This window comes from Hydra vulgaris, chromosome 11 (genome assembly GCF_038396675.1).
Source record: "Hydra vulgaris chromosome 11, alternate assembly HydraT2T_AEP".
In the NCBI taxonomy this organism is placed as follows: Eukaryota; Metazoa; Cnidaria; class Hydrozoa; order Anthoathecata; family Hydridae; genus Hydra; species Hydra vulgaris.
Genome location: NC_088930.1, coordinates 6,255,135 through 6,325,000, shown reverse-complemented (window position 1 = coordinate 6,325,000; position 69,866 = coordinate 6,255,135). Strand labels below are relative to the sequence as shown.

General features: G+C 28.8%; 4 protein-coding genes across 5 annotated transcripts; 3 read left to right on the top strand and 1 right to left on the bottom strand.

Annotated features, from left to right (window-relative positions):
• Window positions 1–4,312: 4,312 nt before the first annotated feature.
• On the top strand, window positions 4,313–5,035 carry LOC136086807 (uncharacterized). The gene has a single exon (XM_065809297.1). It carries the CDS (start codon window positions 4,313–4,315, stop codon window positions 5,033–5,035), a length of 723 nt encoding a protein of 240 aa, XP_065665369.1.
• A 12,033-nt stretch (window positions 5,036–17,068) lies between these two features.
• LOC100197232 (uncharacterized protein C8orf74 homolog) lies at window positions 17,069–48,145 on the top strand. Its single transcript, XM_065809917.1, has 3 exons — window positions 17,069–17,333; window positions 39,892–40,193; window positions 47,873–48,145. Exons 1-3 carry the CDS (start codon window positions 17,120–17,122, stop codon window positions 48,095–48,097), a joined length of 741 nt encoding a protein of 246 aa, XP_065665989.1. The 5' UTR covers window positions 17,069–17,119; the 3' UTR covers window positions 48,098–48,145.
• Window positions 48,146–48,268: 123 nt separating this feature from the next.
• LOC136087368 (uncharacterized) lies at window positions 48,269–51,441 on the top strand. Of its 2 annotated transcripts, XM_065809916.1 has the most exons (4): window positions 48,269–48,757; window positions 49,376–49,499; window positions 49,650–49,751; window positions 49,836–51,441. In XM_065809916.1, the coding sequence occupies exons 1-4, from the start codon at window positions 48,515–48,517 to the stop codon at window positions 51,326–51,328; spliced, it is 1,962 nt and encodes a 653-aa protein (XP_065665988.1). In that variant the 5' UTR covers window positions 48,269–48,514; the 3' UTR covers window positions 51,329–51,441. The 2 variants fall into 2 exon arrangements, with proteins under 2 accessions (XP_065665988.1, XP_065665987.1); XM_065809915.1 differs by having other exon boundaries at window positions 49,650–51,441.
• A 7,821-nt stretch (window positions 51,442–59,262) lies between these two features.
• Window positions 59,263–60,452, bottom strand: LOC136086806 (uncharacterized). The gene is made up of 2 exons (XM_065809296.1): window positions 59,870–60,452; window positions 59,263–59,766 (listed from the first exon to the last, which is right to left on the bottom strand). Exons 1-2 carry the CDS (start codon window positions 60,450–60,452, stop codon window positions 59,546–59,548), a joined length of 804 nt encoding a protein of 267 aa, XP_065665368.1. The 3' UTR covers window positions 59,263–59,545.
• Window positions 60,453–69,866: the final 9,414 nt, after the last annotated feature.

Here is a 69,866-nt window from a genome sequence, read left to right as displayed (position 1 = left end):
GACTGCTGAAAAGGATGCCAGATCAGTGCAAAAGTAATCCAGCATTGCAGAGTCAAATTGTTTTTGAATGGAGTTGTCTTTGTCATATTTGGACTTTGTTTCAAGCATTTCGACCATGATTCGTTGTTTCTTCTTAGGAGGAGGAAGAAGAGAGTCGTCAGTTTTTTCAGAATACTCAACGTAATCTTGGCTGTGTTTTTTTTCGAGGTGACGATAAAGCCCGCTTGTGTTTCCATCTTTTGTTTTCAAAGACTTTTTGCACGCCTTGCATTCAGCACCGTCACTTGTTTTTTGAAAATATCTCCAGATTTTATTTTTTCTTGGTGACATTTTTGATTGTTGAAATGAGGCAAGAATATTTCTTTTCTATATGAAAAATATGTGGGCAATTCCACATCAAATCACCCAGTCCATTGAACCATGTGTCTTCCTTTTGTGTTATATTTTGACACATTATTCCTAATTATAAAAAAATATTGCATGCAAAATTTCAGCTAAAAAAGTTTAGCGGTTGACAAGATACTGCAATTTTAATACTGGCCTGGTTTCCCAAAATGACCTGGTTTTCATAACACTCTGAAAAAACATTTTCCTTAAAATAATAAGAAATAAAAATGGCAAAAACATGAAAATGAACATATATAATGTTTTTTTGATGCTGAATTCAATAAATGTACTTAAAATGCTCAAATATAAAAAGAACATGCATAAAAATTATTAAAACAACTAGTTTCTATAAACCAACTTTGGGGCCCAATATCTCAAAACACCCCCATCAAAAATTTTTTTTTTTTGCTGTTAATATTTTCAGCTGTTTATAATCTTACTAGGCACAAAAAATCTAACTGGAAAAACAACTAAAACATACGGAACTTTAATTTCAAAGATGTATTACTTTTTCGAGAAATTCCCAAAAAATATTTGTAAATAAAATAAAGTTAATCGTAATTTAAAAAGTTACTTAAATATACAAGATTTTTAAAAGTATCAAAGATGAAAGTTATTTTGACTGTGTTTGTAATAGTTTACAATATTGCTCCCATTTTACTTGTACTTCCTCTATTTCAGCATTTTCAAACACATAGTTTCTACCAGAACTAGAGCAAGCTTGTGGAACAGATAGTTTTTTCAATGTTGGTGTTTGGAATAAAACAGTAGTCGTCTCTTTCAGGCCAGTTAAAACAGATTGATGAACCATTTGGATGAAGAAACTTAACTTTAGCATCAACTAAGTTTCTTCAACATCTTCTAAGTTGGTTTTAGTTGCAATGCCGATCCACCACTTATCATCACAGACTACAGCGACATAACAACCTAAAGTGATAGCATCAAGTTGAGATATGTCTTGTTTCTTTTTAAGATTGTGGATTATTGTATAATTAGTGTCTGTACTACACCTCTTTGCCCCAACCTTGTTATCTCCAAGATGTATAAATTGATGAAAGCTACGAGTACCAGGTAGAGTTGTTACACCAGTGTACCTTTTTTTTTGCTCTTCACGTTGCAATTGTAAGTCCAATCCCTTTATGTAAATGAAGTTAACAACTTTGATTTTATCAATACAAAGTTCATACATAGCTTCTGATGTGAGAATTTAGTTTCTGTACGGTCGTTTTAAACTTTCTTGTGCTGTCAATCTTTTTACTGTACTTTCCGTGGAACGTGGCAAAAAAGTTCCATTCAATTTTAAGGCAAAATTCGCTCTCTAGTTGGCATAGATTGTAAAAGCTTTTACAATTTTTGTACTGTCCTGCGCAACCATCAGTGAATAAATATAATTTGGACAGATTGGAAAATTTTATTTTTAATATTGGTATGATTAGTTGGAATATTTTGTACACATAAGTTACATCATGTATAATGTCATCTGATATAAAACAGTAAGAAATATGTTTCAGTTCACCTTTATCATCTTTATAGTATATGACTAATGGATGTAAAGAACATTGTTGGGTGTTCCAATGATAGCTCTGTATTTCATCGTGGACAACAAAAGCATAATTTTCAGCAAAGTCGCCAATAATGATAATGCTTGATTGATCCATATATTGTTTCAGTTGGTTAAGGTACTGTGATTGAGAGTGAGCAATAAAAGAATGAGCTTGTAGCTTTTCAAAACAAGATGCTAATAGTTCAACAAACGTTGGAACATCAGCTGTTAAACTTAATAGTGTTGCACGGTCAGTAGTTTGCCATTGCTTGTAGTGTATCTCAAAATCATCTTCGTATTCTCCAAAAATCTCATACAAATATTTGGTGAGGGGTTCTTTACCAGGACAATCATCACACTGTGCAAGCATGCATTCTTTGTTTTCTACTGAGCAAACGGTTTTTGAAAGTAAGTCCTTATACTTTAGTCCAATATTTAAAGCATCTACTAGCAATATGGCATTTTGGTGATAAGAACAAACACAAACAGAATGTGTACCACTTGCACCTGGCAAAATGCAACACTTTGGCCTAAGTGAAGCAAATTTTGAGTAACTTATTTGTATTTCTGGATTGTTTTCTTTGTATAATAAATATAGTTCCTTTAAATTACACAAAAGCAGTTTTTTTTGTTTATGGACGTTCTTTGAATGCTAACATAATCTTTTTTTCCAGGCATAGTTCTACATAAATCACTTGAACCACAAAAAAGTTTAACAGAATCTTCTATTTCTTTTTGTAAGACTTTCCCTTTATACAAAGGTGAGATAGCCAACAATCCTTTTTTATTAAAAAGTTGTCTAGCCTTTTTTGCTTGGTATTCTGTAACTGCAAAGTTATTTTGTACTTCTAATATTGACCAACTTGGGGGTGCCAGAGTTAGAAGTTGAACAATAGTCCTTTTGTCAGAACACAGAATTTTTTCTTTTATCAAGCTCATAATTTTAGAGCCGTACCAAGGGCGGGGCCGGCCGGGCCGCAGCCTGAGGCGCCAAAATTGGGAGGGCGCAAACTTTATTAAATTAAAAAAACAATAATCAGTTTATGAAACTAATTTTCACGGCGTCGCTGCTGTTGAACAGAAAATTAATTAAAATTCCGCCTCTTGACACAAACTCTTAAATATTAAAGCTCATATACTGAACAAAAAAGCGCCCTATAACACTAATATACCCCTGATAACTTTTGAGCATTATAATTCTATTATGAGTCGAACCCAAAAGTTATCTGGTGCTGAATTTAAGAAGAAAAGAAAACAGCGCCAAGAAAGTGACGAGAAACTACAAAACTGTTTCAAAAAGTGGTTGGTAACAAACTCAGTGGAGAAACAAATTATTTCAGAGGATATTTGTATTGAAATTAATGACAATTCAACAGATCCTATAATTGACTTTAATTGAGTTCAGATCATCATTTGGAATTAATTGAAGAGGAGATTTTCATCAGCCAAAGTCAAGAAGAATTTTGCACAACTGATTCAGAACCAACCAGGGAAGATGAAAATGCCTAGCTTTCAGGCCCAGCTGAAATGGACGAGGATGAACTTCATTCAGAAATCTCAGAAATTCCAGTGGCCTTGGAAGAAAATTTTCAACATAGGGATCCAGCAACATGGCTTAAAATAACGGACAAAACAAGATGCTTTTTGATTGAGCATAGGTCAGAGCAAGACAAAAGAGAATTTTTCCCAAACACGCTGTGTGATTTTGACAACAGAATGCGACACTTCAGCTCAAAATGGTATGAAAAAATTCGTCCCAATGGTAAAAAATCTGTTCGCACTTGGCTGCAGTACAGCAATAAAAAAGATTCTTTATTTTGTTTTTGCTGTTTGTTATTTTTAACAACAAAAACCAACAATTTCTTAGAAATTTCTAAAAGGTTTTGTGACTGGAAAAAACTAAACCCAAGAATTCCTGAGCATGAAAACAACAATGAACACCAAAGATGCTATTCTGATCGGAAAACTCTTGAAAAAAACCTCAAGGAAGGAAAGACCCTGAATTCTGATCTGTAGAGAGTTATTGATGGAGAGATAAAAAAGCGGAGAGATATCTTAAAAGTGATTGTTGATGCAATTTTTTTCTGTGTCAAGAACAATCTTGCCCTTCAAGGAACAACAGAAGACATTGGTCAACAAAACAGTGGCATTTTTCTGAGCTTAATTGAGTTGATTAGCCATTATTATCCTTTAGTGGCTGAACACATTGCGTCCGTTAAAGCAAAAAAAACCACAATATCCTACTTTTCTCCTTGAATTCAAAATGAGCTGATTGAGTTACTTGGGCAGAAAGTCAGGAAAGAAATTTTGTCAAACATCAAAGAAGCTAAATACTACTCTGTTCTGTTTGACTGCACTCCAGATACCTCCCACAAAGAGCAGATGACTCAGATCATCAGGTATGTCCGCATCAGTGATGAAACCTGCACAATTAAGGAAAGCTTTGTGGACTTCATTGAATCTCACCAAAAAACCGGAAAAGGTCTTGCAACAGAAATAAGTGAAAAACTGGAGAAGGATGGTCTAAGCATTTCCAATTGCCGGGGCCTAGGCTATGACAATGGAGCCAATATGTTTGGAAAATACAATGGCGTCAAAGCTCACATCCATTCTCTTAATGAGTCAGCAAGATTTGTTCCATGCGCAGCTCACACTTTAAATATTGTTGGTGTTCATGCTGCTGAGGTTTCCCCACTCATGATTACGTTTTTTGGAAAGGTTCAAGCCATCTTTAACTTTTTTTCAAGCTTCACGTCAAGATGGGAAAAACTGATGAAAACGTTGACCATCTCATTAAAGGGAAATAGTGACACAAGATGGTCTACCAAAAAAGAAGCAATTACACCATTGCACAGACAAATCAAAGATGTTCTTCAAGTTTTGGAATCCATTATCCACAATCCCATGACAAATGCTGTCACAGTTAGCAGTGCAAAAGAACTTCTCATTCATATTGATTTCAGTTTTTTGTGTTTGTTGGATTTCTGGTGTCAAATTCTTTCTCTAATTGACCGGGAAAACAAACTGCTTCAGTCAAAAACTATTTCAATTGACATTGCCGTAAAAAAAATGAAATGGTTGAAGGCTTTCATTCAGAATTTTTGAGATGTTGGGGTGGACAATATTATCAAAGATGCCACAGAAAAAGCTAACCAGAGCGGAATTGATGGTGGCTTTCCAATTAAGAGGAAGCGCAAAGTGAAGCAAATAGCACTTTATGAAGCTGAAGATGACTCTCACTTTCTCACAGCAGAAACAGAATTCAGATCTCAGTGCAACCTTGTGTTTGACAGCATTATTACACAAATAGAGTGGCGGTTTGAGGCTGATGTCTGCTGTATCCTCTGATTATGGCTACCTCAGTGGGCATTCACTCTTTAAAAGTTCAGTGGATGAACTCAAGAAAAAAGCTGCAAATTTATCTCAAATTGACAAGGCAGATTTAGATTCTTCCGATTTCCAGTCAGAAATGGCAAGCTTTAAATATCAAGCTGCCGCAATGATGGACAACTTTGAAAAATCTAGCCCGATCGACATTTTGCAGCTCATTTATAAATATTCTTTGACCGATGCTTATCCCAACACAACAATTGCTATTCGCATCTTCCTCACCAGTCACACTTGCTACGTGTGAGAGAAGTATCAGTAAACTTAAGCTCATAAAACACTATATGAGGTCAACAAATGGCCAAGAACGTTTGTCTAGTTTGGCTATGATTTCAATTGAAAATGAAGTGGCAAACAACATTGATTTTGATGATGTCATTAGTGAATTTGCCTCAAGAAAAGCCAGAAAAGTGGCATTGAACTAAAGTTTGTGCAACCTTAATGACAAATTTTACTTATAACTTGATGTGATAAATTTTGTGATCAATAAATCATTTTTTTCGTTTAATTTTCTTCTTTTTTTTTAAAGGAGGGGGAGGGGGAAGGGAGGGGAAGAAGGGGCGCAATTTTCTTTTCTTGCTCGAAGCGCAAAATTGGCTCGGTACGGCCCTGCATAATTTCATCAAAGTTTTCAGCCTTCTTTTTAATGTCATTTGGTTCATAACACAGTTTTGAGGGAACATTGAATTGACTTTCAGTTTTTCTAGTAAGGTTACTTACCGTTTCGTTGATGCGCGCAACTTTTCGCTTTCCTTCTGAGAGTATATGTTTTGATGACTTTGAATGAGATTTTAGAGGAGATATATTAAAATTTTTAAGTTCTTCATTGATCTCCTGTCTTTTTGATTTGAATGATGATATTAGAAAATCTTCATCTTGTTCACCCTGACTTTGCTTCTCTTCTTTAAGATCTGCTTTTTTGGCAATCTTTTGCTTACAGGGTTTGCAAAGTTTCTTCCCAGGAGCAATATTTAAGCTACTTCTCATCATGTCTTGTGACTCATTTATCGTAACTATTCTAAGATTTTCTAAAAGTAATTGAATTGTATATATAATTGCATATAGCTTTATGTATTTTGTATATAGTATAATTGTATGTATAGTTGTATATAGCTTATCTGCACAATTGTTTAAAACATTGTTTATGTTTTGGAAAACACAAATTAAAAATATATATATATTAAAATACTTAAATTCTACTTTTACTTACTTGTAATTTTCTTTGTATGTTTTTTGAATGGATCACAGCATGCTTTCTGCCATATAGGATACATTTTCAAATAATTTGTAGCATGTTTTTCACATAATGTTGTTAAGTTTGATAGTTCAATGTTACAGCATAATGATATAGCTATTTTTTCTTCGTTGCTTAAAGTTCCAATAACATCTTGTTGGCCTTTGCATGCATCTGATGTCATTAACCCAATAGAACACATCTTATAATAAACTACTTTGTATAAATGTATTTCCTAAAAAAAAGAGAATTCTTTTTTCCTACTTAATTTTTAGTAAAAAAAAAAATTTAATATAGAAATAATTCAAACCTTTTCAGAATCTTACTGTTGTATAATTTTTTACACTGATAGATATTGTTAATTTTCTTTATAGATATATTTATATATATATATATATACAATTTATATATATATCAAATTGTTAATTTGTTAAAATTTAAATAAAATTTACGAATGCTGTTTTTTAACTGAACTTTTTATAAACTAGTTATTATAAACTTTTACAAAAGTTGTCAATGCACATCCATATCACACTAATTCAGTTTTTATAGAAAACAAAGCAGGATGTTTTTTTCAGTTGTTAAGTTCAAATAACTAAGTTATCATATAATTAAGACTTCCTTAAATATAACAAAATTTTTTTTTTTTTAAGGAGTCTTTTAACTAAATATAATATTTTACAGAATTCTATTTGAAAGTTTTTTAAAATAGCTTATTGAAAATTTGATACATCTTTGAAATTAAAGTTCCGTATGTTTCAGTCGTTTTTCCAGTTAGATTTTTTGTGCCTAGTAAGATTATAAACAGCTGAAAATATTAACAGCAAAAAAAAAAATTTTTTGATGGGGGTGTTTTGAGATATTGGGCCCCAAAGTTGGTTTATAGAAACTAGTTGTTTTAATAATTTTTATGCATGTTCTTTTTATATTTGAGCATTTTAAGTACATTTATTGAATTCAGCATCAAAAAAACATTATATATGTTCATTTTCATGTTTTTGCCATTTTTATTTCTTATTATTTTAAGGAAAATGTTTTTTCAGAGTGTTATGAAAACCGGGTCATTTTAGGAAACCAGGTCAGTATTAAAATTGCAGTATCTTGTCAACCTCTCAACATTTTTAGCTAAAATTTTATATGTTAACTTTTCTTTTTAAGATGCAACAGCCAAAGAAGTTTTTAAAAACTTTGAAGACCCATAGTTCAAAATTTTCTAAATTTTGGGTGATTTGATGCGGAATTACCCATGTGTCAAGTTGAATTCCACTGGTAAACTAATGAAATTTAGTCGAAAGTGCACCATTTTATACAAAAAGTTTTTGTATTTAAAATCTAATTAAAAATATTTAAAATCTAATTAAAATTTTTTGATTAGATTTTCAAAGAAAATCTAATTAAAAAGTCTAATTAAAAAATCTAATTAAAAATCTAATTAAAAATTTAATTTGCTTTTGTCAAAAACAAATTAAATTTGCAATTAGATTTATTAAAATCACGTAGTCAAAATATTAATTAATTAAAAAAACAAGTTATTAAGCATTTTGTAAATTATAATAATTTTTAATTTGGAAAATAATATAATATTTAAGTCTCGTTCTACTTCTCGCGAGAATTTTCTATGTCTCGTTTCTCACGAGAAGTCCCATTTCTCACGAGAAACGAGAACGAGACGAGATCTCGCTCATGGTTAATTTATGTCGACAAGAATATACAGCAGACAAGGTAGCTAATATTTACTTGTAAAGTTTAATTATTCATGAAAAAATAAGAAATGAACGCAAATAAGATCAAATATGTTTAGGGGAGGGCGGATAGGAGTGAGTCACTATTTTTAAAAAACGGTTATATCAAAGAAACCAAAAACAAAAAAATTAGGATATAGAACCTAAAGTAGCTTGTTGTATTGAGTTTCTATTACTAATAAAAAAAAAAGAATTTTAATATCTTTTTTAGATTTTTAAAAAAACCTATAAGACTTTTTTAGAAAAATAATGCAAGAGTTCCCCCTGATTTACTCCTACCCATAGTAGGGGGAAAGTGAGTCGTCTACTTTACCTGAAAATTAAAGTTAGGTATTGTCTTAAACTGGTTAAATAAAAGTTAGGTAAGGAACAAATATTTTACCAATAAAATTTAGTGATCGAGTACAAACACATTATCAGCTTTTTTTTTTTTTTTTGCAAAGAAGACTGATTGTAACTTCTTATATAACATAATTTTAGTATAATACCTTTCCAATACAATAGGTAGTCTTTTTTGCTGTTCCAAATTTAACTAAAACAAAGTCCTATTCTTTTGGGTTAACATTAAAAAAATCATCTTCTTGGATTATTAAACCTTTCGCACCTGAGGTCTCCATTCATCTTTTTTTACAGGCGATTTTTTATTACAATTCTTTACACTGGCTTGTATTTCTTTGATAATTTTGACTCGCTTATTATTGCAGGATTTTTTCTCAATCTAAACTCTCTCAGAAGTGTATGTGGCAATTATCGATGGATCATTCGTTCCTTTCTTTTACAATTCTATTTGCCAGTTTTAAGAGAGGCCTCTGAATTTTAAAAAGCTGATAAAAGAATCTCATGATGTAGAGAGATCAACCACGATAACATTAGTTTTGACTGGTTTATTTCAATCAAAATGTGGAATACACCGCCAGCTCAAACACCCGCACCAAGATCCGGCAAAAAATTGGATAGTTTTAACAGCAATTTTCCTGTAAGTACTTGGTAAGATTTTATAGCCATTTTCTTAGCCCATTTTAGCTATGGGATTGATGATTCGCTCTTACCCGTGACTCACTCCTACCCATCCTCTCCTAATTAATGGGAAGTCGGACACTCTTTTTACTAAGTTAGCTTTTTACCACTCTTTTCACCAGGTTGGCTTTCTATGCAATTTCTATGTTTGGATAAGCATAAGTTAAAGATTAGGAGTGTATAAATTAAAAAACCTCAATAGGGTTTGCTATAAAGGAGGAGTAAACTTTCAGGTTAAAAGATAATCAATTGTGCTTGGTTATATAACCGTTAGGTTTTCTTAGAACATCTAAAAATCTAATAAAAAATATATTGTATATACCCATCAAAAACAGCATTTTATAATTAACACTATCATTGAAAGTAATTTTAGTTAAAACTTTTGTTTAAAGATTTTTTCAAATAGTTTGCAAATTAAACTTCTTAGATTTTGTAAGACATACATGTTAGAACTGAGATTCAATTTTTGAAATTTTTTTAATACTTTATTTAACAGTTTTAGTGATTTGACTGCCAAATGTTCTACAGCATCGAAAGATTTACTTGTCCAAACAAAAGCTAGGAAAAGTTAACTCTGACTTAAAGTATCCCTGCCTAAAGGCTTTTGGTTGAGAAAAAACTGGAGATGGTGCTTCAATAAAAATGCTCAATTTGGACAAATGTTAACTGCATCCGGCTGATGTTTTGTAGAAGGCCTTCTCAAAAAAGATTTGTGTTAAGCAGAATATATTTATTGACTACCCTCGAACCCTCATTCATTTAAAAGATTGACGTAAATGTAAACCAGTGTTATGATGAAATCTGTATAGGATGATAAACACTTACCCACTTACCTTAAGGTAAGTTGGGTAAAAAAGCCATTTTAAAAATTGGGGATATGGCAACTAATTTATTTGATTGATAAAATTGTTAATTTTTTTATCAGTTGCAATTGCCATGCACATACAAACTAAAGGAAGGTTACGCACGCAGTAAATACCCAATAGAGTAAGTGGACGAGACAATGAAGGCCATTGCTGCTGGTATTCTGGTTAAAGAGCCTCTGATTTCTAAGAATTGATCTGGAATCTGACGATTCCAGATCAACTCTTAGAAATTGTCTATGTTGTAAGACTAAAAATATGTGGAAACCTTGTTGAACTGCTATTCCTGCTGTTGAAGACAGCAGGAATAGCAGTTCAATTTTTGAAACCAGACACTCCTGTGTGTTTTGAAACCCCACACTCCTGTGTGTGTGTGTATATATATATGTATATATATATATATATATATATATATATATATATATATATATATATATACATGTGTGTGTATGTATATATATATATACATACACATGTATGTGTGTATATATATATATATATATATATATATATATATATATATATATATATATATATATATATATATATATATATATATATATATATATATATATATACACACACACAGGAGTGTGTATATATATATACACACACACAGAAGTGTATATATATAAATAAAGGGGTGAACACTCAGACTTTTGGCTGGTCTAGTTTTTAAAGTAAACTTCTCTGGGCAAGATTAGGCATACGGATTTTTGAAAAGGCAATACAACCTAATTTTACAAAGAATTGATCAGAACAATTCAAGAAGCGCTGCAGCTTGAGAACAGCGCTGAAGAACAGCTTGTTTCTGTTTTTTTCCAGCAATCAGCACAACCTGATCAAGGACATTATCCTTCTAATGTAGTAAACTATGATAAGACAAATCTCAGCAAAAACCTTGGCTCCAAGAAAACGAATTATAGAAAAGTTGCAATGAATTAGACCATCCAACTATTCGAGCTTTTCAACTATTCGAATATCAAATAGAAAAATCTGAAAATATTCGAGTAATCGAATACTCGAATAATTTATCAAAAAGTTAAAAGACATATTAAAAAAATAAAAAAAAATAATAATCTAATTTAAAAAGTGTTTTATATTTTATTTTGAACGATTTTATTATTTTATATATGTATTATTTTTTTTCTAAAAACATGTATTTTTAAAATAAAAGAGAATTGAATGTTTTGAAATTTAGACTTGTTCTTCTTTTCGTTTTAATTGCACCTGCTGTTGAGAATACTCTTTCAGAAGCTGTTGAGGTAGGGCGTATTGTTATTAAAACGTTATACAAAACTTCCAGCATTGTCGACCGTTTTTTAAAAGAATCCAATTGACGAAATTCTTTCTTCAATTCAATATATTTATCAATTTCGCTGCGATTGCTAACATGACAGTTTTTTGGTTCTGTAATAGAACTTATTGCATTTTGGAGTTCTTTTTGCAATCCGACTGCAACTGGTGATGTTAATTCTATTAAATCATCTGCATCAGATGAGGTAGAATCATTATTAATTTGCTCTTCTTCAAACATTTGTGGATATATTTGTTCCATAACTTTAACAGCGAATAATATTGCTGCATTTTTTGATGAATATTTAAAATGAGCGTTAGAACTTGGTATATTTCCACTCTGCAGATAAATGATCAATGTCATTAAAACTGAATCTCTTCTTTCATCCATCCTTATTTTGATCGCATGTATCAGTTTTTTTGCTATATTAGTTTGCATTGGTTGCAACTTTTCAAACAAAAATTTGTAAACTCCTTCAGCAGTTATGAGATTTGCATCATTTTTACTTAATTCAGTAACAGCAGTTTCAACTGGTGCCAGAACATCAACAAGATTTTGTAGCGCAAAATTATCATTTTCTGGAATTGGATCAATATTCAATTCGACGAAGGATTTGTTAACACGATCTGATAGAATTAAAAATCGTCGAATCATTACACTCAAAGAATTCCATCGTGTTTTTATGTCTAATTTTAACTTGAGTTTTTTCCCCATTTTTTGAGCTATATTTTGTTGCAAAATAGAATGCTTTGTAGCCGATTTTTTAAACATTCTTATAACACCTCTTAACCTGTTAATAATTTGATCAAAATCTAACGTCATATCATGTTCATCTTCCTCAATAAACACCAAATTGTAATCAGAGCACTGATCTTCTGTGGAATCTTCTTCTACATCTTCATCAACAAAATCTTCGGTATCGTCAAACACTTCATTGCGAATAGAATTTTTTGGTATATAAAAACAATCCATCACGGCTAAATAAAGCGCGTGATTATGGCAAAGTTGATTTAAAACACCTAATATATTACCATATTTTTTCATTACGGCTGCTGCATCGTTAGTAGATGCAATAACATCATTTTTTAAGAAAATCCCAAAGTCTGCTAACTTAGCTTCAACCAAATGTTTAACTGTTTCTGCATTTGCCTGCTTAATTATTTCCGTTAAACCCAGAACATAGCATTCAATTGTATTTGAGTCTATTCCAATCACATGAGCTGTTACGTTTACATAACGTAAAATAGTACAATCTGTCCATTCATCCACAGTAATAGCAAATTTGCGATTTGCTGTTTTTAATTTTTCAAATTTTTCCCGCAGTTCAACACATTTTTCTTTATAAAAGCTATTGATGCATTTTGAAATAGTTGTCGGACTTTTCGGCATTTTATAACCTTTTTGTTGCACGTAACCAGCTATAGCTTGGGATTTACTCATTGCTGTGATAGCCATTCCATCAAAAGCTGCGACTTTTGACAATATTTCATTTAAAGATTCTTTTTTTACAAATGGCCAAATATTACTTATTTCAGTATTTTGTTTTTTCTTAGGAATATTATTTTCTCCATCATTGTCATTTGATACCGATTTAGATATCAATATGTTGTGTCGTAGCTTCAAATGATTAATCATAGCAGTAGTTGAACTTCTCCATCCTATGTTCGTGTTGCACCTACCACATTTAGCTTCACCATTATTTTTTTCGTCTTTCTTAAAAAACTCCTATACCTTGGATTTTTTTGACATGGTTAAAAAAACCAGAGATGAATTATCTAAGAAAATCTAGAAAATTTTAACTTACCACTTCAAATTATGCAACCACAAATTGTATATTATATTTATTTAATTGTATATAATATTTATTTATTCGCAAAATATTAAAAATTATTATTATTAAGATTATTATTAAAATTTTTTTTTAATGGAACAAATATGTATTTATATTTTTAAGCAATCTAAATAAACGACTGTTTTCTAAAAGCAAACAAAAATAATGTCACACAAAATAAAAACCATACAAAAATGCAATTTAAGTTTTCCACTTCAAGGTTATATAAAAATTCTAAGAATTTTTTCCGTTTGCAAAAAGAGAAATATTTTTTTCGTTTGCAAAAAGAGAAATTAACAGTACTTTTTTAAAAGCTTACTCTGCCTTAACATTTTTGAAATTATTTGAATATTGGAGAAAATATTCGAATATCAAATAGTAAAAAAACACGCAAATATATTCGAATATCAAGTATTCGAATACTCAATTTGGATGGTCTACAAGGAATCCAAATACCATTATATAGATTAAAATGCTTTTGCAATTTGTTAGAATTTTTTGTATTTTAATGTATTTGTATTTTGAAATTTATTTTAAAAATCTAGTTTTAAGATTTCAACCATACCTACTTTAATTTCATATACATGTATTGCAATGTTTTGTTGTTTAAATTAGGTTTTTTTATTAAATGACCAAACTACACCATACTTGGACTTTTCAAAAATGGTTTTCATTAATAAACTTTAGTTGAAACTTGAAAGTCACATTGCTGATTCTCACATATAATGTGCATCTTGTATGAGTAATTCTTGAATAAACTTCACAAATTTATAACTCTTAATAATCTTTCGTATTTTATTTAATAATCTAGTTTTGTGATTTACAACTTCCTGTAATTTAAATAAGCATGTATTGCAATGTTTTGTTGTTTAAGTTATGCTTTTTGTTAAAATTATACTTTTTGGCTAAATTACCCCATTTTCGGATTTTTCAAAAATTATATTCATCAGTAAGTTGTGGATAAAGTTTTGAAGCTGCATGACTGATTTTCACATATAATGTGCATCTTATAGGGGTATTTCTTGAATAAAATCTATTGTTTTGTATTTAGGAACTTATTGAAAAAAAAAATACAGCCAAAATGTGGCCATCTTACCCCACCTGGTATATATATATATATATATATATATATATATATATATATATATATATATATATATATATAATATATATATATATATATATATATATATATATATATATATCAAATAATATTCAACTTTTACAATGTATGTTCTTGTATCTACACATTTTTTTGCAATTCTTTTTGCTGAAATAACAGTTATTCATGAAATATAAATAAAATAAAAATATTTTATATATGCAGCATGTAAATCAGTATCAACAAGTTTCATATTTTTAAAAAGCCAAAAGTAGACAGCAGTACCATCTTAAAAATTGTTTAGAAATTAGATCTGGATAAAGCTTTAAACCTTTTAGTATGAGGAAATTGTAAACTTAAACTTTTGAGATATTCAGATAATTCATAATCAAGTAACTGGTTTTTAATAAACTGATTTTTTGATAAACTGATAAAAATTTAAGAAGAACTTATAGTTTTACCATTATTTAAAAGAAAGAAATTTCACAAGTGTATTCCTCGGTATGTATTAACAATCTTTAAATTGCTGATGATTATGCAATGAATGCATCGTTGATATTTATGATCTATAATAATCAAATGGTCTCAAAAATATTTAGAAGCATAAATATTAATTTAATCTGAACATGAATTAAAGGGTACTATCATTTATATAAACATAGAATAAAAAATACTTTAAATATCTAATAAATAAAAGTTTAGTATTCGAAGGTCTTCAAGCAGTGGATTGGAACTGGTGTACATATTAGCATTTAATACAAGACAGTTTGCTTGTTTTTGTTTTTAATAGATACGTGTTTGTTTTGAAGGATAAGTGCTTGCCTAGACAGTATTAGAATATCTAATAAAGCTATAGATAAATATTTAACGAACAGATTTTAAACAGTTTTTACCCAACAAATGCTTTGATTTGTACATAATTCCAATACTTTTTAAAATTTTGAAGCAAAAGATTATTTTAATGCTAAAGGGGGTACAAAATAAAGTAATTTTGTCGCCAGCAGGGGATATATTTAATAAAGTAATATTGACGTCAGTAAACAAGAGTGAAATTTAGAAGATAATAAGTAAATACTAATTATATGAATAATAAACAATAAAGAGCTAAAATTAGATCCCTGGGGAACTACACAAGTAATGTTTTTTAATTTGGTACAGACTTTGTCAATAAATTACACCTTGTTTACGAATGCTCAGACAGAAACAACCCTATTTAAAATTATCATTTAAATCCACTTTTAAGTTCAACCCATGTATATAATGATTGTATTAAAACGCATTTAAAATTTCCTTAACTCAATTTATTAATTTAAATATTACTTGTTCTGTCGATTGACCTTTTCTTAATTTATTACTTTAAATATTGCATATTTTGTCGAGTGACCTTTTTTTTATTTACTCGTTTTATTATTATCTATTGCATGTTCTGTCAAGCAACTTTTTTATTTTGGTTTATATGGTTCACAAGCAACCACTTCCAAGCCATTCCACATGAAAAAAGGAAAAAACGAGCATACATCTGAAAGGTGTAGGAAAAAAAAAAGGCGTACTTATAAGGCGAAGGTATAAATTAATCATTTATAAAAGTATTTGCATGAAATTAGGAAGAAAACAATTTAAATAAAAATTTAAACTTTAGATAAAAATTTTGTTAAAAATGCAAACTTTAGATATTTTAATCGAGAATTTTTTTTTTAATTTTTAGACTTCTTTGCTTTACATTAAGACTTACCTAAATGATCAATATATGCATCAGGCCGTAGCAACCAGAAGAAGGAGGGGGGGGGGGACAGCAGAGGGCATTTGCGCAACCCCCATTAATTTTTCAAATCAATAATTTTGAAGAAATTGACTGAAAAAGTGATTAAAAAAAAATGGTCCTTAAAACTATTTCATGGTAGTACTGCACCCCCCCCCCCCCGATATGCATTCAAAACTTTTTACATGTCACTATGCCGTTATTTCCCGTGTACTCTTTATCTAAATAAATAAAAAAACAACAGATAAATATATATATAATATTGAGATGTTTAGTAATTATTTATTAAATAATTTCTAAACGTTTCTTAAATAATTTAATCGCATTACGATTAGAAAGAAATAATTCGATAATTTTAAAAACTTTCCCAGATTAAATATCATACTAAACAAGCTTATGGAGAAAACTTGCATGCCAGACTTCTTTACAATATTTCCATATTTACAACTATCTTGTTGTTTCCAGTTTACTTTAAATAAACTCAGAAATATTCAATCGGGCTGGAGGTTTTATTATTTAAAATATTATTATTTCTTAGTAAACAATATATTTCAGTTTTTGTTTTATAAAAAATCTATAGTGAAATACAATTGGAGTTCAGCTTTAAATACGGTAAAATGGGTCTAATAAATCTAAAAATTAATCTAAAAAAATTTCTAAATTAATCTAAAAAAATTTCTCATTTTCCAATAAAAAAATTATTTAAGAATTTTTTTTATATACCATTGACAAAAATTTTTGTTATAATAAAATATAATATTATATTAAAAAGCTAAAATTAAAATCTTTTATTTTTAATTTTGCGTTAATGACTATGTTCTTTAAACAAAAAAATATAAATCGTAATTTGGTTACCATAGCCATAAAACCCATTTTAAAAGAAATAATGCAATTTAAAATTACTTTATTTTAAAAACTAATTACGCGCTATGGTAACGTGTTTTAAAATGCGTTACAATGCCATGCTTTGAAGATGATTTAATCAATTTTATAAATAAAACATTAAATGAAAAATATAGTTGTGATAATTTATCTTCTACTTCACATAAAGCTTGTATTTTTGTAAGTTGCTTGGAGTTTGCGTATGAAGAAGGCCTTTTGAAAAATGAATTATCTTGTTTTCTGACGTACTTTAATGAATTACTGAATGAATTTATATCAGTTAATGAAGGTAAGTTATTCATGATCATTTATTAAACTGAATTCGAACATTATTTAAAGGAGGCTATTTGTTGTATTAATCTATAAACAATGATAACAATTCTAAATCAAAGATTAAGATAAACTGGAAAAAACTGAAACCAAGACCAAATCTATTGGCTTTCAGATTTGGGATTATATAGCATTATTTGTATGTATGTATGTATGTATGTATGTATGTATGTATGTATGTATGTATGTATGTATGTATGTATGTATGTATGTATGTATGTATGTATGTATGTATGTATGTATGTATGTATGTATGTATGTATGTATGTATGTATGTATGTATGTATGTATGTATGTATGTATGTATGTATGTATGTATGTATGTATGTATGTATGTATGTATCTATGTATGTATGTATGTATGTATGTATGTATGTATGTATGTATGTATGTATGTATGTATGTATGTATGTATGTATGTATGTATGTATGTATGTATGTATGTATGTATGTATGTATGTATGTATCTATGTATGTATGTATGTATTAGGTACGGGACATGAAATTTTTAAATTAATCAAACACTAGATTGTTATATATCATTGGAAAGGTTTTTAACTCAGTATTTTAAAGATGAAAAAATTATCAAAATTGAAAAATTCTACAAAAAGTTTTGGCATTTTGAGTACTGAATTTTTGATATATAGATTTCTTGAAGAAACTGTGATCAAATTAGAGGTTTTTTTTAACCTAAAACGTCATAACATGGTCAATTCTTATTGAAATACATAAAACTTGGTATCAAATGATAGGTTTAACAAAGGGCAGTATGTATATACAAAGAGTGTATGAAGGGCGCTAGAGAGGTGTCTACAAAACTCTTTATTATATTGAAAAATGTGAATTTTTTTAAAGTAAATATTATTATTCAGTTGAAATTTATAACTTTTATTTGTATTTTTTAATATATCTAACGAGAAATCCTTTTGGCTTCGGGGGCACCGTCTGACCCCATATCAAGATTATTACTTTGTATCTTCATATCTAAATGCATGCAATTTAGTATCAAAAGAAAGAAAGGTTTTAGGGATAAATGCGTGAAAAGGGTGCAAGAGGGTATTATTCAGAAGCCCTACACTTCTCACACCTTGGGTAGGATGGGTTAAAACTTAAATATTATTTTTTTGTAATAATAAATAGTACTTAAACACAAATTTTTCATGAAAAATTAAACTCAACTATATACAAAAATTAATATACAAAAAGATTATATACAAGTATCAACTTAATAAATATATACATACACACTATACATACACCTATCAATAAGTGTATATAGATTCAGCTAAGTGAATCTATATAAACTTATTAATAAGTATATTTATAGTTGTTTATAACTAAATTCCTGAATTTTCTGCCATCCCTTCTGCCACCAGGAGGTTTGTATTTAAAATGACGCAGGTCTTTACCTCTATTCTGGGCCCATATGTGGAAGGCCCTTTTAGATTTAGGCCCAGGGTGGCTTTGGCGCCAAACCAAGAAATCACTCCTAGACAAGTCTATATTTAAAACAAAAAAAAATTAAAGGAGTGTTCAAAAAATTAAAATGAAAAACAAAAATTAAAACACAGTAAAAAACTTACCAATGAAGTCTTGGTTTTCATTCTGGGTGCCAGATGGCAGTGATGACGTGGATGAAGCTGGTAAATTTAATTTTCAAAATTTTTAATATGAAATAAGTTTAATAAAAGTTATAAAAAATAGTGTTCATTTAGTAAAAAACTATTTAAAAAAACAAATTTACAACATTAAGATATATCTACCAAGTTCCTCTCTTTTGCGTCTCTTACCTCCTTTAATGTATCTGTAATAGAAAGTGAGAAATACCTTTTATATTGCCACTTCAAGACAACTTGCACAGCATCAAGACAAGCAGAAGTCATTTTTTTAAGCTGGCTATCAATGGAGCTTATACGAGTGTTAGTGGTTAGCAATGGAGCATATATTGATTTTAAAATGTTAGGGGCAAGAGTATTCCCAAAAAAATCTGTTCTTCTGCAAAACTAAGCAGCTGGATTAGATTTACAATTTGTAATTATTAGCAAAACTTGTTTCACTAACTGACTACCAGAAACATGATCAAAAGTTGCATCCTCAGCTAAAACATAAAACTTTTTCATTTAAGGTTCAGTAGAGAATTTTCCAAACAATGCAAGTACGCACATTTCTTTTAAGGCAGTTTTATTACAAAATGCTCCTTTTAGAATTGCTTGCAAACTTTTACATTTTACTGTTCCAACAATGAGAAAATGTTTAAACTCACTGTAATGCTTCATAAAAATGAATTAAGTATGAAAAAGAATATGAAGCCGATTTCCACGATATCTAGGAATAATGCTTTGTAGTGGATCGTTTTTATCTAAAAAATTTACAAATCCTTTTGATTCACCTTTGACGTCTTTTGTTCATGGCTAAAACAATTTTAACTGCCATACAATCATTTCCAAATAATTAACAACTCTCACACTCGAGAGACTGTAATTGTGTCAAGAGGGTGCAAATGGCAGTTCAGCTTATTCAAATTCTTGCCCCAGGTTGCACAAACTTTGCTTATATTAAGATGGTTAACTGCAACTCTGTCTGATATTGTGTTAGATATATTTTCAATAATCGAGTAACAACATTCATCAAAGCTACTTTGGTAATAATCTGAATAAACAAATGCCATATAATCAATTGAAGTGCATGTATGACTTTCATAATCAAATGTTGTTCCTCCTGGTAACTGATCTAGAGCAAACACAAGACATTTATCTTTAGATGTTAAGGTAATGCTATTAATGTGGACACTTTCTTGTGTTGTAGCATCATACCCCAGAGTAGGATTATTATTATGCATAGCCCACTCTGCTGCTTGCAAATCTGAAATACTGCCAAGTTCACGAGATCTTTGCTCAACAGTACTTTGATGAGGAATATTATTAAAAAAAACACCCATATAATGCCCTATTTTGCTCATAAGATATGGAATGCTACCTGTTGGTATATTACACAACAACATATTATAAATTATTATTCTAATTTGTGATGAATATGTTTTTTCATCTTCTAGCATAATTACATTTCATTCCTCCTTAATCTGGAGCAAATCATTCTCCAAACTAGCAATTACCGTGTTACTTGTAAAAACAGCAGCATTATGCATAGTTTTGAGTTGCCTAAAATTATGCTTTTCATTTAAATTCAAAGCTTTTTTTTAAGCTTTAAAGTTATGAATCTTCTCACTGTAATTTTTTGTGTGTGTGTTTTTTTTAGATCTCATATTTCTGCCCTTAAAACTTTAATTATTTTTTCTTTTTGTTTAACATTTTGTCTTGGAACACGTAATTGATTTGGCATGCTGTTTAATTCAGCTTTTAATAATGCTATCTTGTTCCGACATTCTTTGTAAGAGTTAGCAAACCGAGAAGACAAGTAAGATAACCTTCCTTTTAGTTTTGTTTTTTAGGGCCTAATTTTTCTCTAAATATATTTATTTAGTTACGTTTCATTCGCTATAACCTGGTATTTGATAACCTGGTATCAGATGTTTCATATTGGTATATGAAACATCTGAGAAGCCTGATGATAATACAATATTAGGCAAACTTGGTATAAGGCCTAAAAAAGATTTATTGCAAAATTCAAAAAAACGCGTACTGTCCTCAGCCCTGTTGAAATTTCTAGACCAATTCAATGATTTATTTATGAGACTCATAACCTGATTTTTACATGTTTCTATTTTAAAATGTTTAGTGACTTAATGAGATGTTTTGAGAAACGAATCACTATTTTTTGTAAATAATAAAAAAAAAAATTATTATTAAAAAATAGTATATTTAAATAATGATAAATATAATGACATTGCAATTGCTAACATTTGACCCCTCCTCACTGCGAGTGTATCGCATTATTGAAGCTTAAAAAGTTCTAATTGGAGTATAATGTTAAGGTGTCTGAGTATGCTTTTTTTTCAATGAAATTTGGCTGGTAGTAAGAAAAAAGGTTTTTAAAGGTGAGAGAATATATTAGAAAAATGAACCACCATTCCTTCAATATATACTTGATGTCCAAAAAACAATTAAATTTTTAACAACAATCAAATTCATAATAAATAAAATTTTACATAAAAATATCCATGCAAAATAAAGTTCCATAATTCCAGTATTCAAAAAATATCTATGTTGATACATATTTCTAAAAAATAACAGAGCAAAACAAGTTCATACCATGCAACTTTTTAACAAACTTGAAAAAGCGTATCACAGAATTTGGCCGAAAAAACGGTCCCGTAAAATCCGGATTTACGCGTACCTATATGTATGTATGTATGTATGTATGTATGTATGTATGTATGTATGTATGTATGTATGTATGTATGTATGTATGTATGTATGTATGTATGTATCTATGTATGTATGTATGTATGTATGGTTGTATGTATGTATGTATGTATGGTTGTATTTATGTATGTATGTATGTATGTATGTATGTATGTATGTATGTATGTATGTATGCATGTATGTATGTATGGTTGTATGAATGAATGTATGTATGTATGTATGTATGTATGTATGTATGTATGTATGTATGTATGTATGTATGTATGTATGTATGTATGTATGTATGTATGTATGTATACATATATATATATATATATATATATATATAATATATACACATATGTATGTATATATATATATATATATATATATATATATATATATATATATATATATATATATATATATATATATATATATATATATATATATATACACCCAGTGAAAAAGCGCACATGGGATACGGGTGGATTTTTCCATATGTAACCCATGTGGGGATTATTATTTTGTCCCACGTGGGTTTCATATGGTAAATCCCACATGGATTCCATATGGTAAATCCCATATGGGATACGCGTGGGTTTTTACCATATGTAACCCATATGGGGATTATTATTTTGTCCCATGTGGGTTTTATATGGTAAATCCCACATGGGTTTTATGTGGTAAATCCTACATGGGATATAGGTGGAAAATACTACATGTTATAGATAAATGCCACATATTTTAATCCAAATGGCATAAAAGTAGTCAATACCAGACAAATGAAAGTCCGAATGCTTCTATGATAATTTTTAAAAATCCTTCAATTTAAAAATTACCTAATTAGTTATTTAAAATTAATCATCGAAGCTTTCAGAGAGCCTTAACTTAATCTGATATTTGCTACTTCATCCCATTTGGGATTCAAAATGTGTAGCATTTTTCATCTTTTACATGTGATGTTTCCACCTTTAACCTATGTGGAATTTACCATAAACTATTATAACGAAATTTTATAAAATTAAAAAACGTGTTACAAAATGAATTTATTTTTAATTAAATGCTATTAATAAATACATTCAAAATATATATTGAAAATATTATTTTTTCTTTTGCGATTTTCACGCCGTCTTTTCTCGATTGAATTAAGTAAATCGCTTCAGCTTGAATAGTACCAAAGTTTTTAGTATTTTCTAACTTTCTTCAAACATTTTCTAAAAAAAAATATATATATATATTTATAAATAATTACAATATATATATATATATATATATATATATATATATATATATATATATATATATATATATATATATATATATATATATATATATATATATATATATATATAAATAGAGAGAGAGAGAGCAATTTTAATAAGGAACCTTATTAGTCGAGCAATTTTAATTATTAGCCAGGTTGAAGTCATTAATGACTACAATATTTCACAAATAGTTATTTCCTAGTTTATTACTTACAATGACTAACGTATTATGGGCAATTGAACACATATTATGCGTAATGAGCTTGAACCCATGAGGAGAATCCTGAAAAAAAGTGGTCAATTAGGATAAGTAGTTAAACAAAAAAACAAAAACAAAAATGTAAAAACCTACTTTTTCAATGATGTAGACGTTGGGTGCAATAGCCACTGGATGCAAAAGTATCTTTACTTTTTCGTCACACACACGGCCTTCTATAATAACAGGCCTTGACATCGCGCAAATTGCCGTAAAAACTGAAGGCCAATTAAACTTTCACTTTTATATTGATATATTTTTATATTAGGTAGGGTGTAATGGCAGTCTATGTTTTCTAATAATAATCTCTAGTAAAGACGAAAATATAAAAAGAAAACCAAAAAATTGTTAAAAGATAATCATATTTTTCGTATTTCAAATTTCATAAAGAATATTTATGTAATATTAAATAGTACCAATAACAAGCAAAACCATAACAAAGTATATATCTATATATTAGAAAGACAACTGTATTTTTAATTTTTTTTTGCTAAAAATGGTAACAAAAATCACCAACAATAAAAAACACCAACAAAAGTTGATTCAAGCAAAAAAAAAGTTTTATCAATATATCTCAACAGGGTAAATATTTACAAATCCAAACATATTGAGAGACATATAGGCTAATGAGAAAATAAAAAACATAACAAGTAAATAGCATAATAAATTACAAAACTAATTTTCACATAAATTATGATAGCTTTAGTATTTTGGGAGTGGTAATTAGTGAGTAAGTCTTTAGCAGAATATTAGAATATACTCTGCATTGTTTTTATGTGATTTTAAATTTATATTTAGCAGCAACGAACTGAAACTGAGTAACACAAAATGTTCTGCATAAAGGGTCAGTAGCAACTTGAAAAAAAAAAAGCAAAATATTGACCATTGGACAAGAGTATCAGAAGGAATTTCAAGTCCGCCTCTGTTTAGGCTATACAGATAACTTCCATATTTATAATAATAATTGGTAGAATCATCATAAATTTTTATTTCGCTTTTTTGCACATAGCCAGCTATGTAAACTATAGCCACTAATGTAGATTTATTAACTGAGCTTTCAAGATCATGTATATTATCCAGAAGTTCTTTTTCATCAGTAGAAATATCTCTAAAACATGTCACAAGTATGACCATCGATACCATCAACAGGAATGTCAAGTTGTAATATCAATTTAGTATGTTGAATATTAATTTTTTCAATTACAGATTTAGCGTTTATAAAGTAAGTACCTCCAGATCCCTGTCGAAGCTTAGAAAAAGCTTTTTCAAGTGGATCTGTTGAAAACCAACCTAATAGGACATACTTTGCTCCATTACTCAACAAAGTTTTTATGAGATCAATAAAGCCATAACATGAATGCGCTATTGCATTGCTAGTATCTAGCGTAAGCTGTTTTACACGCTTACCTGTAGGTTTCATAAAATTTGACAGTTCAGCAATATCTCGTAGCAGTTGTAACTGTTGATCACCAACTGAGTGGATTTCTCCGCATAATTCATTTCTAAACCGAATGCCAGCACCAAGTGCTTTGACATTAACAGCATTCAAAAAAAAAATATTTTTTCAATAAATATAGCAGTACCTTCAAATACTTTATTTTCAATCTCTGGATGCGTTCTTAATGCAGCTACTGTTTCTTTGCAAAAAACAGACAAAGCTTTACAGATTGTCTCTCTATTGGTTTGGATAAACTAATTTAGCTGTAAGTTTAGAGAGTTTAAAAAGACTATTGCACTCAGTTTTATATAAAGTTTCTAAATCACTCCACTTAGCCAAAGCCAGTTCTTTATTGTTCAAAAATTGAAGTTCGTCAGTCTTTTCTATCAACCAATTGTTTCGTATAGATTTTAAGAGATGCACATAACCATACAATAAATATATACCTGATGTTGTTAACCATGGTTTACTATCAACTGTTTTAAACACTCAAAAAATCTTTGATTTACACGGTTACCATCAGTATTTATTACCAGTGTCTTACTATTTTCAATATTATTTATTGTATCAACAATTTGTTGACATTGAGCAAACTGAAATTCAGAGGAAAGATTTGCAACAGGTTGAGCTCTACATATAAATTCTGGACCTCCAAAAAGACATTTAATCATAAATGATAAAATTGTTTTAGCTAACTTTTCAGGGTAGTTTACTGCTTGACCAAACAAAGCACCTCTTTGGTAAAGTAATGAAGCTTTGACATAGACATCAATTAGTAGTAAGGAAGTTCTTTTCAATAGATTTAAATTCATAAAAATACTATTTATGAAACTTAGGTTTCATAAATAGTATTTTTATGAAACCTAAGTTCCATTGAGCTTATTTTTGAAGTCAATCGTGTTAAAGTCCTTATACTTGGCAACTTGTAGTCAATACACAAACAACCATATAAACTTCGTCGCATAGCAAAATACTCATATGCTCTACATATAATATCTGAAGTATATAAAACGTTACCAACATTACTTTTTCTCATAGCATTAAGGTGTTCGAATAGAATATTTGACCGAAGCGAACTTTCTTTATTTTTTAAAAATCTAACTGCTTCAAATAAAGCTGATTTTGTTTTTATTAACTTTAATTTGTTTACAGCTAAAGATGAAATATTACAAGTTGTGCCATTATGGTTAGCTACAAATGAATATAATTGAAAATTACTAAAATAAATAATGGAACACCAAGTTCGTACATTTTTGATTGTATGTGTAAACTTTTTTTATTAAGCTGGAAAACAATATCATCGTTATTATCACTTAACAAAGATTGAATATCGTCAAATATAAGTTCATCCTCTTTTAGAAAATCATTTAACTCATCTGGGAAAATGCTTCGAAAACCGCTTGAAGTTACAGTTTTTCTAACTTTACTTGCTGGTGTGGCTAAACAACTGCGGAATATTTTTAAAAACAGATGGTGGGTTTAAAGGTTGTTGCTTCCCATATTTGCTTTCAAAAGGTGCTTCATTTGGCCAATGCAGTTGACATACTGCTGTATAGTCTGTAACAATAAAAGCAGTTCTTGGGATAGCTTCACTACATCTTTTTCTCTCCTCTAGATTCTTTGGGAATTTATAAATTGATATTTTTGTTGTAGTTGAGTATTGATATTTTTGTTGTAGTTGTAATTGATATTGTAGTTGTATAAATTGATATTTTTGTTGTAGTTGAGATAGTTTGACTTGCAAAGAGGTACTCAGCATTTTAAAGGCATTTTAATTATTAAAAAAACTTATTGTTAGTTTGACAATATTGTTACCTTACAATGTAACGCCTTGAACCTTACAACGTTATCGTATTGAAGTTGCACTATCTAATTTATAAACCAATCAATTTTTAAAGATTTATTAAAAAAGCGCAAACACAAACTTTCGTCTAATGTTAAAAGATGAAAATGTAAACACAGTATTAGGAATTGGCCTTCAGTTTAACAACTTTGTTGCGCAATGTCAAGGCCTGTTATTATAGAAGGCGGTGGTCACACATAATATAATATTCTGAAACTAATAAACAAACATCTAAATTTCTATAAGTAAATTTATTCTTTGATCATTGCCTTCATATCCCATCTTATTTTCATATCATAATCTATTATGGTATAATTTATATAACAAATCACAACAATATTATTAAATTTGTGATGTTCAAATATCATATGAACATTATCTAACATGTTCATATGATATTTAAATATAGTTCTTGAGTATATTATCTGCAAACAATTGACTGATGCAAGTTCAAATGTTGTCAAAAACCAAGCATGCATGCATGGGACACTGCAGTGTCCCACAAAGAAATGCTGGTTTGAAAGTCAAATTTTCTTTATCAAAAAAAAAAATTAAAATAAGGGGGAGATAGGGAGGTTTCTGTAACTTTTTTTAAGCTCCAAAACTTTTAACTTTATATATAATAAGGTTCATAAAACTTAAGGGACTTACGAAGTACATTGAGGAACAAAAACAGGATATTTACAGAAACTTTTCAATTTTCAATCTGGAGTACCACAGTGTAATTGGGAATAAAGTCTCTGGGTTCAGTATTCAAAGTAATATGATCTAAAGTAAAATATAAATTAAATAAAATGCTTTAAAATGCATGCAGTTAAACATATAACTCCTGATAGTTAACTATTTGTATAACTAGTTATACATAAAATTTATTATATATAACTTATTTTTTAAGGTTATGCTTGAACAAATTATTACCAATTAATTCAAATTCAAGATTTAGTTCAAGTTCTTATTTGTTCATTGTTTTTTCACTTTTTTATATTTATTTGTTCAAATTTGTTAACTAGTACTAATTCTTACTACAGTAAGAATATTTATCATTGTTGAACGTGATTTTATTAGTAACTTAATTTTACTTTCAACATATTTTGACAACACCCTTTACATTTTAAATGATGACAGCTTTACTTTTCTATTGATGTTAAATTTATTATGTTTCAATAACTTATACTGAATTTTAACTGAATTATTGTAAGCTTTGTAAGGGTTTATTGTATATCAAATGGTGTTGTAAATAAAGTAAAAATAATATATATATATATATATATATATATATATTTATATATATTTATATATATATATAGTATTTAGGCTATGGGATCATCCATAAATGATGCCAGTAGATAGAGGGGCAGTGTGAGTTTAACAATAATTGACAATGGGGAGGGGATGTTGAGAATTGAAATTCGAATTAAAAATTGAATTAAAAAAAAAAGTAAAATATTTTATTTCAAAAAAAAAGTAAAACAATTTATGCTAGCTATGAGCAGGTTTTAGAGGTATTTACACCAACAATGTGGTCTAAAAACTTCTTGCTTTTGTTGCTTAAAACTGTAGAGGATCATAGGAAAAACAATTTAAATTCAGAAATTAGCTTGCTTATCTGAAAGAACAATTTATGTTTGTTTTTTTTGCTTTTAGTACTGTTGAGAATAAATGTATAATTGAACCAGAAAAAAATTGATGGTATATGCATTTTTTATATTATATTAACAATTCAGATATACCATCATAATATGATAACAAAAACTGACATCATTTTCAATGGGAGATGGCAAAAAATTGACTGAATTTGATAAAGGGTGAAGGTGTTCAATAAACCGGGTCATCATCTGACATCATTATGCATAGATGACCCTATGATTTAGGTAAAATAAGTAATCAATTTGCCATATTTCTTTTTAGAAAGTGTAAAAAAAAAGCATTGTTATGCTGAGAACCTACCTTTTGAGCAAGCTTTGACCACCTATTTTATAAATTTGAGAGACAGAAGTGGAGGTGCGAATCGCAAAAGAACTAATAACAATGCTCTAAATTGATTTTAACTTTGTAGACTAACATTAAGATAGTATTTAGAAATAATAAATGAAGTTTACATGATTTTTATAATTTGTATTTATTTCCATTAATTATCAGTTGTCAGTCTCTATTTTATAAAATGAATTAAAAAACTATTTATTTATAGTATAATAATACATAAATACTAGTTTCCTAATGCTATTATCATCACAATGTTAATGGTATTCGTTTTAAAGTGAAATTTTGTATCAATTTTATTGTTTTAATGTTATATATATATATATATATATATATATATATATATATATATATATATATATATATATATATATATATATATATATATATATATTATTTTTACTTTATTTACAACACCATTTGATATACAACAAACCCCTACAAAGCTTACAATAATTCAGTTAAGATTCAATCTGAGTTATTGAAACGTAATAAATTTAACATCAATAGAAAAGTAAAACTGTCATCATTTAAAATGTAAAGGGTGTTGTCAAAATATGTTGAAAATAAAATTAAGTTACTAATAAAATCACGTTCAACAATGATAAACATTCTTACTGTAGTAAGAAATAGTACTAATTGATAAATTTGAACAAATAAATACAAAATTAACAAAAACAATGAATAAATAAAAACTTTAACTTGAACTTTAACTAAATCTTGAATTTGAATTAATTGGTACTAACTTGTTCACGCATAACTTAAAAAATAAGTTTTTATAACAAATTATTTGTATAACTAGTTATGCATATAGTTAACCATCAGGATTATAACTTGGAGTTATACATATAACTTATATGTATAACTATATGCATTTTAAAGCATATTATTTTATTTAAACATTACTTTAGATCATATTACTTTGAAAACTGGACCCAGAGGCTTTATTCCCAATAACACTGCGGTACTCCAGATTAAAAATTGAAAAGTTTCTGTAAATATCCTGTTTTTGTTCCTCAATGTAGTTCGTAAGTCCCTTAAGTCTTAAGGACCTTATTATATCTTAAGTTAAAAGTTTTGGAGCATAAAAAAAGTTACAGAAACCCACTCCATGCTATTTTTTTCTTTATTTAATAAAAAAGTTGGGAATTCTTTGACTTTCAAACTAGCATTTCTTTGTGGGACACTGCAGTGTCCCATGCATGCAAGATTGGTTTTTGAAAACATTTCAACTTGCATCAGTTAATTGTTTGCAAATAATATACTCAAGATCTATATTCAAATAACTATTATATTATCCTAATAATACGTCTATTTGCACAAATCTTAATCTTATTTCTATAAAGAAAGATAAACATACTTGCCTGCTATTCTCTATATTAATATAAAATATTTTCACGCAATATAAATGTAACGCAAGGCAATTTAAAAATGTCGATTTAAAAAAAAAATTTTTAGTTTTTAAAATTTTTTTTTTTATAGTTTTCAGCCTTCAAATTAATTCCCATGCAAATCCCACAAGAAACCCACGTGGGATTTCCCATGTGTGTCCATACGGATACCACATGGGAAAATCCGTCCCACGTAAATCCCATCAATCCCACACAGAACCCACGTGGAACCCATGTGGGACGCGGTTTTATTTTTCACTGGGTATATACACAAACTATACAGTTTTGTTATCTAATGATCAAAAACCCAAGTCCTGCCTCTAAATTGGTTTTAAACTTATTTATTCATGATCTACAGCAGTTTTTATGAGTAATTTAAATGATAACGCATTTAAATTACTTATAAAAAGTGCTGTAGATCATGAATAAATAAATTTATTATATGGTGAAATGCTGTGGGAAAAAAATACAATCATAATTCACTAGACTATTTTAAACACTGTCTAGTGATTATCTTTTTATTAGTCTAACAACATGGTCTGCTCCTAGATTAGTTTATACTTATAGATTTTCAATCTAAACAACTTTTATATAAGTAGTTTAGATAAGTACCATTTCATAAGGTGAAATGCTGTGATAAAAGCATCTTTATTATAAAAATAAAGTAAAAGAAAGAAAAATAAAAGATTTAGAAAATCAATTAGCAAAAATGTTCAAATGCAGGAAAAAGACCGACTGTTTAAGGAAGAAAAAATTCATAAAAAACAAACGATTAAATACCTATTCGAATCAAGAGTACAAGCTAATTATTGCAAATATTACCATATGTGTGGAAGGCTGTTTTCAATCTCTCCAAAAATCATCATTGTTTATACATTTGGTAGCTTTACTTGACGTTTATAACTGGCTGTTAAATGTGAATGATGGAACTTTTGGCGATAAAGCTATCGGTGAAGTTGTTGAACATTTTTCTGAATTTTTAATTGGTGTAGGATGTGATTTGAATAATATACTTCATGAGTGGATCATTTTAAAAGCATACATGTTTTCCATCATAAGTAACAATCAAAATGAGTATTATTTGAAAATTTGGGAAATTGTTTTTTCCAAATAAAATTTGGTCAAAGAATGCCGAAATATTCTTGATATTTTCGAACTATTTTTAATTTGTCCTTTTACAAATGCTAAAGTAGAACGAATGTTTTCATGTATGAATCGCGTAAAAAATGACTGGAGAAGTTGTCTAAGACGAGATCTCTTAGATTCTCTAATTCAGATAAGTGAAGAAGGTCCTGAGATTGACAAATTTGAACCTGATACTGCTATGGACGAATGGTATAATGATAAAGTTAGACGATTGTCGGCAAATTTTCATCATTATCCAGAAAAAAGAAAAAGAAAGTCAGGAAAAACAGACATTGATCTAGCGACAGTTACAATAATCGGATTTGTAAGAAAGTGAAAGCGAGGAAGAAAATTGTGACAACTTTTAATTTTATTTTAGCGCATTGTAACCCCTTAAAATTAAAATATTAAATAACAACTTGTAATGGCATATGATTTTTTGCTTAGTAAAAATAATTTTTTGTTAATAAAAATCCTGAAAAATTCTAAGCATTAAACTAGTGAAATGATTATAAAACCATCAAAATATTTACGATTACGATCTAATACTTTTTCTAGTAGCAATCAAAAAAAGTATTAGATTTGTAAAGACATATTTTTTTCTTTCGCTTTTTTTTTTATTGAATAAAAAAAGTGAACTCTATTTTTTATTAAAAAATACATTGAATGAAAAAGCAATAGATAGAAATTTCATGGGAATTTGATAAGGTTACTTAGATAAGAAAACTTACTTAATAAGAATTTAATTATCATTTTTGTTTTTGATTGTGCAGGTTTTTGTGAAAATGTTAAGTTGTAACATTTTATCACGATAATGTTTTCTTCATTTTTAATAGTTTTTTATAACTGTTTCAAATTTATAGATTGTTTTGTTAGAGTTTTAAATAATTTTTTTTACTGGTAAAAATTTATAGAAAATTAAATATTCTAGTTGTTTTAAACAGTTTAAAATATGTAAATAAAATAGAAAATGAAATAATTAAAAGAAGATTATATCAAGTTCATTGATTTTACAAAAATACAGCCGTTAGATTTAATGCAATATAGTTAAAATAAATAATGCCCCCTCCCCTCCGGCGGGAGTGGAGGAGGGGTTATGAGCAACAAAAAAATCGCGATTAGATTTTTTTACGTTAATTCAAGCCCTGTATATATATATATATATATATATATATATATATATATATATATATATATATATATATATATATATATATATATATATATATATATATATATATATAGATTAGTCAGTTTTCCCTACTAGAAATAGTTGATTTTGCAAATAAGCACTTTTATAAATTAGCATTATAACTTACTTTTAAATGCTTATACAGCCTCATTAGCAAATATTATATATTATTGGATTCGGTATTTAATTTTATTCAATACTTAATGAAAATTATGTTAAAGTTCAATCAGACTACAAAACTATTTTTTTCCAATTAAAACAGCTCGAATTCTTTAACATTATAACTATCAGAACAATTCAATATTGCCAATTTCTTATTTATTCTTTTTTAAAAATATATATTACATATTAATTTCTGAACTGTTTTAAAGTGTTTTATATTTGAATTTTTATGAGTTAAACCTTTTATAATTTGGATTTCCATAAGTTTTAAGATGAGTTTAATATTAACAAAGCAGCTAATAAACTTTAATTTTTTTATATATATATGTTGATTTATTACATTTTCGTAGAAGTATTAGCATAACTATTTAATATTGTCATTTATTGTTAATGTCAAACTACAATGACAAAGTCGTGAGAAATGGCTATATAAAGACCATTTATGGTAGTTCATTTTCATTCTTTTTTTTTAAATTTGTCATAATTCTTTTTTAAAATGTTTGTTGTTTTTGAGTTTTGACAGTTTACTGGTAGTTGATTCCATCGTTTAACTATTCTGTTTGAGAAGAAGTTGTACCCAATATCAGACTTGTTTTGTTCTCTGGTTAAATAGTTTTGTTGTCTTGTGCTGTGATCATTTTTTTCTTGGTTTAAACTTGAATAAAAGTTTATTTTATTTAGTCCATTTTTAATTTTGAATTGTTGTATTTGGTCTCCTCTTATACGTCTTTCTTTAAGTGTTGTCAAACCAAGGCAGCGCATATTTTTTACATCTAACTTACCGGACTAGTTTAGTTGCTTTTCTTCGGACTGCTTCAATCGCTTTGATATTTTTTATTCTATTTAGATTCCATACTGAAGCACCGTACTCTAGATGCAGCCTCACCATTGATGTGAAGAGCATCTTAAAAGTGGTTATATTAATGTATTTGAATGAGTTTTTAAGCTGACCCAATATGCGATTAGACGTTGCTATTATAGAATTGATTTGCCAGTCCCAATTTAAGTCAGAGCTGATTATTACTCCCAAATTTTTTTCAAATTCTACCTTACTGATGCCCATTTACCTGATAATTGAACTTTGGATTTGATTTACTAATATGAATTACTTTACATTTGCTTTCATTTAAGGACATTTGCCATGTTTTGCACCATTTTGATATAATCTTGATATTGTTTTGCAAACTAATCGAATTGTTTTTGTTTTTGATAATCCCAGTCATTTTTGTGTCATCTGCAAAAAGTTTTGGATTATTTTTGATTTGTGATGCCAAGTCGTTTATGAAAATAACAAACAGTACTGGCCTAAGAACCGAGCCTTGAGGAACCCCACTAAGCACGTTAAGCCAATATGAAATGGCGTCTCCTAGTATGACATGCTGTTTTTGATCTTTTAAATAATCAATTATCCAATTTTGTTTACTATTATCCTATATACTTTTATATTATATCCGAATCTTATTTACTATTCCATATGCTATTAATTTTCTTAAACAAAGTTGTGTGTGTGGTACTCAATCGAACGGTTTGCTGGTCTTTCATTGATGTATCAACTGGAATGCCGTTCTCGGTAGCTTTTGTAATTACATCAAACGATTCAATCAAGGTTGTTGTGCATAATTTTTCCTTAACGAAGCCATGTTGATCCTTTGGTATTAAAATATTCATTGAAAGATGTTCTATTATTTTGTCCTTTATGATGCTCTCCATTACTCTACAGACCACTGATGTTATGGAAATGGGCCTGTAGTTTGAAACATCAGAATAACTTCCATTCTTGTAAATTGGCGTAACATTAGCTAGTCTCCATAATTCCGGTATTTTACTGCTATTAAATGATAATTTAAATAAGAATAGAATTGAGTAAGACAATGACTCAGAACAGTTAGACAGTACATGAGGATGAACTCCGTCGACACCACTTGATTTATGTTTGTTTAACTCTCTTAGTTTTTTTTTAACCACTTCCAATTTGAAAATATTTTCAGTGTTATCATCACATTTGAAGTTAGTTTGTATTGGGAATTCTGGACTCCTGAAATTTTAGATTAAGCATTTCAGCAAATTTTTTATTATTATTAATCAAATTGCCCTCTTGATCCAAAAGCGTTTTGATACCAATTTTGATGTTTCGCTTTTTATTGATGTAGGAATAAATCATTTTTGGATTCCATTTTGCGTTTGCGGCTAGTTGTTTTTCATATTCAAATACTGCTCAAATACTTCACCTCCATCGCTACTTTTAATTTTGTTTCCAGGTATTTAAGTTTCAGATCATGTTTGAAACCACTTACTTTTAATATTAACCAGAGTTTTTGTTTTGTTTTTGGTTAGCAGTCGAAATTTTTGAAAAATGAATTTAAATTTTCGTAATTGCATCTTTTGTAGACAAATTTTTTAGTTAAGTATCTTTTTGTCATGTTTTTGTTTGTCAAATTTAAGTTGAATGTTAACGATAGGTGTGCTTTATTGATATGACCTAAAGGAGCTCCTGTTTTCAACTTGCTGACTCTCTCATATACTTCTGTGAAAACAAGGTTGAGTATGTTTGTCGTTTTACAGTTGCTTGTTTGAAAGGTTGGCACATACACATAATGAAAAAGAAATGCATTTTGAATACCACATACAAAACATTTGAGTTTTTCATCTTCTTGTAGCAAGATGGAACACCATTTTGATCCCAAGCTATATTGGTAAGGTTGAAATCACCTGCTATATTTGTATCAGTGATTTTTCTATAATCATTTAGTTTTCGTATTTCTTTAATTGAGTTGATGATCCGTTGGTATTCGTTGCAACTCGGTGGTCTGTGTATGCACCCTATAAGGATCCTTTCAGTTCCATGTGAGTTCACACCATATTTGTTCTCTGTCTTTAGATTTGAGTACTTTGTTAGTTGTTTCACAAATATTGAATTCATTTTTAGTATATATGCAGACACCAGCTTCCCTTTTGCCTTCTCTATTACGATGAAATATTTGGTATCTGCTTATGTTTGGTGCAGAATAGTCATTAAACCAAGTTTCAGTAATTGCAATTATATCATAATTAAAAATTGAGCTTACTAATTCTAGTTCAGTTAGTTTGTTATTTAAAGATGGCGCATTACAGTAAAAAAAATTTAGATGGGTTTTTTTGGTAATTTGGCTCTTGGGGTACATATTTTTTACTACAAAATTTTTGTCTTTTTTTAAACTTATAATTGACTTTTTGTGACAATTCATTTCATTGTTTTTTGATCTTTTGAATCGTGTTGCGATATTTTTTGATCTTTTTGAATTGTGTTGCTCCTGATACCATAACAAAAGGGGGATTCTTCTGTCAAATTGGCATTGATGTTTTTATTCTGTACGCAAACCATAATCTAACTTAGCTTGTGCTGGTGTCATATCTAGATTAATGAATACATTAGGAAAATCAATATTTCCTTTTAATTTTTTAGCTGCAGATAGTATTGAAATTTTTTGTTCTGGTGATAATAACTCAACAAGTATTGCCCCTTAAGCATTTTCAATGTTTGCTTTCGGTTTGAATCTTTTTATATATACAATTTCATTGGTATCAATATTTATGTCAGTAAAGATATGTTTGACCTTCGCTAAATCAGATGCTTCCTTTTCTTTATCATTTTCAGTTGATTCAGAAACATTTTCTCTTTAGTTCTTATTCTACAGAAATTGCATTAGTTATACTTATTTGCTGGGGTATTAACTTTTTTTTTAATGCCAGCAGTAACTACATTACTCCATGTTTTATGATTAAGTTTTGAGATTCTTTTAAATTATTTATTTTGACATTTTGTTTTCTAACAATCTCTTTCAAATTTGCAACTTTGGGTTGTAATTCTAACAAAACCTCTTCTAAAATTACTGTTTTTAATTTTCCATTTTTACCAGGAAGTTTTGTGTTTTGTGTTTTTTATTTTTTATCATAATAATATTTTGTTATAATAATAATAAAGAAATTTTAAAAATATGAGTTGCAAAATTATAAGAAATTTTAAAAATTTAAAAAAAGCTAAAGTTAAAATTATAAATAAAGGATTTTTAATGAAGATTTAAAATCTTATTTTACTTTTGGGAATTTAAAAGTTTTGGTCATATAAAAAACAAGGCAATGATCTTGTTTTCTTTTATGTTTGTTATGTTTGCTTTAATGTCATTATTTATCAAAAGTTTATCAAAAGTTAATGATCAGTAAGCAGTTATTTGTAAGCCTCCATAAAATAATGATACCTAAAATTAGGTTTATGAAATGGTTTTAAATTAAGTTTTATGTTAAAGAATTGGTCAAGCTCGAAATATAATTATCCATCTGCAAATTTTTAAAAATATTATCTTTTAAGTGTTTATGAATATATGTTCATAAAATATATTCATTCAAAAACTAATTGAAAAAATGAAGCTTTTAATTTCTATATAGAAGTTAAAAGCTTCATTTTTTCTATTAGTTTTTGTAATATTAAATGATTTAAAAAACAGTTAGTCCTTATGTAATCTACTTGATATCGAAAGTGTCGCAAAATACCAAAATTAACTGTAATAAAAAATAGTTTGTTATTAAGAAGAGTTTATTTTTAAATGAAGCTGTACATTTTCAGTTTCAAAAAACACTTGTTACGCTAAAAAAATTGGAAAGCTGAAAATTATAAATAACATTTAGTTTTTTTTACTGTTTATAAAGCATTTTTTTATTTCATTTTAAAATTTCTGTCAGGTTAGGTTATCCTGCTACTGGTAACATGTAACCCAGTACAACCTGTTTCATATCCTGCTGCCTTGTAGGATATGCTTTTTTAGGCAAATGCTAGGATTAGCTAACTCTGACTTGACACACCCCCTGCTTTGGGGCTCTTGGTTGAGCAAAGGCTAGAGATGGTGTCTTGATAAAAATACTTGTCTTGGGCATACATTAAATATATCCAGCTACTGTCTTGTAGAAGGCCTTCTAGACAAAGGCTTAAGGGGTAAACAGATTCTATCTGTTGACCAGCCTCACACCCCTTCTTCATCTATTAGGCTGGCATAGATGTATTTACAATACATTATTTTCCGTTTAGAATGTTGAATGCTGGATCTTGTCAACTCAATGCATGGGTTTAGCTTGTATCTCTGTATTTATGACTAGGTAACTCAATCTATTATCTTCTTCTAAGGGTACAACTCTAAAACTCAGTTTTATAGTTCTAAGGCAGGCTGGTAGTCAGGTTTTCCGAAATTAGCCTCTGCCATTTCCAAAATCAGCCAGGAATGAGCCTCTGAGAGCTACCAGAGGTAGCTCTCAGTGTACTAATAGCTACTGTTAGTACTCTGAGACTTAATCAGAGAACTAACTGATTCCATCAACAGCTGTAAAATATCATAGTACTAACAGTGCCATATTGTGCATGAATGGTGTCCCTGTTTGCACTTTTGGTGTGCATTGTTAAGGCAACATTTTGAGCTCTTTGTTACAGCTTAAGATTTGTTAATAATAATGAGGCAATTGCCTGGACTACTAGATAGTGTACTGAGTACTATCTCTGCTTTGAGTCAAGTTCTTTAACAAATTTAAAAATAAAAAAAATACCAAAACCTATAAAACACAAAAAACCATCATCATCATCACCAAGTTTTCTAAATCTATCATTCACTAATATTCATGGTCTTCAAATTAATTTTTCTTCTGTTGAGTCTCTTTGTATGTTGTTGAATCTCTTGCAAAGTTCACCAGACCTATATGGTATTTGTGAGACTAATTTGAGTTTAACTGTCTCATCTTGTAATCTTATTGTTGATGGTTATCTTCCCTTAATTCGTAAAAACTCCTATAGTCAAATGCTTAGCCTGGGCATTTACATTTGTAAGAGTTCACCCATTTGTCGGGAAACTAGGTTTGAATCCACTGACTATTCTTCTATGTGCTTTTGTTTACTTCACTCTATTGCTTTTCTCTTTGTTTTATATTGCTCTCTTTTGTCTCAAGACTGCACTCTTTTTAATGTTATTTCTGATCAAATTAACCAAGCCCTTTCTCATTATCCTCAAGCCAATATCATTGTTGTTGGTGACTTTAATGCTCATATCACTAAATGAAATGGTTTTTTTACCTTACTCAATAGTCAACTTTCCAACCTACTTTAAAAACTTTATTATGTTGCGGTTTTTTTAAAATTTTTAATTGTTGTACAAACATATCAAAGTGTTTTGACAAGTTATTTTTATAAACATTAATATAAACTTTAAAATATTTAAATATTTAAACTAAAACTAAAAAATTTTTATAAACATTAATATAAACTTTAAAATATTTAAATATTTAAACTAAAACTAAAAAATTTTTATAAACATTAATATGAGCTTTAAAATATTTAAATATTTAAACTAAAACTAAAATATTTTTAAAATTTTAAATTTATAAAGCTATTATTCTAGTTATTTATGAAAAACAATTTTTTATTTTTGCTGAAGTTTTTTTTCTGCACTGCAGATTAATATTTCTTATGTGACCCTACAAACATCTGACTTTAAGGGAGCCTACAAACATCTGACCTTAAGTGAGCCAGTGAACATCTGACCTTAAGTGAGCCTACAAACATCTGACCTTAAGTGCGCCTACAAATATCTGTTGTGCTACTTTATTGTGGTTACAACCCTCTCTAAACTCTTTAGCTCTGAAACACAAACCTTGACAAACAAGTCGGCTGCACATAGAAACAAGCTGGAATGTCTAAAAATATTTTAATTTGTAATTTTCAAGATTTAACAATAAGCTGATTGTATTTCACTGAAAAATTATTCATTTGTTAATTTATTTCTAATTTTACTTAAAAATTTGAACAAAACTTTTTCATCTCAGAATTCCTTTAAAAATAAATTTGGCAAATAGTTTTAAGACATTCTTTTAATTCTTTATAATCCTTAAGTTGTTTAAAATTGTGCTTAGATTTTTGTGCTGTTTATGAAATTATTTTGTGCTGAAAAAATTAATTATATCAAATATTCTTTGATTGTGCTGAAGAAATTAATAATGTCAAATATTTTTGATTGGGCTGAAAAAATTAATTTAAAAATTAGTTGTTTTGATGGAAATTACCTAAATTTATGATTAGAAAAAAAAAGTTCTTAAAATTACATCTCATGCTAAATAAAACTTCAAGCACCCAAAAAATCAGCTGTTTATTTATTAAATAGTTCTAATTTAGTATTCTGAATTAGAGTACTAAATTAATTATATTAGTAGATATAATTAATTTAGTACTAAATTAATTATATCTACTGCCAAAATTGGAAATTTAATTAAAAATTTTTTTTCTTATATTTAAAGTTTTCTATATGAATGATCTTTTACTTGCTTGCCCAGTTTTTGTCATTGTATATAAGGCTAATGGTTATTTGGTAACATAAAATTAGTATTTAAATTAAATGCACTTTTTTCTAAAAAGTTTTCAGATAATCTAGTTTAAACTATTAAATATTAGATTTTTTTAAAAATGTTTATAAATTTAAAAAGTTTATGTTAAAAAGTTTTAACAAAATTTTTAAAATATATTTTAAAAGTTTTAAAAAAAATTTTATTTCAGAAAATTGTTTCACTGAGTGCAGCAGTATACTAAAATCTCATATTGGTAAACTCTCAGATAATTTTAACTCAAGGTTTTTAAAGTCTGCTCTTAAATATATTTTGTGTACAGTAATTCAGCATCGCAGTTTGTACAAAATTGCATTTTGCAAAGAACAAGATGTAGTAATCACTGAAAATCTAATGGTGAATATAGAGACAATAAATCAGTTAAAACCATTAGCTGATGCAAAAGAAATAAACATATGGGAAAAGGAACAAAAATTAAAAAATCTTGAAGATAAATATTTAGCAAAAGGAGAGGTAAGAAATATTTATATCATAGAAATATTTATATCATAGAAATATTTATATCATAGAAATATTTATATCATAAAAGACAAAATCCATTTATCTCATCATCACATGCCAATATCTCATTTCTTTTAAAAATAACTACTTAGCTAGTCATTTATTATGATGCATAAATTAATTTATTATAAATAGATTAATAAAGAAAAAGATTTCTATATAGTTTTTTTTTCTCAAAATGTAATTATCTAAAATACTTCATAATTATCTTAAATACAGACTTTCAATATTTTGAGTTAAGAACCAAATGTTGCATGACTGTTGTTGTGCAAAAATAATGAGTACTGTTTCAGTTAAAAAAATATTAAAAGTTATTATGACAGCTGTAGAGGAAATGGAATTTTTCATCTGCAATTTCTTTGATAAAAGTAAAGTTGGTGAAGTAAAGTTTTATAGAATAACCAGTCAAAAATTTTATTTATAGTACTGAGTAGATACCTTGATGAGTAAAATCTTATTATTAGAGTTTGTGACCAATTTGATAATTTATGAGAATATCATTTTGTGTCATAAGTCAAGCTGCATTTAATATTTAAAAACTAACTTAAAACAAAATCAAGCCACAGTTCTCCTTGACTTAGCAGAAAACTATAGATTTTTTAATAAAAGGTGTAGTTTATAACTTTAGCTGGAATAATGGCCTGGTGTTTCTTGCAAAAACTGTTTCTCAAAGTTGCTACAAATTGTTAGATATTTTTCAAATTTAAAAAATTACACCTCGTTGCTATGATTTACAAATGTTATCATCAATATGGATGGTTAAGCATAAAACCAGCCTACTTAACAAGCTTTAAAAAAAATGAGTTTATGTTAAAAAATGATCGGTGTAATGTTTCTTTACAAACAACAATATAAAATTTTTAGGTTAAACTAAAATTTATAAGTATACAGGTCCGTAATTGCTTTTATTTTGTTTGGTGTAGATGCATTTGTTTAAATATTTTAAACTTTGCATCCAGTTGTTTAAATTCAATATGATTGTTGTATAGACTGGTTTGTCGCTATGCCATTCGCATCATCAAGGAAATTAATTAAACATTAAAATACAATGACTATACAATTAACTAAACATTGAGATACAATACATTTTGGTAGCTACATGTTGTGGCTTTTTAGCAAATGATATTATTAAAATTTTAATATCTAAATAGCATAGATTTAAAGCTACAAATAACTTTTTGAAATTGTATTAGTATAATTATGACTTTGTTTTGTTTAAAGCTGTTGTTAACTAGACACTAACAGTATAATGCTAGTGATTCTTGAGGCCTAATTGCAGGTTTTATGGTTGTTTTAGTGATTAAAAAGAAAGATTTTTTTATGCTAGTTGGTACTATATTGCAGCATCTTATGTGTTATGACGTTGGTAAGACTGTAAATAATTAGAATATACCACAATTAGATACATAGTTCTATATATTTTAATGTGATGAATGGTGCATATTTATCAATAGCTTGGGTAAATAGAAACCTTGATGAACAATGCTATTTGTTTCTCTGTGCAGATAAGCACAGAGAAACAAATAGCATTTAAAACTTATCATATTTTACTAATATAAAAGTATGGTAAGATTTAACTCTGTATCTAGTGAACAATGCCATTTGTTTCTCTGTGTAGATAAGCATGTTGAGCATTTTACTAATATAAAAGTAAGGTAAGTTTCAACTCTGTAAGAAAAATTCTCTGTAAGAACTCTGTAAAAAAATGTCAAGGCATTTTAGCAGTAATAATAGTTTGCACACAAAGTTGTATTTACATTTCAAATCTTTTATCAAGAAATGTTTGTTTAACACCTAGAAGGTAGTTTAAAAATCCTTAGTTTTTATTTTTAATTAAACAGTCATATATCAATAATATTTTTTTAATGTTTTATCCTATCCATCTTATCATATGGATTTATTTTTTATCTTAATGAGTTTTCATCTTACAAATATAAAAGTTTGAAATCAAAAAAGAGTTTATTACGCAGCATTTGGTTATGTAATTGAGGCAAGATGATTTTCTATTGTATTCATTAAATCTGTTACCAGTTAATACTTTTCAAATTTTGAAAACTGGTAACTGTTTCAGCTAATGTATTTTAAAACAAATGCCCATTGCAAAAAACCATTCTTAAAACAGTTCTTCTCATTGTGTACCATTACCTTTATATGTGTTATTAATTAATTTTTTTGATGTAAAAATAGACTCAGTCAATCATTTTAAAAATGTTTAAAAAACCAAATAATATTCTTGATCATATAGATTTTCATTATCTGCTTTATTTGTTTTATTTTTTGAGTTGATCCTCTATATTGTGGAAGGGAGAAGGATTTATGAATCAATATTTTATTCACTTTAACCACTTTTTTTCTAAATAGTGAAAACAATGATTAATTAATGAAATTGTAGTGTTATTACGATTTTGAATCTAAAAACAAAGTCAGTATTCTTACCTTTTTAGCATACATAAAAATGTTCAAAACTGCCCCAGCATGGGACAGCTTTGAATCTACCTGAGGCAGCTGAAGATATAAAGGATTTTATATTTTCTTGACCTTTGATTTTATATTTTCTTGACCTTTGATTTTGTCTTATTTTTTATATTTTAAATATTTTTAACTTCATCAAGTTTAACTTTTATTTGTAACAATCAGATCACTTTTTTCTTTTACAGTCTAATGTTATAAGACTTATGTAAAACTGAAAAAGCTAGTAAAAGTATTTACTTATAACTTAATAAAATAAAATAGAAATTTATATGTTTATAAGAACCTTTATAAATTCAAAAGTTGATATTTTACAAACTGCGATGAAAATCAAAATAATTAAAGTTAATTCAATTCAACATTGATTAAAGTTTTGTGTTGTTAGTTCCAAGTTTTCTTGGACTTTTCAAGTTTTGTCTTGTGTAAAACAGGCCTTCACAGGAAACGCGTTTGATTTTTTTTTTTATTTTCGGACAACTTGGTCAAGGTCATTTGCAAGTTTTATACTTGGCGTTGCGGAAAAAAATAAGTTTTAAATACAAATAAAGCAAAACTAAGAAAAGAGGAAACTATAATACTAAAAATAAAAATTGTTATTCAAATAATTTGTGTACTGTTTTTATTTTTGTTTCGTAGGGTGGTTGTTGTTTTAGCAATGAAATAGGATAAAGAAAAGCAAAAAAAAAAAGAAAAACAATAAAAAGAATGATTTTCCTATATTTTATTTGTTTTCTTTAAAGAGGAAAGCAAAAATATAAATTGCTTTCTGTTTGTAAAATGTATTTGTATAACCATGAGCGAGACTAGGTTTTTTCAAACCGAGACGAGAAGTTAGTACTTCTCGTGAGACCGAAAACGAGACGAGAAATTTAACAATTTTTGAAAACAAATTTATTAAAATCCAAGTAAAAAAAAAAAAATGTAAACATGGTTTTGACAAATAGACACAAATTGACATTTGTCAAATGTAAACAACTTTTTCAAATATTAATTCAGAATTTTTTTGCAAAACTTTTCCAACAAGACAATGTTTTCTCTAATTAAGATGATTTGTTCTACTTTTTCTGGGTGTAAGTTGTGTCTGGATGATCGGACGACATTTCCACCTGAGCTAAAAACTCTCCCTGATTTAGTTGAACTTGCTGGAATAGCTAAATATTGTCTAGCTAATAAAGAGAGTTCTGGCAATGTAACAAACTATTTAGCATTTTGAATGCCTAATAATTTCAGAACGACTGCGGTTCGAATCCCACCACTAACCATTTATTTATTGTTTTTCTTTTAAGTACCGCTGGTCATATATTTGCTTTGTAACCATTTATCTTTTCTTTTTTGAATAAAAATCTTTCTGTTGCATGTTTTTGAGTAATACACATCTCTTCACATTCAGATTTCTAAACCATTTAAGCCTCTCAGTGTGTTTTCTAAGCAAGGGATTGTCCATAAAGTACGTACGCTCGGAGGGGAAGAGGGGTCTGCAAATGGCGTATATGAGATGGGAAGGCAGTGGGTCAATTATAAAAGAAAGGAGACACTAAATTTAAAAAAATATCATAAAATGTTAGATAAATAGGTTAAAAGCATAGGTACTTTTAGGGAGGTGGAGGGTACTCAAAAGAGCGTATCGCAAAATGTGTGTGTGTGTGTGTGTGGGGGGGGGTAGACGAAAAAAGGCGTACGTACTTTATGGACAACACCTAAAGCACACAAGTATATACATTGTTTTTTAAATTTCAATTATGCTATGCCGTGTACACATTTTTCACATAGCCTTAATTGTTTCATATAACCTTCCTATTACTGTACGTTTTTTATCCCCAATCTTTTAGCGCTTTGTAATTTTGGATACCTGTTACTTATTAACATTCAGCTCTGTGCGCTTAGTTCTACCCACCTCCTCCCTTTTGATCTACTATGTTGTTGGTGAAATATATGTAAACAATTATTAATAATTGTTATGCAATTATTAATAATAATTATTAATAATTATTTACATATATTTTATGAATAACATAGTAGAAGGGAGGGGGCGGGTTTTTTTTGCAAGGTAGAGCTTTCGGAAATGGTCTAATAAATTCAGGTGTTATAGTATATAATAATTGTAGGGCATTGGAAATAATATTTTGGTTTCGGCCATCAATCATATCTCATTTTTTTAAAATTATACCATCTGGTAGAAACTTGATGTATAACAACTTTACGAAGATCCTCACAGTTAGATATATTAAATGTTTCTGTCAGAGAATGATTATTTACTTTGGCACATATGAAGTCATTGTCACAGAATTGTTTTGTGAAAAAGGATATATTCCAGTTGTGGAAAAACCAGAAATAGTATTTTCTCTCCATATAACCGGTCATTTGCTAAGTTTCATAGCATATTGAAATGTCAAACCATAATTTATTTTAGAGCTTTTTTTATTTTCAACATCTTCTCTTTTTTATTAAATACTTGTGAAAAAGTATACTTAGTTGTGATTCCTAGCTTGGTCTTGGATAATAAATCCTGTTTATATTTCTTTATTTGGTAATGTAAAGTATTACATTTTATATTATAAGTATTAGCAGCTTGGTTTTGCTTCATAAACCCATTTACAACTTGGAGAACATCATTGTTAATATCTTCCTCTTTAATTTCTGTTTCTTTCTTTTTCCTATAGTTTCGAACCATTTTTATCTTAAAATCATCAGAAATCATCAGCCGTAATAATGAAATTTTATTAGTGCTGAAAATCTAAAAAATGAATCAAAAGTGCCCCATTCATATTGTTCAAAACTGCCCCATTCATATTGTTCAAAACTGCCCCAACAACATCATTATCAATAAACAATTTTTCCAAACAAGGCAAGCTCAATTTTGAATATTTTCTGCAAAACTGAAAATTTTATGATTTATTTTATCTTATAACATAAAACTTGTTATTTGCTAAAATCTTGGTTCGGAAAATCTTACAACTTTATACCAAAATATTTACAATTTGTCGTCAAAAACAAACCAATCATATAGATTTATAACAAATTTCAGGAAAGACAAGTGACAGTTATGAGCGCACATATTGTTTTCAAAAAATGTATAATTATACTTAGTTTAAATTCATAAATACTTCACAAATTCATTTTTTTCAAAGCTGCCTCCATTTAAAGCTGCCCCCATTCTCCCCTAACTGTTGAAGATTTCTCACATTCCACCAAAAAGCATACATAAATGAAAAGTGATAAGCAAAGTAAAAGTATGCTAAATAAAAAATAGATGTTTATGGAAATAGTACATTTTTTAAGCTTTCTCTGTTCATCTTATGATAGAGCAACTAATAATTCTGATTGTAACAATTTTTCAAACCGGTTCAATCATGAACAGAATTTTTGTATTGAAGTTGTTGTCTTTTTAAGATTTTTTTCAGCAAAACTACCTTATTTTTTTAAACTTGGTCAACAAAAATGTTAACTTTTTTTTCTAAACATCATATTCAGCATACAACTAAGGTTTTTTTCTAAACATCATATTCAGCATACAACTAAGGTTTTTTACATCATTTTACTTTATTAACTACTTTATTTTATTTGGTTTTTTTTTAATTCATAGTTAATATGCTTTCTTTTGCAAATTCATGGTAGTGTATGGGGCAACCTTTATAAATTGAATTTTAAGTCTTCAAGAAAAAACAAATTTTTTATAGTAGTACTCCCTCCATTCCGAAATACTGTTCCGATTTCCATTCAACGTAAAGAATTATTGAAAATAAATTATGTTGTTAATTTTTTATGTAGGTACAACAAACTTTTAATTAATTTTACTTAATGTACGACTAGCTGATGTAGCAAGTTACCATAGAAACACTAGCTGGTGTAGCAAGTTACCATAGAAATATATACTTCTATTTTTGCTCTAAGATTTTCTAAAATACTAATAGCTATATTAGAAAACATATTTTGTAAAATTTAAATAGTTTTAAAGTTCTCCACCATAGTACACCAGCCATAAACCATCATTTTGAGAGGTTTAGAAACTTTATATGATCATATTTTTCCAAGACTCAAATTTTATTTAATGAAATTCGAAATTTAATAATAAATATAAAATTAATTTAGAATAATAATATTACAAAGTTCAGTAAATTATGCCCACTCATTTGGGTTTGGGGAAAAGGTTTAAGGGTTTCTGTTGTTCCAAGGAACTAATTTTAGTAATTTTTTGCAATGCATCCTCTATTGATATAAGCATTTCAAAATCCAAATTAGAAGTTTTCTCCATGTATGAAAGTTACCCCTCTAAACATCAACAAAAAAACTGACACAATAAAAGCTGTTAATAAAGTTGTCAAGCTGTCAATAAAAAAAAGTGAATAAAATGGTTCTGGTAAACTTTATTCATACTGTAATACTCTATAGTACTATGAGACACGGCTCTAGGTAAAAGACTAGTTAACCTCATTTATCCAGATTTATTCGATATTTCATCAATTATTAGTTATTATTTCAGCAACACTTGATGATTCTAGGTATCTTTAGATGAGTCTAGGTATACAAGGTATATTGCTGTTATATTAAAAAAAAAAAGACGCATTAAGAACTGTTATTATAAGTGAAAATGTTTATATCACCGATAAAAATTATTGTTTTTGTTTACTGAATAAATAGTTTAATAATTTCGTGTTATTAAATAATTTCTTAAAATTATTGTATACGCTACTTACTACAATGCAGTATATAATTAGGTGATTGATGAAAAAATGCTGGATATGCGGTATTTAGTGGTAGTCGTGTTGATACTGAGTATCGTTAAGCAGATGGTGGTTGAATAGATAAATTGTTCACCAAGTAAAAGTGTTAGATATTAAAAGAGATTTAGGTTTAGCTCAGTAGATTGATGGGTTGATGTGATGCGTGGTAAGTCAGGTTGTAGTTTGTTAGGCTAAATTGTTATTTATATTGCAGTAAATTGTTTTTACATGAAAAGAAAAATAATTTAATAAATGATGTTGGAATGTATAACTTTAAATGATGTTGGAATGTATAACTTTAAATGATGTTGGAATGTATAACTTTAAATGATGTTGCAATGTATAACTTTAAATGATGTTGCAATGTACAACTTTAAATGATGTTGCAATGTATAACTTTTAGTATAATTTTATAGTGCTTTGTAATCTTTTTTATTTTAGGAAATTCAAATTTTTGGGGATGAGGTTATGAATAAGATACAACACGATTTAGCAATTTACAAGAGTACACTTGATCAAATGGAGATTGTTACCGTTTGTGATATCAAAGATGTTATTGTTTCGATCATTAAAAAAAACTGCGAGTTGGCGGCAGTAAACTTAGATGTTCTTATGGAGAAAAGTAAATTCATGCTTATAAATAGACTTGAAAAAGCGATGATATGAATAATAACGTATAAAATATTTATTTTAGATTATTTTTCTTCCATGTTTCTTTCTTGTCATTATTTATAACATTTAACTGATTATCCTTTGAAACGCGGCAATTTTTTGACTAATTATTCCCTCTTGTATAATATTTTCATTTAGCTGGATTGCGTTAAATATGCGCGTCGGATTAAGAGAGATTATCACTGTGGACCAGAGTGACCGCCAGGTTAAGTTGTTCCCCAGGTCTGATTTTTCTTTTTCAATAGTTGGGTATACATTAGTAGACACCATTTATGACATTAAAAACTTTTGAGTGATTGGACAAAGTCAAAAAAAATTTGCTCAAAAATATTTATTTTTAGCCATAAAAATCTTAATAAATTAGGTGAAAACTCGGTTGAAAGTCCGCGAAATTATTAAATTGTATATACAATGGCGGACTGTTTACATAAAACGTGTGCTGTTTGTCTTACACAGTTCGGGAAAAAGTCATCTAAAATTCAAAAGATCACTCCAGCAATTGAAACAAAGATAAAAACTTTCGTCTGGAGTCAGTATAGTTTAGATGTAACCAACTATCCCAAGGTTATTTGTAACAATTGCCACAGAAACCTCTATGATCTCGACAAGAACAAGGTGGAGTACCTAGGAAACTGGATAGTGAAGATATCCAAGGTAAAATTCATGTTAATCTGTTTTTTTATGTATAATAATTATTATTAATTTCTAGTTAATACTTTGTTATATTTACAATCACACAGTTTCTTAACTAAAAATATAGAACAGATTTTTTTTTTAATACATGTTATTACAACATTTACTTAGTACATGTTATTAATACATATACATGTATTAAAAAATAATACATGTGTTATTAAAAAACTTTCAGTTTTTCTATTGTATGCGTAGACTTAAAATGTATATAACTTTATATATTATATATACAGCTTGATAAGTATATGTATATACATATACTTAGTTTAAGTATGACATGCATGGAAGTATTTGAGTATAATATGTATGTATGTAGACTACATACATACTACATACATACTACATATATACTACATTGTAGTATATAAATATTAGTTATACAAAACATGTAAATAAGGTTGTATAAGATAAACAACTAATTACTATTTATTTATTAACTATTTATTTACTGTTTACAGTGTAAGCTTAAAATTTAATTATATAGTATATATAGTTAAACTTACATAGTGTATAGTAAAATACCATTTAGTATGCTAAAATAATATCACTTACTGATCAATATTTTTTCCATTATTTTAGATTGATAGATTGCATCTTAGAAGATCATCAAATATCAAAGACATTGTTGATGAAATCAGTGCTTCTAATGATTCTGAACATGCAAAGTCTTCCAGACTATGTTCAACATGCTTTGGCTTTGTAGGTTAGAATTTTATTATTATTGTTGTTTTATTTTTTCATATATATAATGCTTCATATATATAATGCTTCACATAACAAAATTTATTGTACTTAATAAAATATTTAGTTAATTAAAAATTTTGTTCATTTGTTTTCAAACAAAAATATTTAGTGCAAGGAGTGGCTCATATCTGTACAGAGAGCAGAGCTGTGAACAATCTCATTGAAGCGGCAGAACAGCTTGGACCTAAATATTTAGAACGGGTAGCCTCAGGCAAGTATATTAAGCTGTTCTTTAATATAAATACATATTTAAAATTCCAAATAATAAACATATTTTATTTATGTATGTTGCCAGGTATACTTAAGCACAAGATGGAAGCTGAAAATATTTGTAGAGGACAGAAGTTTCAGTTGGCTACTCAAGGGTCTCCTTTGAACATTGTGGTTGGAACTCCTGACAAAAAAACTGACCGAATTGAGCTGAAACAGGTGTCCTTTGGTACTGTTATGGAGTTGGTTAAATCTCTTGAGCTTTCAAAAAATCAAACAAAGAATTTTTGTTCCAAATATAGATCTAGTATGGGAACTCAAACCTGTATTGAAGCGAACATCTTTGAAAAAATTGAAGCTCTCCATAACCGTATAGATGAATTTTACACTTCTAAAGAAGTAGGTTTTATGGATGGAGAAGAAGCCATTACTAGAACATTGGTTCATGTAAAAGATACATCTACATTTATACAGCACGTCATTACAGAAAGAGGAATAGATCCACATGACTCCATATTGAGAATAGCTATGGATTCAGGTCAGGGATTCCTTAAAGTTACTGTAAATGTGTTTAATCCCCTGGAAAAAACTTCTTCAGATTCAGAGCTAGATGATGCTGGAGTAAAAAGATCCTTTCTTATAGCAATTGTTGAGGGGGTTTCTGAAGCTAACGATAATCTTTGGAAGCTTATTGAGCCCCTGAATTTAAACGATGTAAAGTTTTACGTTGCATTTGATCTAAAATGTGCAAATTCAGTGTTTGGAATTAGTAGTCATGCTGGGAAATACAGTTGTTTATATTGTGAGGGATCCTGCACTCTTGAGCCTGGAATTAAACGAACATTTAGGTCATTGGATGATCATTATAACAACTTTACCCTTGACGGAAAGAAGAAGTCAAAAATGTCACACTTTAAAAATGTTACAAATCCAAGACTTTTGTACAAAGAGGAAGATCCTGAAACTCTTCTCGAAGAGTTGGTTCCTGTTCCTGAGCTCCATGTTCTAATGGGAATAGTAAATAAACTTGCAGTACTTCTAGTTAGTGTATGGCCTTTGTTTGAGAAGTGGTTACAATCAAACTACATCATGTTTCGAGGATACCAAGGCATAGGGCTTGACGGAAACAATGCAAGCAAGTTCCTGAAGTTGGTGGATATACTTGAAAGAGATATTATAAACAATGGAAAATATGACTTACTACCAATAGTAAACTGTGTTAGAAAGTTTAAATGCCTTCAAGCAGAAGCATTTGGTATGGTAGCAGGGGATAACATCAGCACTGCTGTTCTGGAGTTTAAAAAGTCCTATGCAGATTTGATTGAATACGTGCATGCCACATTTGAGGGTATCAAGCTCAGTGTTACATGGAAAGTTCACATAGCAGTATGTCATATACTTCCTTTTCTTCATTCTACTGACTGCGGCCTAGGAGTTTACTGTGAGCAAACAGGAGAAGCTATTCATCATGAATTCAAAAAAACATGGAATAGATACAAACGAAGAGTTAACCATATAGATTATGCAAAACGACTAAAATCCAGTGTTGTCGAGTTTGCATCAAAAAACATTAAATAAACTGAATAATTATATAATTTAATTTAATGTTTATAATTTCAAGTATATATTGTAAAGTATATTATTTATAGATTTAGACTTATATTATAACTAGTTAACATAAAGCTTTTTTACTTTGTGCTTTTATTTGTATAGAATAAGTTACACCTACTTTTTAATTTTTTTTTTTCAATTTTTTTTAACACCCTAGAAGTTTTAAATGTTATAAATAGTGTCTTCCCAAAATGTTATAAATAGTGTCTTCCCAAAATGTTAGAAATAGTGTATACCCAACTATTGAAAAAAAAAATCAGACCTAGGGAACATTTTAATCTGGTGGTCACTCAGGTCCACAGTGATAAGTATAGCTATTTTTTGATTTTTTTGTCTCATTTTTTTTTTTGAAAATTCCAACACCCCAGAAGTTCTGAATGTTATAAATGGTGTCTACTAATGTATATCTAGCTATTGCAAAAAAAAAATTAGACCTGGGGAACAACTCAACCTGGCGGTCACTCTGGTCCACAGTGTTATGTTCAGTAAGTTTTAGTTTACACACTTTTAGAGTTGTGTATCAACAACGTTGCCAAAATTTTATGGAACATAATGAAACCTTCGTGTTTTTTTGCTTTTTAAGCGATTTATGAAATAAAATCTATTTCCGATTCCGATCTATAAAAAAAAACAAAAAAATTTAAACCAAGTTTATTTTTTGATTTATCTTCCAACAAGGCTGCAGGCAACCACTAATTAAATTTGGAAGTTAATGAAAGAGAAAAGATGAAGATTGTAGAGCAAAATAATGATTGACAGACCACTTAAAGGATATGAAGGAAGCGAATTCCGAAGAACTGATGTTCGAGAAAAATAACTAGACGAATAAGAGTTTTTAGAGCACTTAGGAACAGTCACAGAAAAAGGATGAGACTTTATTGAATGACGAGTAACACGAGAACGAAGTTTAGTAGAATTTTTTGACGGCTACGTCAGGTAGAACGCAAATAGTGGAATCAAGAGATAATATTGATAAAAAGTTCTTAGCAAACAATTCAGCTTTGTCTTTAGGTGAGGTGACGAAGTCTGAACCATACAAGAGAGGTGGAATTACAGATTTGCCCATATTATTAAAATTCTTCATAAGTCACGAGAGCCTAATTTTTGTGATTAGCCCGCTATTCTCAGGTCATGAAATACGCGATTTCTTGACCTGAGAAAGCGGGCTTTGGTGTTAGACAAAAACAGACGTCTGTTTTCTAGAGAATTATTTTGCTGATAGATATGGAAGTAATGCAATTCCAGCAGCACAATGTGAAGAAAACCATGGAGAAGAGTGAGGTTTGACCTGGAATTGTCGAGAGGGGATAAAAAATTCCATGCCAGCCTGAATACATGAAGTTATGTAAGAAGCATATTTTTCAACAGGAAGACGAAATATTTCTACCCAAGGGCGAAGAAATTCACGGAAAGAGTCCCAGTCAACTATAAGGTAGTTGTAAGAGGTACGATGATAGAGGGATTCAGATGATAAAGAAAAATGAAATAATAGCTTTAGAGAGATCAAACTTTTAACGACGTTTTTGGTACTTCGGGATTTTTCTAATTTTATATCAGTATATAAACGTTACCTAACAAACCTTTATTAACTTCTATAGTTTTATTAATTAAAAAATGCTAAGCTAACATTTACTCTACTTTAAACCTACTTTAAAACTACTAATAAACGTACTGAATTTTGCTGCGTACGGCAAGCCCTCTGACATATATATTATTCAAAGGTTTGAAGCGTATTAATGGCATATATCGCTTATAGCAATATATGCCATTAATACGCAATTAATATTTCGGGGTACAGCACATGTGGTGTGCCAAATCTTTTGGTGTACATTGATAGCTGAATTATGCTTAGGCACAAGTATTTACACATTGAAATCTGCGTTGATATCTGAATAAAAGTATTTTTTTAAATATTTCTCGAACTATCAGATAGGGTATTACTGACAGAAACAGTATAAAAGTCGTTATTGTTATTACTAATATAAAATCTAAACACATAGATATTTTATTTAAACACCGTTTTCAACAATTATTTGAGAACAAGTTTCTTTTAAATTAAAAGAAACTTGTATTAAAACAGTATTAAAATTTAATACTGTTAGAAAGTATCAATATACATGTGGAGCAATTGACGTGTATTAAATGTGTCTGAGTACGTCGTTAGAATAAAAGAATATTAAAACAAAAATAAAAGATTGTTAGTATAAAAGAATATTAGAAACTTCATTTAGTCATCTTAGAAACTATTTTATTTTTAAAATCTCCGGTTAGTTAACTCAAAAAATTATTTAAAAACAATAATTTTGGAGTCCAGAGTCCTTTTCTTTTTGACCCGGTAGTCCTAAAATTAGATAGGATCCTCCACTTCCCTGAAAATGTCAAAGGAAAATTTTATCTGATTCTTTAGGAGCTTTGTGTAGAAGTTACAAATCAGTCTAAATCACAATTCCAACTGTTTGTCTAAGTTTTTAAATTGGTTTTTGATATAAGTTTTGATATAGGTTTAAAATTAAAAAGACCTCAACAACATCCATTGCTTTCAGCATTTATACTAAAATTAATATCATTAAGGGAAAATTTTATCAAGAATCATCAGCTACAAGCAGTTTATCTGTGGGTATTAATTTTCCTTAACAAACTCATGCAAATATCCATCAGTTATTCGAACTAGAGAGCCTATATACTCAGAGAGCGGACATACGGAAAACGGCGGCCATGTTTTTGCCAAACTAGCGTATGACACATGAATTCAAGTAAAATCAATTGAAACTTAAAACATAAAAAACAATTAAACACATAATTTTATTTTAAACAAAAACAAAAGATTTTAAAAAATAAAACTTTTTATGTTTTTTTTTAAAACAATTTTTTGACAAAAATTTATTTGGCAAATTACTTAAAAAAAACAGCAAAAAAATAGTTGTAATCTACAAAATAACTTGACAAAGATTTTACAATTTTTTTAATAAATTAGTTCTTAAGTTGAACTTAAACTTTTAGTGCCAATGCATGCATTGCCATACTCTTGCTGCCAAATTCACAAGAACTTTTTTTATTTCTTTTCTTTTTACATAATAAACGCTTTTTTTTAAGGCTAAATATTTTAAGTCTAAATGTTATAAACCTGTTTTGTAGCTTCAATTTAATTTGATGACAATTAGGATACAAAGTTAAACTTTTAATTTGTTCATCAGAATTAATTTTCTCATTAAGCATAGTATTACAATTCTTTTGGGAAACAAGGTATGACTCAAATGATCTGAATATTAACTCCATTTGTAAAAAAAATGCAAAAGTTGTTTCATTTGCAAAAAATAAATTTTCCACTTTGTGCTCTTTGTCTATAACAAACTTTGCATAATCAGCATTTACTCTATTTTTAGAACCTAGAGATTCAAAACAAATTGTGCAAATTTTTTCAACTTTTTTAACTCTAGAAATTATATACCCTGCAATATTAAACAAACAATTTTTCTCAGCATCACTTAGGATTAAGCTGGAGGTTTTATCCCAATCTTTGGGTAACACAATGCACTCTCTCTGCTGTGGCTTAAGCACCTTACTATTGACTATATCAAGAAAACCTGATAAGAATTGACGGTCATCTATATCATAACTGCCCTTTGATGATTTTTTTAAAAATTGGGCAACGCAAATAAGTTTCAAGTTATTTTTGAATTGAAGAGCAGTAGGAACTACTTGTTTTGCACGTACCAGTGAAAAAAGATTTTCTAAGCAGTCCTGGGTAAATCGTGATGTCATTAGAAAATCAAACTTTTTTTCTAGAAGAAACTTATTTTGCAAGTTAATAACTGATGTTGTTGATAATATAACACCAAATTGAATAGGTTTCCACATCATTTTTCCACTTTGGCTTAATACTTTTAAACCACGAAATATCTCTATGACCTCATTTAAAAACGTTATTGTTTCATTGTAAACTTTGTTATTTTTCATACTAAGAGCCATACCAGGGTTTCGGGAAGTCATTAATGTAAACCATTTATCAATAATTCCTATAAACCAAGCAGTTGTAAGCATAGAATCGTCTTTTATTTCATTTGCAATAAATTTTAATCCGCAACTTACATCATGATTTATAACAGATGTCGCTCTTGATACTTTCATTTTGTTGAAATGTTTCTCATCAAGATGATCTGATGTAAGTTTATAAGCAAACTTGAAATCCATTCCTTCTTGATAGTCTACAAGCTTGTTAAGGTGTTTTGAATCTATAATTGGTGATTGAAGTTTATACTTTTCTTGAATCTTAGCTGTTATTATGAAATGTTTGTTACATAAAAGAGATGTTCTTAGATTCTTTAATAAATGTGGCACATCTGCTAAAAAATCAATAGTACGAGTTGGATCACATGGGTGTTTAATTGAACTAGAAATAATGCCACTTTTAGTACAGCTAATATTAAAAGATTTCCACATTGCCTGGTTGATAGCACCCATATCAGAAGTAACACTATTAATTTTTAATCCTACTTCTTCAGTACAATTTATTATAGATAGGACAATGTTTTTTAAAACACCCCCATTAACAGAACTTCCAGTATAATAATATGCAACAGTTTGTTTCCACCTTGTAGATATTCCTCCAAGCATAAAAACTAAAGCATGGTTAGCTTGGCCATAATGTTCAGGTAATGTAACAAATCCATAATAAGAGCTTGTAGATGTGTCATAGTCAACACTTTCAGTTATAGACATTTCATCTAAAATTAAAATACATTCTTTTTCGTGAATATTCATAACATCAACTTTAGTTTTCATAAAGTCAAAGACTTCTGTCAAAATGCCACTTTGGAATTTTAGACTTTATAATCTTCGTTGTAGGGTACGTATTGATGGATATGGTAAATTTAAACGAAGTAAGTTTTCATAACCACTTTGACCACATGTAAATTTGAGTTCTAATGCTTCATTTATAGTATCATTTGACCATTTAATGAATTTCATATTTTTTCTACTAAGGGATAAAATTTGATCTTCTTTAAATATTGTTTTGAGAACACTAAATTTATCTCTCTTTTTAAAATTATGCTTTTGAATAGCATTTATTCTTGCTTTAGATTTTAAAATGTTTATCTTTTTCGTTTGAATAATGACTTTTTTTTCTAATTTCTCCAATTTTGCATTTAAATTTTGTATAAGTGAATTTTTATCAATGTCAGTAGCACAAAGTGATTCATTGTTATTTACTTCAATCAAAATATTTTCCACGACTTCCTCACTTTCTATACAACTAATTTTCATTTTTTTTGGTATTGGAAAGCGCTTGACCGGATTTTTTCGCTTATGTTTCGGACTAACGTGGTTAATCAATCAATCAATCAATCATATATATATTCTGAAAATAAATTTTCACGGCTATTTACAAATAGTATTGAAATACTAATCTCAAGTAAATACCTTAAAAAATAGTTTATTTATATACAATTAATCTTAGTAATAATAATAATAATAACAACAATAACAATAATAATAATAGTAATATATTTAATAATGATAACAATAATAACAAAAATAATAATAATAATAATGATAACAATATTAATATTAGTAGTAATAGTTAAAAGTAGTTAATAATAGTAATGTAAATATTTATAGAAATAACAATAAGCAATAGTAATGACAACAAAATATACAATAAAAATTTAAAAAAAAAAAAAAAAAAAAAAAAAAAAAATACTAAAGACAACAAAAATTGATAATAGAAATTATAAACACTAACTATATTTCTTTAATAAAAAGTAGAATAATCTAGTTTTAAAGGTTGAGAATGAATTGAGTGAAAATATGCATATACATTAGGGTGACAATTATTTTCAAAAAAAAAAAGTTAACATTGCATCAAATTCTTTTCTACACCCTTCAGTGATAATAAAGATGTTTTGGTTTTGTTTTATGAACTAGTATGTAGTAATTAACCATTATTTTAAAATTTTCTTTGTTCATTGCCAATAATTTTTTACTTAATCAAAATAATAATCAAAATGTATCATTTTGAAAAGTAATATATAATATATAATATTGTTTTGAGAACACTAAATTTATCTCTCTTTTTAAAATTATGCTTTTGAATAGCATTTATTCTTGCTTTTATTTATAGTTAAAAGTAGTTAATAATAGTAATGTAAATAACTTACAAAACTTAATGACGTTAGTCCGAAACATAAGCGAAAAAATCCGGTCAAGCGCTTTCCAATACCAAAAAAAATGAAAATTAGTTGTATAGAAAGTGAGGAAGTCGTGGAAAATATTTTGATTGAAGTAAATAACAATGAATCACTTTGTGCTACTGACATTGATAAAAATTCACTTATACAAAATTTAATGAATGAATGAATGAATTGTTAAAGATAGTAGGAATGGCATTAAGTTTGAGTTTTCTTGATTCATCTTCTCTGGTCTTTTCCCATGAATCGAGTGTAGGGGAGAAATACTCCTATTGAATTATAAAAAACCCGTATCCGCGTCCCGCATTGCGCATAAATCTGTGATAATTTTACATTAGTTATATTTTGTAAACAACATGCGTAAATTTATTCAATGATATCACTGTTGTAAAAAATGACCAAAAACTACTTTGAGCTGACCCGAGAAAACCGCTTTGACAGGGTGAAACTACAATGTTTCCTGACTCCAAAAATGTAAAATTTGAAATCTAACTATTTTGTCCGAGAAAATAATTTTGATTTTTAGTTTTTAGTACTTTGCACAATAGGGCGAAATGACAGCTTTTCAAATTTTGCATTTTTACAGCATTCAAAAACTCTTCAAAATAAGCATTTATTACTCCAAGACATAACTGTCTAAAATTCACTTGAATAATAATTTATTCTGACACAACTGATATAGTTTTTCATTAACAAGATGGAAATAATAAACACTTTCTTAAATAATTCTTTTAGTTATTCTAAGCCAAAACACAAAAACAACCTCTTGATTCTAAACACATAAAGAGCAAATGGTACATAAAATAAATTCTTCTCAATATTTGATTCTTCACAAATGCTTGCTGTTGTAGTCCACAACACATGAAAGAAGCCTCTTTGCATACTCAGGATGATTGCGGTCTCTTTTGTATCTCTGCCAATGTGAGCTGAAATTATGATGCATTGATTCTGTTGCCTGCTCACTAAAGATCCCCAAGGGAGCCCTTTTGATCTCAATGAATTGCTTCACATGGAAGAAAACAGCATGAACTTTTGGAGTCACACTGATGTTCATGATTGCCAAACATGAGTCTCTGAAGCGATCAATTTTTTCAGAAAAGTCATCCTCCAGAACCATACCAAAACATGCTGTCACCACAGACTTAAACTTTCGAAGAGCATCAATGATTCCAAAGACTTGAAAAGCAGACTCAGTCTCTGCAATTCTTTGAAGGAGGTCAAGATTGCTGAGAAGCTTGTGACAGGCATTCCCTGCAAACTGCCCACCATGGTATGGTTCTTGTTGAATGTGGAGAGCTGAGGGCCACTTGACAACATTGGGCCAAACTTCTGTCATGGCTTTGTACATGTGATTGACCACACCAAGGAGAAGATGGAGTTCCATTGGTGGTATGAGCTCCAAGATGAGTTTGTTTTCAGAACCAGATAGCAAAGGCTCATGCACTACATTGCCAAAAGATCTTGCCTTTTTGATATCACCACCAGACTTAGCAAACTCTTGATAACAGTCAACAAGTGAGCCTAGTGTCCTCAAAGATCCTGATTGAGAAAGATGCTTTGATTCTGTGTTGCACCAAGAGCAAGGGTGAGTACTTGCATGGCTCTGAAGGCCACAAAGGATGTTGGCAAGTTTCATGTCGCATGAGACAACAAAGTTGACTTTGTCTAACTTGATTAAAGACAAGATCTGCCTCACATTTTCAAAATTTTCTGGTAGTCCTTCTGATAAAGCCACAAGCATTTGACGCTTTACACTACTGTCTTTGGCAGTCCTCTGAGTTAAAAGTTTTTTCCGTGGTGGTGACCTTGAATCACAGTGAGAATCCAACTCCATGATGCCAAGAGAAACTTTCAGAAATCCTCCACCTCCATCAATTCCCAACTTGACAATATGATTCTGGAAAACTCTTCGAGAAAGCAGGACTTCATTCAAAAGCTCGGCAAGATCCTTGCAATGCACAACCACAAAGTCAGTGGAGTTACTCTCTGATAAAACTTAGATGCTGGTTTGAGTAAAAAACTCAGACAACTGTTTGCCAATGGCTTCAAACATAGCAAGAAAACTAGTCTCCACAATCTTGGTGTCACTGACTCTGTTGATGGTTGAGGCCAATTTCTTCATGCCAAGGTTGGACAGTCCTGTGTTTAGCTGAACTTGTACAAGATCTTCAGTTTTGATGCTGGGTTCAGGAAAAAGAGCTCTTGCACTTGAGCTTCCTAAAAATGAAATTATATTAACACTTTTTGTAATTTTAAGTTTTAAAATTAAAGGTATTCCCTCTGAACCTGCCATCTTTATATGTATATATAAAAGTATCACCTGTTTTAACTCTAAGTGGTGGGCCGCCTTTAGGATGCGATATTTTGACAGTACCACCAGGTGTGGAAGGTTTAGTAGAGATGACTTGAGTAGCTATTTGCTCTGCAGCGAGTGGATCAGCTGTAGCTAGCTGCTTGAGATTCTCTCTAAAAGTGAATGGAGTGCACTGATGTGGCAGACCTCTTCCAACTAGACTCAAACAATCACCACATCTTTGAGTGGTACAATCTTGCACAGGTTTAGAATAGTCCACTGGGCTCTTCTCATTCAACTTCAAATGTCCAACTTGACAAATAAGACAGTTGCAACCTTGATCTCTTGTTGGTGGTCTAACTTTTATAGATGAGAAAGGAAACAAAGGTGGCAGGTTAACATCTTTTCCTTCATCTTTTCTCCGAAGAATTGTTCGACATGAGTCATAAATGCCTCTTGGCACTCTGGTATCAGTCAAATCAAGACTTGTATGGTAATGCTTGAGGATCTTTTCAACAAGGAACTGTGTCAACTCTCGAGAGCATTTCTTCAGACACAAGACACAGACAGATTTCCGACAATCTTCATGATTTTTTGAAAAGTTTGGCATTTTGAAATTTTTCTCACACAACTGATAAGTGAAACACTTTAAATAAACATGTTCACTGCCAATTCGCGGAATTTTTAGCTTGTTTACAATTTTGATGCAAAACTTAAAATAAACATGTTCACTGTCTATTCCCGGAATTTTTAGCTTATTTACAATTTTGATGCAACAAAATGTTTATAATATAGTTCAACCATGAAATTGTAGGTAAAATTTTATCTTCTGAGTTAAAATAAATACAAATTATACTTGCTATATAGACTGTTATGTTTTAGAGTAATAAATGCTAATTTTGGAGAGTTTTTGAATGCTGTAAAAATGCAAAATTTGAAAAGCTGTCATTTTGCCCTATTGTGCAAAGTACTAAAAACTAAAAATCAAAATTATTTTCTTGGACGAAATAGTTAGATTTCAAATTTTACATTTTTGGAGTCAGGAAACATTGTAGTTTCACCCTGTCAAAGCGGTTTTCTCGGGTCAGCTCAAAGTAGTTTTTGGTCATTTTTTACAACAGTGATATATTAAGAATATTCTTATTCTTATTATATCATTTATTTAAAATATTTAAACCATAATAGTTTTTAATTATAAAAAATATCCACATTTTATATTGGATATTTTATTGAGGAGATTTTCAGAATTAAAAAAAAAAAATGCAAAAAAACTTTTTTTCTCTATTTTTTTGTAGAATCTTTTTTTAAGAGATTATTTTTTCTTTAGGCAAAACTTTTGTTTATTTATTTGTTAGAAGGGGCAGATAGGGGGAAGATAGGGGCGAACGTTAAACCGTGGATACTCTACTTTTTATAAATCTATAGAAGAGAGTGGTCTAAAACGGGCCTGTCAGTTGAGACAGGCCCCCATCTCATCTAATCTTATGCTTAGCCAAATATTATTAAAATTTAACATTAGTATGTTGTTCAGCTAACCATAAGAAAACTAGCCCCGGAAAGAAAAAAGCCATGTTCCACGCTCACTGTCAAAATTTTCTTTAATCTATTCTTTTATAAGCAATATTGAAAGTATTGTTTTTAACAAAATGTTGATCAGATATTATAAAAAGGTAACAACTAGAGAAATACCGGATATGATATCCGACCGGATAATCCGGTCAAAATGCTGAATAATTGTATATCATATATCTGGCCGGATATATCACTATAATATCCAACCGGATATATCATATATCTTAGATAATCTCTCATCCCACCTGTACACATATTGTTATGCTGTAGTAGTTTTTATCACTCAGTTACAGAAGAGATTTAAGCACATTCTGTCTCAATTGAGTTTACTTCAAGTGTCAAATTTCTAATATGGTTAAGGAACAGATGATTATTTATTACTAAAATATAAGTAACTGTCAGTTCTTGATTAAAACTCTGGTTTTATACAGGAATTAAATGAGGAACCCATTTTAGGCTAACACTAGGGTGAAATGGGCCCCCGGCATCTCTCTTTTTATCGGCTGCTTTTTAACGTAAGGCATATATGCACCTTTAATTTTCAGATAACAAATTATAGAGCATAAATTAAATATCCTTAAAAAAATTGTTTTTAGGTTTGTTTGTGCGAGGCTAGTTGATTATATCATTTTTTGAAAAGTGGGATATTTTAGACCACTCTCCCCAAATATTTAACAAATCACGTTGTTTAAAAACTGAAACAAATTAGGCCTATTAAACAGGCTATTTAAAAATGATATGATATTTTATTAAATTTATTAAGTTAATGCCTGATTTAAAACTTAAAAAACAACTAGAATTAGACAGTTCCGTACCGAGCCAACTTAGCGCTTCGGGAAAGCAAGAAAAATTGTGCTCTCTTCCTCTTAAAAAAATTAAATGTTAGTGTCTTTAACTCTGACTAATTTTTATTTAAAGAGAAGGGGGCGCAATTTATCTCATTTACAGAACAAAAGAGCGCTCTTTTGTTCACTAAATGAGCTTTTATTAATTGGAGTTTATGTAAGGAGGCGCAATTTTACCTATTTTTCGTATCAACATCAAAGAGACCAAATTTATGCGCCCCCGGCCGCGACCGGCCTCGCCCTCAGTACGGCCCTGTAATTAGAATAGAATGGAACTAGATTTTTCATGTCGTTTAATGTTTTTAAAACGATTTGTGGCTATGAAAATAGCCGTTTTTTAAACTTGATAGGGTTGTATCATTGAAATTGGAAAGTATCACTGACATCCGCATCTTTGATTGAAATGTGGGCACACTCGCAATGATAACATTGTGGACAATTTGTGCATTGCACCCAATCGTTCTTTTTAGAGGATGTGTTCTTGCAAATCTGTAATAATAAAATATTAAAGGTCATCCTTGTAATCACTACTACAATATCTATTACTCCATCAATTTCTCAAATTTCATAGACAGCTATAATTTAGATATAACTGTAAACAACTCAAAGAAACAAGGAAACATGTGTTTATATGGATAGGATCTAAAATGTAACAACGGTATATATTTATTTTTCGCCAACCAAATTGCATTTAATTCAAATTGGACGAACAAAATAGTAAAGGAACAGGTTATTCCCTAACAAAAAATTAAAATTTCAGCTTATTATTATGTTAAAATAAAATAAACACTTGCCCTGCAAATATCGTACAAACGTTCAAAACCACTTTCAAGGTTCTTTAAACACCTACCGCATAAAGTATCGTATATATATTTACGAAATTGTACTTCATTAAATGGATCATTGATACTTTTTTCTGAAAACACAATTTTAAAGAAAGTTAAATAAAATAAAAAATAAAAAAGTCGTGTAATGATGCATTTTTAAATGGTCGAAGACAAATTATAAGTTATGGAAACTATAATTAACAATTATAATTTATTGAACAATTACAGAATTAAATTTATAGTTAATATTGCATAAATAAATTTATATATGCAATTAATTAAATATAAGCAACATGATAAAAAATTAGTTATAAAATCGACAACTAAAAAAATACTAATATATAAATATTACACAAGATGCACTCTGTATGCAGAATGCATATTGTGTAAAAATAATGATACCTTCACAAAGTTGTAATGCATAATAACATATGTAAACAGCGGAGTTGTAACTATACTTCTGTAAACAATGACTTGGGGCTGAAATGACGGTTGAGTTTAAAATGTTAAATTTTAGTTTTGATATACTGCACATTTGTGACACCATTTTTGTTTACTGTGACAACCATTCTAGCAGGGTAGAAGGCATCTGAACACTCCCTCTGTAGTACCTTTTAATAGTTTTTCTTGCTGGTTCACTAACAGTGCGATGCGGTTTAGTGAACCAGCAAGAAAAACTAATAAAATATTTTATTTGTCAAAATGATGGTCGGTTTGACCATCATTTTGACAAATAAAATAACTTGTTTTTACATCTTTTTTTATATTTTTTCCAGTGAAAAAACTACCAGTTTGTTCACTGAAAAAAACATAACTATTAAGTTCCTCCTTTTCCTTCCATGCTAAGAATTCAGATTCTGATAAAAAATTGTAGGATTCTTTGGAAAATATACCTTCATGACATTCCTCTATGTGTTTAATAAGTTTGACTTTTTGAAAAAATACTTGGCCGCAGTCTTGATAGTGACATGGAGTTCTTTTATCTTTGGATTGATCATCTCTAAAAGTGGTTTTATGTACCTGTAAAGCATGTCTTTTCATATTATCTTTTCTTGTAAATGACATCATATAAGCAGAACACATATAACCAAAAACAACAACTTTTAATTAAGTCTTTATATACTTTAGTTACTTATTGACATCAATTAAGTATTTTATTCGGGTTTTTTGACTGAATTTCTGTTAAACTATTCAATGGATCGATTGATGACGATGCTGAAAAAAAAAAATGTCATTTTTGTTTTTAATTCACCACAGAAAACCACTAAAAAGTTTCATATTATCAACAAAATGGTTCTTTTAACTATTTAATTTTGAAAAGGGGCGATTTACTTTCATATGAAAAAAATCCTTGAAAGAGGAGATTTATTGTTTAAAAAAAACTTGACAAGTAAGTAAAACGTACTCTTATAACAAAAACTTTAAAAAGGGGAGAATTACTCTCATATGAAAAAAATCATTAAGAGAGGAGATTTACTCTTTCAAATAAAACTTGACAAAAGTAAATATTACTCTTACAACAAAAACTTTACAAAAGGGGAGAATTACTCATTTTATTAATTTTATTAATAAAATGATTCTCTTTAATAATTTAATTTTGAAAAGGGGAGAATTACTCTCATATAAAAAAATCCTTAAAAGAGAAGATTTATTGTTTTAAAAATAACCTGATAAAAGTAAAACTTACTCTTAAAACAAAAACTTTAAAAAGGGGAGATTTACTATTACCACAGAACACCACCAAAAAGGTTCATTTTATCATTAAAATGGTTCTTTTTAATAATTTAGTTTTGAAAAGGGGATAATTACTCTCATATAAAAAAAATCCTTAATTTAAGGATTTTTTTATATGAATTTTAAAGCTTATAAGAGGAGATTTACTTTTTTATGGGACTTACTCCCACTATCGATATTACATAACAACTCAAAAAACTAAAAACCCTACCTTCATAAGGATTTATTTCTGCAGCATTAACAAATGATAATTTATCACTAAGCTTGTTAAACATTTCTTTGTTTAATTTCACAATAAGTTTATTTACTTTAACAACACCAGGAATTCAAAAACTTTACTATTCACGACAAATTTTCACGACTAAAACATGCGACAAACTTTATGCAGGTCAATTTACGGGCTAATGTTTACGTCGGGAGTATTTCTCCCCTACGTAAAATTCTTTTCCCATTGATCAGCATCAAAGTGTGCCTAAATAAAAAAATTAAACGAACGTTATGTATTTTTATTGATTCTACAATAAATTATTCTTAGGATGAATTACCTAATATTTTGTTATGCTTACTTCACATATAAAGCTTGTGTTTGTAGGTATCCAGTTAAGTCGTTTAACTTTAGAAGTCCAAATAGTCCTCTGTTTTTCATTTCTCGGGAAGCATTTCATTAAAAATCCTTTTTCGGGTCTGTTATGGCAGCCTACTGCAGCACAGCCAGGCATACTTTTACCTTTTAGGTCAAATATTAGAAAAAGTTTTGTTGTAGCTTTTACTCTCAGTTAGTTTTTTTGGCAAAAACATGGCGTCTAAAATTAAAAAAATCGAACAACCAATCAAAAACGATCACACATATGCCCGCTCTCTGAGTATATAGGCTCTCTAATTCGAACCAGCTGTTATTCGAAATTTCGTTTATTCGAAGTAATTTTTTGCTTTCCTTGTCAAACACCCCGTCACTTATTCGAAGTTTTTCTTCGGCTCAAGATACTATTATATTGCATTTCGAAATATAACTTTATCGAACATAATCGAAATATATGCAAAAAATAACGTTATCAAAATAAATAAAAATTGAACACACAAAACGTAGTGCAATGAAAATTTTAACTTCGCGTCTAAACGAAAGAAGGCAGTACCATGTCCTACCTACGTACCGTAGGGGTCGTCGGGTGCGATCGACACCCTTTTTAAATAAACTCTCTTTGCTTCACGCAAATTTTATAGTAAAAATTTAGCAAAAATGTCAAATTATCAATCAAAAATAAATATCTTGCTTTTAAAAATTGGAAAGAGGTTAAACTAAAGTGAATGTAGCCAAAAAGTTTAGAGTTCGTCAAAACACTTTAACTAACTGGATTAAGCATTAAGAAGACGTAATCATTAAGAGTCAGTCAATTTCGAGCTAAGAGACAAAAGTTAAGTTTTGGAAAGGATGATTCCGTTGATAAATTTTTTTTGATAAATTGTAAAGATTTTGTTTTTTTATTTGTGGTAAGTCTTCGCAAACGGCGGTCGCGTTTTTTTAACGGTAAAAGAGAAGAAAAAAAGAAAAGAAGAATATAAATATTAAAGATAAAACCAAATTATAATAACAAGTAAATAATTATTTATTTTATACGCATAAATAGTTCGTTAACAATCTTAAAAATCATCTTTAAACAAACGCACATAAAAAGTCATACAAAAAAGAAGGAAAGAAAAGAAAAAAAAAGGGAAAAAGAACTTTGATTTAAAAAAAAAAAAAGAACACTAAATAAACTTAAATAAAGATAAAAAAAAAAAGAAATTAAAAGAAAACAAAAGAACGAAAGTGAAGTAAACAAATAAAGTAAAAATAAAAGTTAAAAAGTAAAGAAAAGAAAAAAAGATAATTAAGTAAACTAAGAAAAAAGAAAGAAGAAAAAGCAATAGTAGAACTAGAAGATTGTAGTGAAATTTAAGAAGAATTTAGTTTGTTTATTTTATAATACATTTTTAATTTAATGTAGTTATTCTTATTTTATTTTATTTTTTCTAGCTTTTTTTTGTTTATTTTTCATTAATATTATTATTTTTACTGTTGTTAATATTGCTATAATTCTTTTCTATATTAATGTTTTAAATAACTATTGTTGCTGTTATTATTGATATCATTATTGTTGTTATTATTATTATTTATATTATAGTATATTATGTTAATATTATTATAATATACTCTTATTTATTACTTATTATTGATTTATATTATTTTAACTTTATATACTATTGCTTTATTATTTTCAACAATATATTTTGACATGTCAGTAAAGTACACTTGTAAATTTTGCAATAAACTAGTAGCTGAAAGTCATAGAGCCATTTTATGTGATTTTTGTTCTTGTTGGGTTCATGCTAAGTGCAGTCAAGTCAATAAATCCTAATATAATCTTCTTGTAGAAGACTCTTCTGACTGGTTCTGTAGTGACTGCATAATTACGAATATGCCTTTTAGTATACTCTCTGACTTTGAACTTTCTTTGACTTTTTCATGTCAGACTCTTCCAACTAATATGTTAAATTCTTTGGAAAGTCCGATACATTTCAAAAATTTATTTAAGGATTTAAATAAAATCTTTAACACGAATACTAACTGCAAATATTATGATATTCTTGATCTTAATAAAACTATAAAATCAAATTCTGAATTGTACCTTCATCTAAACATTGGATCTTTACCTTTTCATACTGATGATCTTCGCAGTCTCATAAGTTCACTTACTTCTCTCCCTATTGTGTTTGGTATTTCAGAATCTAAATTACAGATTAATGATTCTAGCATAACTGATATAAATATAAATGGCTATACTATCAAACATTATCCAACTGAAGCCAAAAAAGGAGGTGCTCTTCTATACTTGCAATCCAACATAAACTACAATGTTCGACAAGATCTTACAGTATACGTTCCAAAGTATTTGGAATCTGTCTTTGTTGAAATTGTCAATCCTTTTAAAAAAAATATCATCATTGGCTGTATATACCGACACCCTTCGTTAAATCCTAAGGAATTCCTTTCCGATCATTTTAACCCTTTACTTGAAAAGCCTAGTTCTGAAAATAAACAGGTTGTGATAATGGGTGACTTTAATATGGACCTACTAAATAACAATGAATCCAACATTATCTCTCATTACCTTGACTCATTATGTTCTTACTCATTTTTCCCTACAATAATTCAACCAACACGTATAACTTGTACATCAAAAACAATTATTGATAACATCTTTTTAAAATTTCAAACTCCTAATCTAATTTCTGGAAACCTCACAATATCAATTTCAGATCACTTAGCACAATTTGTTCGTATCTCAAATACTCCTCCTAAAAACAAAAAAGTAATAACTACCAAACGATATTTTAGGAATTTTGATAATAATAAATTTATACAGGCAGTATCAGATATTAATTGGGAACTTAATATTAAGAATGGTGACAATGTTAATGAATCTATGAACTTCCTTTTAAAATCACTTAACGCGATCCTTGACCGTCATGCCCCATACAAAAAACTTTCCGCAAACCAAATTAAACTCAAAACTAAACCTTGGATCACCTATGGAATTCTGAAATCAATTAATATAAAAAACAAGCTTTATAAAAAATATATAAAATCTAAAAATCCCAACACAAAAATTAATCTATTCAATAAATTTAAATTATATAGAAATAAAATAAGCAATTTATTAAAGAGTTCTAAAAAGTCATACTATATTTCCTTCTTTAACAATAACCTCAACAATACAAAAAACACATGGAAAGGAATAAAAGAAATTATTAACATCAAACCTTCTTCGCCAAATAAGTTTTATAATCTTAAATATAATGGTAAAACTATCTCAGACATTCAATATGGTACAGTGTTTGTTGAATATGTCAGCCCTTGCTGACATATTCAACAAACACTTTCAAACTATACAACTTCCGCCATCAAGCAAAATTAGTTCCTCTAAAACTATTTTTTCTGATTATTTGAAAAACCCAAGTTCTAGTTCCTTTTTACTTAATCCAGTCATTGAAAACGAGGTATCTGACTTAATAAGAAATACTCTGCAAAATGAGAAAAGTTTAGGTCCAAACAGTTTTCCCACTCGTCTTCTTAAACTTACTGCTCACGTTATTTCTAAACCTTTCTATACTATATTGAATAATTCTTTTGAAAAAGGGCTTTTTCCGGATGTGTTTAAAATAGCCAAAGTCATTCCTCTCCATAAAAAGGGTTCTCAATTCGACCACAAAAATTATAGACCAATTTCTCTTCTTTCTAACTTAAGTAAAATATTTGAAAAAGCCATGCATATCAGACTCTACAACTTTTTTGATAAAAATCAATGTCTTTACAATCACCAGTATGGTTTTCGTAGCAAACACTCCACAAATTATGCACTTATTAATATAACTGAGTCAATTAGGAAAGCTCTTGACAGTAAACTATTTGCGTGTGGTGTGTTTCTTGACTTAAATAAGGCATTTGATTCTGTTGATTACTCAATCCTTCTAAGTAAACTAGAACACTATGGTATTGCTCACCAATGGTTTTTATCATATCTTTTTAATAGATCACAGTTTGTCGCCATCAATAATGCTAAATCTTTGCCAACATTTTTCTCCACTGGTGTACCACAAGGTTCTGTATTAGGTCCACTGCTTTTCCTTATTTTTATAAATGATTTCAATATGTCTTTAAAATTTTCAACTGCTTACCATTTTGCTGATGACACAAACTTACTCCTTACGAACAAATCATTAAAAAAATCAACAAACATATAAATCATGATTTATCCAATCTTCTTCAATGGCTGCGATCCAAAAAATTAAGTCTTAATACCAGCAAAACTGAGCTTATCATTTTCAAATCAACTCAATCTAAAATCACTAAACACCTAAACTTCAGACTAAGTGGCCAAAAAATCTTTCCTGTAATTTCTTTAAAATATCTTGGAATCAAAATTGACTCAAATCTATCCTTTTCCTCTCACCTTAAAGACTTAGCACTGAAGCTATCTAGATCTAATAGGATGCTATCCAAAATTC

What these genes read in the sequence shown, in the direction of transcription:
- LOC136086807 (XM_065809297.1), top strand. Translation starts at nt 4,313, where the DNA reads ATGACTCAGATCATCAGGTATGTCCGCATCAGTGATGAAACCTGCACA.
- LOC100197232 (XM_065809917.1), top strand. Translation starts at nt 17,120, where the DNA reads ATGCCATGCTTTGAAGATGATTTAATCAATTTTATAAATAAAACATTA. An exon ending in ATTTATATCAGTTAATGAAG is followed by an intron (nt 17,334 to 39,891) that starts GTAAGTTATTCA and finishes ATTTTATTTCAG; the next exon opens with AAAATTGTTTCACTGAGTGC. An exon ending in AATATTTAGCAAAAGGAGAG is followed by an intron (nt 40,194 to 47,872) that starts GTAAGAAATATT and finishes TTTTTATTTTAG; the next exon opens with GAAATTCAAATTTTTGGGGA.
- LOC136087368 (XM_065809915.1), top strand. Translation starts at nt 48,515, where the DNA reads ATGGCGGACTGTTTACATAAAACGTGTGCTGTTTGTCTTACACAGTTC. An exon ending in GGATAGTGAAGATATCCAAG is followed by an intron (nt 48,758 to 49,375) that starts GTAAAATTCATG and finishes CCATTATTTTAG; the next exon opens with ATTGATAGATTGCATCTTAG. An exon ending in AACATGCTTTGGCTTTGTAG is followed by an intron (nt 49,500 to 49,649) that starts GTTAGAATTTTA and finishes AAAAATATTTAG; the next exon opens with TGCAAGGAGTGGCTCATATC.
- LOC136086806 (XM_065809296.1), bottom strand. Translation starts at nt 60,452, where the DNA reads ATGCCAAACTTTTCAAAAAATCATGAAGATTGTCGGAAATCTGTCTGT. An exon ending in ACCACTTAGAGTTAAAACAG is followed by an intron (nt 59,767 to 59,869) that starts GTGATACTTTTA and finishes TTTCATTTTTAG; the next exon opens with GAAGCTCAAGTGCAAGAGCT.